Below are 72089 nucleotides of genomic sequence, written 5' to 3'. Positions count from 1 at the left end.
TCTGTACCTACTCCCCTCGCTGCTAACAATGTTCAGCGACTTAATGGAGCTACCTATGCTGCTATTGCAGCGGGTAGAAATCAAAATACTAACCAACGTAATTCTAACGGAAATTTTGAAAATTTTGACTTAAGGCTCCTAAAATGGAATTTTTACAGAAATCATTAATTGACATGTTTACTGATATGCTTATATCTAACTCCATATTTGATGCTATTTAAACTGGAGTAAAATTTGCGATCAATATTGTCATGACTTTGAAATTCAGTAATGGATTTTGTATCATTAAATATTTTAAATTGGAATGCTCGATCTCTTAAAGATAATGAAGACGAGCTATTTAACTTTTTGAGAGTTCATAACGTGCATATTACCGTTATAACTGAAACGTTCCTTAAACCTGATCATAAGGTTAAGAAGGACGCAAATTATTTCATTTATAGAAATGATCGTCTTGATGGACCCTGTGGTGGCGTTGCCATCATTGTTCATAGACGAATCAAACATAAAATTCTTTCTTCATTTGAAACCAAAGTTTTTGAAACTTTGGGAGTTTCTATTGAAACAAAATTTGGACAACTTACGTTTATAGCTGCCTATTTGCCATTCCAATGCGTAGGCCAGCAAAAGAATTTTCTCAAGGGTGACCTCCAGAAACTTACCCGTCATAGGTCTAAATTCTTCATTATTGGTGATTTTAATGCAAAACACCGCTCATGGAATAATGCTCAAAGCAATTCCAATGGTAATATTCTGTTTGATGATTGTTCTGCAGGTTATTACACTATTCAATATCCAAACAGCCCAACATGCTTTTCTTCTGCAAGAAATCCCTCCACTATTGATTTGGTCTTAACTGATTCATGTCAACTTTGTAGCCAATTGGTTACCCATGCTGACTTCGGTTCTGATCACCTTCCAGTAACTTTTGAAATATCCCAAGAAATAATTTCTAATCCCAACAGCTCTACTTTCAATTACCATAGGGCTGATTGGGAGCAATATTGAACATTTATTTGTTTATTTTTGTTTATTTGTTCTTCGTCTTCGACAGTGTCGTACAGACTAGTTTAACTTATGCTATGTTTTTAATCCTATTTTTAAAACAATTTTTGGACACATTAAAATCAAACAAATCACTAACATTGTTGAAAGCTCTGAGGCAAGAACTGAGCGGGTTGTTATGACCATAACATGTTCTATGTGCGGGAACTGCGATAAGTGCTGAGTACCGCAGCTGACGCTGTGGAACGTTCAGTGATACTTGCAGGAGAAGATCCGAACAGTCGACGTTATTCTGGACGATATCGAATATAACCAGCCGCTGCAATTTCAGCCGTCTTGCCGATAGCAGTTCCAGATCAATTAGTTGACATCGTTCTGGATATGCAGGTAGATGGACAGGATCATTCCACGGTAGGTGCCGAAGAGCAAAGCGAATGAATGATTTCTGCACACGTTCGATGCGGATCACCTGAGATGTATGGTACGGTGCCCAAATGGGAGCAGCATATTCCAGGATACTTCGCACTAAAGCACAGAACAAGGCTTTTAATGTGTGCACGTCGGTGAATTGAGATGCATTGCGGCAAATGAACCCAAGAACGGAGAAGGCTTTGGCAGTAACGGTGGATATATGTTCGTTGAATCGAAGCTTACAATCCATGATAACTCTTAAATCACGGATAGACTGCACACGTTCCAGCGGAGCAGTGTCAATATTGTAAAGATGATTGATGGGAATCCAACAACGGCTAAAAGTGATCACCTTGCACTTATTGATGTTCACGCACATTCCATTTTCCTTGCACCATCGTGAAAGGGCATCGATGTCAATCTGCAGAGCAACACAGTCCAAAACAGACTTGATGACTCTGAAGATTTTGAGGTCGTCGGCAAAAAACAACTCTCCAGAAGATATTTGCAGGCACAAGTCATTGATGAAGAGCACAAAGATCAATGGACCTAACACACTCCCTTGTGGAACTCCAGATGGAATGTAGAAGGTCCTGGATCGTGCTGAGTTCACCTGGACGAATGCTTTCCTACCAGTCAGGTAAGACATTAGCCAGTCGGCTATCCAATCGGGAAAACCCATATGTCTCAGCTTTTCCACGGCATAGCTATGCGGAACAGTATCAAATGCTTTCGAAAAATCAATGTATACAGAGTCCACTTGATTCCGGCTTTCAATCTCACGAAACAAAACGTTGGTGTAGCATAATAAGTTGGTTGTTGCAGAGCGATGGGGAACGAATCCATGCTGGTATTCCGAAATTATCGGTTTTGCTGCAGACAGTAAGACCTCGTGGACCAAGGATTCAAAGAGCTTTCCCAGGCAACAGAGAATCGAGATCCCGCGGTAATTTTCAACGTGCCGCACGCTACCCGATTTGTGGATGGGAATCATTTTGGCAGTTTTCCATAAACCTGGGAATGTTTTTTTTTTCATTTAACGATCGATTGAACAGTATCGTCAAAGGTTTAACTATAGACTCGGCGCAATTCTTCAGCAGTGTTGGAGTTAAACCGTCGACTCCGGCTCCTTTCGACGCATCTAGTTTGGCTAACGCTCTCAACACTTCCTCACGAGAAAAATTGAAAAAAGGAAGGTGGATATCATGGGATGGCACATTTTGAAAACAACCCGGGTGAGGTTGGGGCGACTCCGCATTAAACACACTTTGAAAGAAGGTCGAAAAAAGATTAGCTGCCTCTTCAGAAGAGCAGGCCAAAGCGTCACCATACTTGACATTGTCCGGAACACGATTGCTTGCCCTTTGTTGCTTCACGAACCTCCAGAACATTGATGGGTTTTGTTTCAAATTCGATTGCAGCCTCTGCATGTATTCATGGTAGCTTGATGCTACGAGCTCTTTGTAGGACAGTTCCACAAGGTGAAGCGATTCTCGGTTTTCAATGGTTTTGTTAGCGAAGAATCGTTTACGTGCTTTACGCAGTCTGTTGCGCAGGTTTCTTAACTCAATGGACCACCAGGGCTTCCTGTTGGCTCCACTAATAGCAGGGCGGCGTCGAGAGACCTTCAAGTGGAGAATTTCGTAAAGCTTGTCGTAAAACAGAAGAACAATATCATCGACAGAGTGCCCCTGAAGAAGCTGCTCCCAGTCAACCGATGAAAATCCTGCATTGAGAGATTCGAAGTCGCAGCGCCTAAGATCCAGATCAATAGAGTCCGACTGAGCGTTTGCTGGAACGTGCACACATCTATGTACATCAACTTGAAGTTCTAACGGCGGATGGTGAGGATCGATAGGCAAGAGTGGTAAAACAGGATGCGATATTTCAAAATCGTCAGGAGCGTTCGTAAAAGCCAGATCGAGTAGCCTGCCATTCGGGTTTGAGATTGAGTTTAGTTGAACCAAACCACATGTAGAAATGGATTCGGTTAGTACGAGTTCTTGTTCGTTGGAGGCATTCGCAGGCAGGTATCCATTGACATCTTCATCGAAGGTCCATTGCAGCTGAGGGAGATTGTAATCCCCAAGAAGTAAGACTATGTCGCTGGCCGCCGATCGATCAGCAACATACTGAACAGCGGAAGAGTGGGTGGAATATAACGCAGGATCAGAATTCGGACGAAGGTAAATACCGAAAATGTGCAGAGACCGGTTTGGTAGTTTCACGCACACAGCGACTTGCTCAAGCTGTCTACAGTCGGTTAAAGATACCTCGGTACAGTGCAGACTCAATTTTACTGCAACGAGCACACCCCCGCCTCTCGACAAGTTGCTTGATGATTCACTACGATCACATCGAAACAGCGAGTAATCCGATGTTAGCTCCGCATCGATTATATCGGGCCGGAGCCACGTTTCGGTGAGAACGACCACATCGTAATCGCAGCTGGATAATCCTAACTTCAAGTCAGATGTTTTCGTTCGTAGACCTCTGACGTTTTGGTAATAAACCGACAGAAATCGATGTCTTGATGGGGTTCCACTACTGCCCCCACAGTCGTCGAACGAGGTCACGCAACGCTGGTAATCGGGTGCACTAGAAAGTGAATGATCATCAGGGAGCGAGCAGGTTGTTAAGCTTGAGTACTTGCCGGTGTTCACTGTTTGGAATATAACTTTGATCCAAACATTCTTTTGCAAACCAAAAATGAAATTAATTGTGCTGTTGAATCTCTGACTACTTCTACAGTTGAAGCAAGAGCTGCCTCAGTACCAAAATGCGAGGTTAAATTCGATTCAATTATAATAGACGACGCTCTTGATCCGTCTTAAAAATGTCCGTAGGAGACAATATCAGTGCTAACATTTGAAAACGGCACAAAAGCCATTTGTAAACAAATGGTTTGTGGGCACTTTACTCACTACTTGAAGTACACCCACCCGATACAACAGCAACATCGGGTAGGGGAAATTTTCCCCTTCCTGACGATGCTGTTGGTTTGCGTGGGCGTTCTTCGGGTAGCGAGTAAAGGGCCCACAAACCATTTGTTTACAAATGGCTTTTGCGCCGTTTTCAAATGTTAGCACTGATATCAAAGAACACGCGATCCTGCCATGAAAGTTATCTGGCGGGATTTGCAAAAACAAATTGAAAAGCGATTCTCTGCCCTGAGGAACACAACTTTTGAAAATAATGTTTCTAAATTAGACTCGAGCTCCAAACACTTTTTGAAACTCACAAAAATTTTGAAAAAAACCTCAAAAGACTATTCCAGCGCTTAATGAAGGTGGTAAAATTTTGATCACAAATTTGGAAAAAGCTCAGAAACTTGCTAAGCAATTCGAGAGTTCCCATAATTTCAGTTTGGGTCTTACTAGTCCTATTGAGAATCAGGTTGCTCGGGATTATCTGATTATTTTCTCTACGGAAAATATTTTTGATGATTCCTGGGGGACTGATTTAGACGAAGTAAGGTCTATAACTAAAAAGTTTCATAATATGAAAACTCCAGGTGATGATGGAATTTTTCATATCCTCATCAAAAAACTCCCAGAGAGTACCTTGTCTGTCCTGGTAAAATTATTTAACAGATGTTTCCATTTGGCATACTTTCCTGATAAATGGAAAAATGCAAAAGTTGTTCCAATTTTGAAGCCGGATAAAAATCCAGCTGATGCTTCTAGCTACCGTCCAATAAGCTTGCTTTCTTCAATAAGTAAACTTTTTGAAAAGATAATTTTGAATAGAATGATGCTTCACATCAATACGAACTCAATTTTTGCAGATGAGCAGTTTGGATTTCGCCATGGGCATTCAACTACTCATCAACTCTTAAGAGTTACCAATTTAATTCGTTCAAACAAATCTGAAGGCCACTCAACTGGAGTTGCTCTTCTAGACATAGAAAAAGCATTCGACAGTGTTTGGCATGAAGGTTTGATTGCTGAATTGAAAAAGTTTAATTTTCCACTTTATATTATGAAATTAGTTCAAAATTATTTAACTGACGGAACTCGGCAGGTAAATTATCAAAATTCCAAATCTTATCGACTACCTGTTAGAGCAGGAGTTCCTCAGGGTAGCATTCTTGGCCCTATATTGTATAACATTTTCACTTCGGACCTCCCTGATTTGCCTCAGGGTTGCCACAAATCTTTGTTCGCTGATGACACAGGCATTTTTGCTAAAGGAAGAAGTCTTCGTGTTATTTGCAGCAGACTGCAGAAAAGTTTAGATATTTTCTCTTCTTATTTACAAAAATGGAAGATTTCTCCCAACGCTTCCAAAACTCGACTTATATTATTTCCACACAAGCCTAGAGCTTCGTTTTTGAAACCTAGTAGTAGTCACATAGTCACTATGAACGGAGTTCCAATTTCCTGGTCAAACCAAGTGAAATATCCAAACCAAAAATTAACTTTTAAAGATCACATTGAGGGCATTCAAGCCAAATGTAATAAATTTATAAAATGTTTGTATCCTCTTATAAACAGGAAATCCAAACTTTGCCCGTCGAATAATCTTCTAATAGTTAAACAAAATTTTAGACCAGCCATGCTTTAGGCTGTGCCAATATGGTCTTGTTGTTACACTACTAGGAAAAAAGCACTTCAAAGGATTCAGAACAAAGTTCTGAAGATTATTTTGAAGTTGCCTCCCTGGTACAGTACTACCAAAGTACATAGAATTTCGAATGTTAAGACTTTAGAACAAATGTCCAACAAAATAATTAATAATTTCAGGCAAAAATCGTTGCAATCTTCAATTGCAACGATTTATTCCCTTTATACCTAGATAAGATTTAGTTTTAAATTTAAGTTTAAAGATATCAATTGTTATACTGACATGCAGGTTTAAAAAACCGGTTTAAAATACTGAATTGCCAAGACAGGAACAATGCAAAAGCAATTAGATATATGTCATATCAATTAAGGCTGGTAAGTTACTGTAGTAACTGGAGCACCAAGGTTAAAATGAAATGTAATTTGTTTTGAATTTAGAAAAAAAATAAAGAGTTAAAAACAACAATTTCAAAAAATATCAAATATCTTCTGATTCTTATCACTAAGCCATATTAGTACTCAATTGTGACACATCGAAAAAAGGTCTCGATTTTGGCAACATAGATGAAGTGCAATCAACTCTCCACAACTCGATGCCCACTAACTCGATATCGAGTTATAGAACTGTAGTAAAAATGAATGTCATGGCTATTGTGATAGCGAATTTGCATGGGATTGTTATTTTATAACTCGATGGTCCCTTCAATATCGAGTTGTAGAGAGTTCAGAATAACTTCAGAAAGTACTTAATAACTTGAGAAAATATTAGGACCACTTTGGAAAGTACTGGACCATATCTAAAAAGGTTAGTACGTACAGAATCACTTCGAATAGCACTGAACTATATAACAGTTGAAAATCACTTGGGAAAAAATTGAAAAAAAACTGGATCCTTGTATTCAGCTCATAAAATATTTAATAATTTCGGAAAAGCTTCAGTTCAGTTGGGAAAATGTTAAATCGCTCAAGGATAGACTCACTTCCGAAAGTGTTAAATTTTCTGGACTGATTTACGAGCTCCTGGGAACGTCTGAAACAAAAACCTGTTATAAACGTAACAACTTTATCTGGTAACATCAATTGTAACAGTACAAACATCTTTGGTTGTTATTTGTTTTTTTTTTCAAAAATTTGCGTAGCTACGATTGCGTTATTGACACGCACGCATGGTCGAAGAGTTTGGCATTCCACTTTTGCTAAAAGTAGGAAAAGTTGGGTTCACGAGGTTTCCTAGATAAAAGGTTCTTTAACGAGAGCCACATGGGATGTGGCATTATGCATGAATCTACACATATTTATCGTTGCAGTTCTTTTATGCTGCCGATTAATTTATGCTATCTTAACAGTAGTCATAATTTACAACTACTCAAGATATCACAAATCCAAATCCATCATGCTGAATGAATTGAACAGCAACGTAGAAACCAAATTGGTAATGATTTGTAAAGCGAATCCATGTTTAGGTTTCCTCGTATTATTTTTCGTTTGTTTTTTTTTTTAATTTAAGTATCATCATATCTATAATTTTTCCCTTAGTTAGCCTCGTACATGCGACTTAAGAAGGGCAACTGAGTCCTTCGGAGCGGGGTAGGGCAGTAAGGGCTTCATACTGTGGAGGTTTTGATGTGGTAAATTACTGCTAGTTTTGGGAACTTTGTTTTACTGGAGGTTTTGCCCACGAATGTTTAGGAAACTTTCTAGAAATTGTTCAAAGTTTTGCCTGAAATTTTGAAAAAGTTTAGTATCATATAAGATACATAAGAAAACGAAATGGAAAAAGTTGAAACAACGTCATCAAGGTCAGGGGCGGACGCATCGTTATTTTAAGCAGATTTATATTTTAAGGGCGCAAGTCAATATTGGGTGCGACTACTTAGCTCAAATTTTAGGAACACAGCACTTATCACAGCCGGCGATTTCTGTCAACTCTCCGATTCCAACAGCCAAGTAGACTGAGGCACCGGTACCAACAGGCTCGGCTTTGTTATTCCTGAGCAAACGATGGATGTGACCGATGGGGAACTGCAGTCGAGCAAAGCTTCTTCTTCACCAGGGTTCTTAAGGTGATCCAAATCAAGACTGAGCACAGGCGATTTGGATGAAATTTCGTTTATTTAAATTTGATTATGGTAGTTACATTATTTGTACAAGTTAATTGATCAGCCTCTAGGCTCTTCATCTTAAGTTTAGTTTGGCAAATTGATTTAACTAAATTTGGCGATTTGGTTTTTCAACTAGTATACCTCCTTTTGAGGTGAGTTTGATTAGAAAAAAATGATAACCTACCTAACTACTTAAACTAGGTTGCCAAATTACGAATGATTTGGTGGTTTGATCGCAGACAGGCGACTCTGAACCTTTCCAGCGTGGACGTCTTTCGCTACTCGAGTGTTTGAAGACCGGCCAGGTGGTGAATCTCAGAATTACGAGTTCGCGGTGGACTGTTGAGGATCATTATGAGGATCTTGTTTTGGATCCTCTGAAGCTTTAGGTGGCGACACTTAGCACAACCTGCCTGATGATGTTAGTAACTCTACTTAGTTGGTGGTTCGTTGAATGGCCTTTGGATGGATGACAAGAGGCTGATGGGGCGATAGCTTTTAGCAAAGGATCTTTGTCAGGCTTGTGTATTGGAATGACTTTGGCTAACATGTGAAATGTGAAATCACAAAATGTTGGCCAAGAGCATTGGCCTTTTCAACTGGGGTTATGAGTAGGGATGGGTCCGAGTTCTGGTAAACAGAGGAAAGCGGAGGGATCGGTCTCGACTTATTTTTCAAAATTTTGATCATCTTCCAAAATGGTTTTGCACAATCTGGGAGAGAGCGAAGTATTGGTTAGCCTACTGCTGCCAGTTGACACGGGGAGCTTACTTCGGCCACCACCGGATAGTGGTCCGAGTTCAGTTCCTGATAGGTGAAAGGTTGAGAGATGTTATCGCCAATGTTGCTGATGAAGATGTCCATGGTGGCATGAGCTCCTACTCGACTCAAACGGGTGGGAGCGTCCGGGTACAGGATGCTGTAGTGGGCTCGTAGTCTGCGAAGCGTCCGCAGGTCGCCTTCTACTTGGTCGATCCACTTTGTCCGCTGCGCGCCTCTTCTTCTTGTTCTTGTTGGGTCGCTTTCGAGAACCGTTTTCACTGCGTCGTCGTGTGGCATTCTTTTGACATGCCCTGTCCACCGTAGTCGCCTAATTTTTACAATGATGTGGTTCTCCCAGCAGCTGGTGCAATTCGTGGTTTATTCGCCTCATTTGTCTTTCCTAGAACCTCTTCCTTTCATGTATTTTGTCTTTGATGCATTGATGCGGATTGCTTCAGCCTTCAGTCATCGTCTCAAAATTCCGTCTTTTTCTTCTTCTTTTTCTTCGCATTTCAAGCTTATTGCATATCGCAGCTTATTACGTGCTCTCAACTTAGTGTTCTAGATGTACTTCCACAGTTATTAATTGAGAGCTTTCGATGCCTGTACCATTTTTGCATTGATATGATTGTGTGGCAAGTCCAATCATACTTCTATGCTCAGTGAAGTCGAGAAATTTTTAGACCGAACCGGGAATCGAACCCAGCCACCTCCAACATGGTCTTGCTTTGTAGCTGTGCCTTTACCGACTGAGCTAAGGGAGGCCCCTCAAAGTTCCGTGCCATGATGTCAATGTCATCGGCGAAGCCAAGAAGCTGGATGGACTTCCTGAAGATCGTGCCACTCGTGTCTATCCCAGCTCTTCTGATCACACCTTCTAAAGCGATGTTAAATATCAGACACGTGCCTTCGAGATTCAAAGGGACTCGAGAGTGTCCCCGATACTCGAACAACGCACATCACTCGATCCATTGTCGCCTTGACTAATCGCGTCAGTTTGTCCGGTAATCCGTACTCGTGCATAATCTGCCATAGCTGATCTCGATCGATTGTTTCGTATGCGGATTTGAAATCGATGAACAAATGATGTGTGGGCACGTTGTATTCGCGGCATTTCTGCAGATCCTGCCGAATCACGAAAATTTGGTCCGTGGTAGCACGGGCACCCATGAATCCCGCTCGGTATTGCCCCACGAACTCTCTTGCAAATGGTGACAGGTGGTGGCATAGCATTTGGGAGAGTACCTTGCAGACGGCGCTCAGCAGTGTGATCGCGCGGTAGTTGCAGCAATCCAACTTGTCGCCCTTTTTGTAGATTGGGCATACGACACCTTCCATCCACTCCTCCGGTAATATCTCCTCCTCTCAAATCTTGGCAATTACCCAGTGCAGCGCTCTAGCCAGTGCTTCACCACCATATTTTAATAGCTCATTTGGTAGTTGATCTAGACCAGTTGCCTTGTTGTTCTTCACGGTACAGATTTCCATCGCCTCGGGATCTCGATCTTTTTGCTGACGCTTCTTCCTTCGGAAAACCGAATTTTGTCTGTTCCGCGCTTGTCTGTATCGCTCCACATTCAATCTCGTGCGATGTTGCAGCATTCTTGCGTGGGTAGTGCAACTTGCAGCTGCTGCGCGTATTCCTGGGCAGCTCCGGTGTCCCGTAATTGCTCAGTGTTGGATCGCGGTGCTCGACTTCGACGGGTGTTATGCACCGTTGAAAGTTTTGAGCGCATGCATACTACAACTAGGTGTGGACGTTGATAATGTCGAAGATGAATTTCCCGTCGATTAGAACTTGATCGATTTGGTTTTCTGTGTGTTGATCAGATGATCGCCACCTGGCACATCCTTGCGGGAGAAAAAGGTACTTCGAACAACCATACCCCGAGAGGCTGCAAAGTTCACGCATCGTTGGCAGTTGTCGTTCTGCTCCAGCTGCGTATAGAACGCTTCTTTCTTGTCGTCGGGTCTCCCTTCGTGTTGGCAGTGCACGTTGATGATGCTGTAGTTGAAGAAACGGCCCTTATTCCTCATCTTGCACATCCTCGCGTTGATCGGCTGCCAACCAATCACGCGTTGGCGTATCTTACCCAGCACTACAAAGCCGGTTCCCAGCTCGTTGGTAGTGTCACAGCTCTGGTAGAAAGTAGCCGCTCGATGCCCGCTTTTCCATACCTTTTGGCCCGTCTATCAAAGTTCCTGCAGTGCTACGACTTCGTAGTTGCATAGTTGAAGTTTGTCATAGGTTAATCTACCGCAGCCCGGGAAGCCGAGCGATTTGCTGTTCCATGTTCTGAGTTTCCAATCGTAGTCCTTATTCCGTCTGTGCCGATTTGTTCCGATCCGTATTTCTCTCGGAGACGAAACCCCTAAACGTAAAGGAGCATTCCCCTCTTGACACGGTCACTCTGGTATCGTCCTGGGCCGTGTCAATCTCCGTCAACGAGGGAGGACGCCTGAAAGGCTTACACAGCCACACACAATCGGCAAACCCCGCCAAACCACCGTGCGGTTAAATGGTAATTACCCACCGTTTTGGGAACCAGCTTGCCAGCTCGTCGTCAGCAGCAGTAGTAGCAGCAGCAACAGCAAGTGCTCGCAGGACGTTGCCGTACCGAAGAACACAGTTTATTTTACCCACACCCACAAACAGAACCATAAACTGCAATAGACTAACCCAATCCCACTAATTAGTTTAATAAAAACCCATGTTGATCGTCAACGTAATTCTTTTAATTCACACTACATAGTATCTCTAGTCAGGCGACCGTACGCTGCACATCTTGTCCACGAAGCTCTTCGTGATTACCTAAGCCAATCCTGAGACCCAGCTCAAAGGGTATCTTGCTACTGAACTTGCCGGGAGCCCGGGACAAACGAACAGTTACAGATTAATGACCTTGACAAGACAGTGTTCAGAAAATACTCTTTAACAAATTTATGGTGGTCCTGAAAAGAACCGTTCCGCCGTGATGGTTGAATAATGCTGAGCTATTAAGGAGTTCAGCACAGATTAGGATGGCAAGCTGTATGTTGTTTAAAACGGTGACGCGCTTGGTATAGATGGCCCACAGCGGCTCACGACGAGCAACTGAAATCCGATCAGTAGCGGTGCATTTTCTTCCTCCTTCTTCGGCGAATGGACCGCTCAGTGGGCTGCAGCTCGCACTTGTGGGCAGCCATTTTTCGTGTACTGGAGAACAATCTACAACCACGCGCCGAAAGCACTGCTGCTGCTGCTGATGATTATTGAATAAACATCGTTCGGTGTAAGCGACGTGAATTTGATGTTAACATCTGTGTTAGGGAAAGCGCTTTTCGCAGTCAATCGGTGATGATTTTCTTTATTATAGCAACAGTTGCACATTCGTGCAATTTTCAATAGTGACCTTTTGAAAATTGATAAAGTGTTCATTTTAGCAGATTTGTAGATGGAATTACAATCGATTGGCTGGTTTAGAATTAATATCCATTCGCTATTGACAGAGTTATGTGGTCAAAACCTGACCACTTTTTTGTAACGTGGTCGATTTTGGTTTTTGTCGCAATCCTACGTCAAAAAAATATTTTTTGAATAATGTTTTCCTCTGTTTGGGAAATAAATCAACTGCGACCAGTTATTTCATCTATTGTGATGTACCTCGTGTCCTTAGTTTAGTGTCATATCACTCCATCATTATTGAGAAATGTTGAAGTATTCGATATTTTTACAGTTATCATTCTTGCCTTTATCACATGGATCCGACTCTAATTGTAAGGTCCCGCTTTTTATACTCTTCGTAGAATTGGAACACCCTCCAATTGTGCGCCTTTGTCAGTCAAAAATGGATTCCTTCGCAACCAAATCAAGCAATAAAACCGATAATGACCATGCATCAAAATCCTCAGAGAGTGAATGACTTTTAGTCATTCGTTGGGAGAAATTTATGCGCTGAGTTACCTACGCTTCAAGAAATTTCTCCATACGAATGAGTAAACACTCTCTTACACCTTTTTACACCGGAATTACACCTTTTGTTACCACGTGAATCTTTGTCATTGACGAAAAATAAACGAGATTTTGACGAAGGTCTTTTTGCGGATCAATCCTATCAAAGACTATGTGAAAAACAATTTAGTATTGCGCAAAAGTCTGTCAATGATATGACAAAGCTCAGCCCTGCTCGCCAGTGATTGTGGATTTGCTATGTATTATCGTTATCGGAATTCGACACTGCGGAGCAGATTAGTTTATCACAATCCATTTATAAGAGCGACGTGACGGTGAAGTCAAGTTAGTCCTTATCAAGAGTGTTCCGCTGTATGGTGAAGAAATCATTGCCTTGAGGTTTTTTTGTGGTGTTTAATTCGGTGAACAAAATTGTACTCAGAAGAATTCAAATTAGTGCAACTAACGAGGTGTAAATTTGGTCGCAACTAAGTGTGAGTATCATAATAAGAATAGTTGTTTAAAGCTGACTGACAGCCATATAACAGCACGATCCAATCGAGATGACAGAAGATTTTAATTCGATTTGCTCATGCATTGTAACGGCGATATAAAATATTGAAGATGTATTACCTTAAACAAATGGTGCAGTGGTGATATCTTGAAATACCTATACACCTATATGATATAAACATTAAAAACCTATCACGCTTGTTCCTTTAATCAGCCCGCGGTCTTACACAATATCCTTAAAAGATAAAATGTCCGACAAATGAATCACATTTTTTACGGTGAAAAGACCGAAAAGATAAGACAGTTTTATGCATTTATTTTATAATCTCATAAGATTAACGAAATATAACGTAGGTATGAAATCGAATAAAATTAGATTATACAGTGAATGTTATCGTACGTGTCCGAAATTCGAAGCTCCTCAAAGATAAGTGCCTTAAGTGTTCAAAATATGAATCAGAACGGTAGTTGTGAGGCGAGAAGATTGAAGGAAACTGTTGACATGGTTATTGACGAAGAAAGTTTATCATGTCATTCTCATATTCTGTCAGGATTAAGCTGCCGCTGGTCGTTTTCCAGTAAATGCATATCGCTTTGCATACGAGACATAACAAGAATGGAACAACTGAAATTGCGATCGAATAAACTTTACAGAGCCAAGTTATCATTTGCGTTTTACATAATTAATGTCTTAAATCTAAACTTAAAGGATTCGAACCGATTACCCGCGGTCTTCTCGAGGTTAGTGTATGACAATTGTATGGATGGGGAGAGGGAAAAGGAGATTTGGAATATGATTTATAGTTCAAAAATTTCACAATTAATCATTTTGTCAAGCATTTGGATTCATGTTCCATCAGATGTTACTGTTGTTATTTGCGGTGACATCTATCGAAAACTACGTATAATCTGTTTTCCGTTAATCGATCACAGAGGACAGTGCAGTGCAAAATATGTCTGGTACCTCTATATATGCATATAGATTTATATGTAAGTAGTAAAATTTACGTTTATTTTTTGTTATTTTTATGATTCAACATTTGGTTTAACATTTCAATTGATTAGCCTTTGACTCTTCATCTTTGTTCGAGTTAATTGGGTATTCTAATATGATGATTGCGTTTAGCACTAATTTACAGGATACCCTTTTATGGGATTGTTTTCGTTTGAATTAAAAAAATTGATAATCTACCTACTAGAGCACAGGAAGCTACCTAACTACTTAAACTAGGTTGCCAAATCACGAATGATCTGGTGGTTTGATCGCAGACAGGCGACTCTGAACCTTTCCAGCGTGGACGTCTTTCGCTCCTCGCGTGTTTGAAGACCGGCCAGGTGATGAATCTCAGAATTACGAGTTCGCGGTGGACTGTTAAGGATCATTCTGAGGATCTTGTTTTGGATCCTCTGAAGCTTCAGGTGGTGGCACTTAGCACAACTCTCCCAGATTGGCATACCATACTCAATAGCCGGCAGAATGATCTGCTTGTGGACAGCAAACTTGTTTTGAGGGACAGGGTGGACTTCCAATTTATCAGAGGATAGAGCGACCTGGTCAAGATGTTACACTTGGTGGATATATTGTCCACATGGAATCGGAATAGCAATTTGCTATCGAGGGTGAGACCAAGGTAGACTACTTCACTCGACCATTAAATGGGAGTGCTATCAAGATGGAACAAGCCGAGGTGAATTCGAGTGTGGAAACAGAATGGTTTGTGTTTTAGATGCATTGATACAACTCTTCCATCCCTTGAAATAGTCGAACAGAACATCCAGGCCTGATTGTAGTTTACTCGCCAGAGCACGGATCACTCGACCCTTATAGATGATGGAGGTGTCATCTGCGAACATTGACAGGATGCCACCACCCGGCAGGGGAGGAACGTCTGACATGAAAATGTTGAATAGAATAGGCCCCAGCAGGCTACCCTGAGGAACCCCTGCATCAACGTTGAACGTATCAGAGGGGACATTTTTCAAGTAGACCTGGAAGGATCTGCCCGACAAGTAGTTTTTGATGATCTTCACTAGGTAGATCGGAAAGTTGTATCGATGCAGCTTGTGCACTAGGCCATCATGCCGGACATTGTCGAACGCCTTCTCGACATCCAACAATGCCATGGCAGATGTATTGGAAACGGACTTATTCCGCTTAATAATGTAAGTAACTCGTGCGAGTTGGTAGATGGCAGAGTGGCCTTTCCTAAGCACAAATTGCTCTTTGAGAAAGATGTTATTATCATTTAAAAACACCAGCAGACGGCTGAGTATCAACTTTTCGAATAGCTTCGAGATGGAGGACAAGAGGCTGATGGGGTGATAGCTTTTGGCACTGGAAGGATCTTTTCCAGGCTTGTGTATTGGAATCGCTTTGGCTAACTTCCAGCATGCAGGGAAATAGCCAAGCTCCAAACATTAGTTGAAGATAAGGGTAAGATGGTTGAAGAAATCAATACTTAAGGTTGACTACACCATCCATACCCGCGGCCTTCATGTTTTTATTGCTTCTAATAGCTGCTATCACCTCATCAGCCGATAGTCTACTATCATCATGCACTACTACGCGATTCTAGACATTGCCTCCAGTACTGCAGGTTCATGCACGGGAAGAAATCCAATCTCAGAAATGAGAAAAATGACTCATGATTTTTATACTCTTCGTAGAATTGGAACACCCTCCAAATGTGCGCCTTTGTCAGTCAAAAATGGATTCCTTCGCAACCAAATCAAGCAATAAAACCGATAATGACCACGCATCAAAATCCTCAGAGAGTGAATGACTTTTAGTCATTCGTTGGGAGAAATTTATGCGCTGAGTTACCTACGCTTTAAGAAAGTTCTCCATACGAATGAGTAAACACTCTCTTACACCTTTTTACACCGGAATTACACCTTTTGTTACCAGGTGAATCTTTGTCATTGACGAAAAATAAACGAGATTTTGACGAAGGTCTTTTTGCGGATCAATCCTATCAAAGACTATGTGAAAAACAATTTTGTATTGCGCAAAAGTCTGTCAATGACATGACAAAGCTCAGCCCTGCTCGCCAGTACGAGATTGTGGATTTGATATGTATTATCGTTATCGGAATTCGACACTGCGGAGCAGATTAGTTTATCACAATCCATTTATAAAAGCGACGTGACGGTGAAGTCAAGTTAGTCCGTATCAAGAGTGTTCAGCTGTAAGGTGACGAACTCAGTGCCTTGAGGTATTTTTGTGGTGTTTAATTCGGTGAACAAAATTGTACTCAGAAGAATTCAAATTAGTGCAACTAACGAGGTGTAAATTTGGTCGCAACTAAGTGTGAGTATAATAATAAGAATAGTTGTTTAATGCTGACTGACAGCCATATAACAGCACGATCCAATCGAGATGACAGAAGATTTTAATTCGATTTGCTCATGCATTGTAACGGCGATATAAAATATTGAAGATGTATTACCTTAAACAAATGGTGCAATGGTGATTTCTTGAAATACCTATACAGCTATATGACATAAACATTAGAAACCTGTCACGCTTGTTCCTTTAATCAGCCGCGGTCTTACACAATATTCTTAAAAGATAAAGTGTCCGACAAATGAATCACATTTTTTTTACGGTGAAAAGACCGAAAAGATAAGACAGTTTTATGCATTTATTTTATAATCTCATAAGATTAACGAAATATAACGTAGGTATGAACTCGAATAAAATGAGATTATACAGTGAATGTTATCGTACGTGTCTGAAATTCAAAGCTTTTCAAAGATAAGTGCCTTAAGTGTTCAAAATATGAATCAGAACGGTAGTTGTCAGGCCAGAAGATTGAAGGAAATTGTTGACATGGTTATTGACGAAGAATGTTTATCATGTCATTCTCATATTCTGTCAGGATAAAGCTGCCGCTGGTCGTTTTCCAGTAAATGCATATCGCTTTGCATACGAGACATAACAAGAATGGAACAACTGAAATTGCGATCGAATAAACTTTACAGAGCCAAGTTATCATTTGCGTTTTACATAATTAATGTCTTAAATCTAAACTTAAAGGATTCGAACCGATTACCCGCGGTCTTCTCGAGGTTAGTGTATGACAATTGTATGGATGGGGAGAGGGAAAAGGAGATTTGGAATATGATTTATAGTTCAAAAATTTCACAATTAATCATTTTGTCAAGCATTTGGATTCATGTTCCATCAGATGTTACTGTTGTTATTTGCGGTGACATCTATCGAAAACTACGTATAATCTGTTTTCCGTTAATCGATCACAGAGGACAGTGCAGTGCAAAATATGTCTGGTACCTCTATATATGCATATAGATTTATATGTAAGTAGTAAAATTTACGTTTATTTTTTGTTATTTTTATGATTCAACATTTGGTTTAACATTTCAATTGATTAGCCTTTGACTCTTCATCTTTGTTCGAGTTAATTGGGTATTCTAATATGATGATTGCGTTAAGCGCTAATTTACAGGATACCCTTTTATGGGATTGTTTTCGTTTGAATTAAAAAAATTGATAATCTTTCTACTAGAGCACAGGAAGCTACCTAACTACTTAAACTAGGTTGCCAAATCACGAATGATCTGATGGATGGTTGATCGCTGACAGGCGACTCTGAACCTTTCCAGCGTGGACGTCTTTCACTCCTCGCGTGTTTCAAGACCGGCCAGGTGGTGAATCTCAGAATTACGAGTTCGCGGTGGACTGTTAAGGATCATTCTGAGGATCTTGTTTTGGATCCTCTGAAGCTTCAGGTGGTGGCACTTAGCACAACTCTCCCAGATTGGCAAACCATACTCAATAGCCGGCAGAATGATCTGCTTGTGGACAGCAAGCTTGTTTTTGAGGGACAGGGTGGTCTTCCTGTTTATCAGAGGGTAGAGCGACCTGATCAAGATGTTACACTTGGTAGATGTCTTGTCCACATGGGATCGGAATAGCAATTTGCTATCGAGGGTGAGACCAAGGTAGACTACTTCACTCGACCATTAAATGGGAGTGCTATCAAGATGGAACAAGTCGAGGTGAATTCGAGTGTGGAAACAGAATGGTTTGTGTTTTAGCTGCATTGATACAACTCTTCCATCCCTTGAAATAGTCGAACAGAACATCCAGGCCTGATTGTAGTTTACTCGCCAGAGCGCGGATCACTCAACACTTATAGATGATTGAGGTGTCATATGCGAACATTGACAGGATGCCACCACCCGGCAGGGGAGGAACGTCTGACATGAAAATGTTGAATAGAATAGGCCCCAGCAGGCTACCCTGAGGAACCCCTGCATCAACGTTGAACGTATCAGAGGGGACATTTTTCAAGTAGACCTGGAAGGATCTGCCCGACAAGTAGTTTTTGATGATCTTCACTAGGTAGATCGGAAAGTTGTATCGATGCAGCTTGTGCACTAGGCCATCATGCCGGACATTGTCGAACGCCTTCTCGACATCCAACAATGCCATGGCAGATGTATTGGAAACGGACTTATTCCGCTTGATAATGTAAGTAACTCGTGCGAGTTGGTGGATGGCAGAGTGGCCTTTCCTAAACACAAATTGCTCTTTGAGAAAGATGTTATTATCATTTAAAAACACCAGCAGACGGCTGAGTATCAACTTTTCGAATAGCTTCGAGATGGAGGACAAGAGGCTGATGGGGCGATAGCTTTTGGCACTGTTAGGATCTTTGCCAGGCTTGTGTATTGGAATCGCTTTGGCTAACTTCCAGGATGCAGGGAAATAGCCAAGCTCCAAACATTTGTTGAAGATAAGGGTAAGATGGTTGAAGAAATCAATACTTAAGGTTGACTACACCATCCATACCCGCGGCCTTCATGTTTTTATTGCTACTAATAGCTGCTATCACCTCATCAGCCGATAGTCTACTATCATCATGCACTACTACGCGATTCTAGACATTGCCTCCAGTACTGCAGGTTCATGGGGGCTCACCATGGTTTGGCCAAGATTATGTGAAATCAGAAAATGTTGGCCAAGCGCATTGGCCTTTTCAACTGGGGTAATGAGGAGGCATGGGTCCGAATTCTGGTCAACAGAGGAAAGCGGGGGGATCGGTCTCGACTTATTTTTCAAAATTTTGGCCATCTTCCAAAATGGTTTTGCACAATCTGGGAGGGAGCGAATCTTGTTGGCAAAATAGTTATTTCTGAGTTCCACCATCCTGGCCTGGATAATTTTGGTTAGCCTATTGACATTGGTCTTCAAGTGGTGCAGCCCAGAACGCTGAAACTGCTTACGAATGGTGTTACGGAGCCTGATAAGATCTTTGGTTGGGCTATCAAGGTTCAGAGTATGACTAAGACGCTGGTACGTGTTGCTCCCTGGCACGGGATATCGCCTCTTCGATGGTTTGCAGACACTGATCGACTTCTTCGAATGACTCGGGTAGGACCTCGTAATCGATTGCTGTGTCCACACAGCGCTGATACTGCTGCCAGTTGACACTGTGGTAATTTCGCCGGGAAACTTGAAACCTATTCGCCGAGGAACCTACTTTGGCCACCACCGGATAGTGGTTCGAGCTCAGTTCCTGACAGGCGGTAGGTTGAGAGATGTTATCGCCAATGTTGCTGATGAAGATGTTGATGGTGGCATGGGCTCCGGATCGACTCAACCGGGTGGGAGTGTCAGGACACAGGATTTTGTAGTGGGCTGCCTGCAGATCGTTGTATAAGATTGTGCCGTTCTGGTTTCGCCGACTATTGCTCCAGGCTTGATGCTTGGCGTTCAGGTCGCCAGCGATGACGAAATTTTGCCGTCGTCGTGTTAGCTTGATGATGTCTCTACGGAGGTCTGCGGCCAAGCCGTCCCTAATGATGGTTTGCTTGGAGCAGTTTGTGTTTTGCCAGTTCGGCACCCAGCTTGGCAACATCCTTCACCGGCGTGAAAAGCGGGGGAATCCTCTCTCTTTTAGCAAAGGGAACGGCGTCCGTGCATTCCGGGACCAGTTGTACCTGGTACACTTCGATAAGGACTCCACCAGTGTGGCTTCTCTGCGGCAAATTCATGCGCTGTTCAACATCGTGATTCAATGAGAGCAGTATCACCCTCGGCACCGTGACGTGACACAGTGCACTAATTGTCTGGCATTTGGGCACGGTACGAAAAATTGTCACATGAAGGCTCGTTGTGGCAAATGTGCTGAGGCTCACAATACTACCGCCTGCAAGAAGGAAGAAGAAGTTGAACCTAAGTGCGTGAACTGTGATTCCAACCATCTGGGCAGCGATAGGAGATGTCCCAAGCGAGCGGCCTTCATCCAGATCCGACAACAGGCTTCTACGAGGAATCGACCTGGTCGCCACCGCTATAACGTTTCCTATACTTCCGGCTCGTCGTATGGTCTCGAACCTAGCACCGCTTCCACTAAACCAGCGTTCCCCCGTTACGAATCCAACATCAGATCAAGCGGGTCTCAGCCAACGTTCAGTTCAGCATCGCCTGCCGCTGCGGCCCAGCCGAGCCACTCACAAGCGACGAATCTTACGCACCATCAAGACACTACCTGAACAGCTTCGTGCAGTTATGACCCTCAAAGTATGGACCGTAAAGCCATCAAAATAGCCAACTGGATCGCTTGCTCGCTCAAGAGCAAAATCATTGAGTTCGTTGATTTCCTCAATGAACATAGCATAGACATCGCTGTCATCACCGAAACACACCTAAAGCCGGAGATAAATGTTCACCTCCCCGATTTTCGGCTCGTAAAGGCCCAAACGCAATGTGGATGGAAGCGGAACGGAAACGGAAAGTTTGACAGTTGTCACAAATGACGTCAAGATGCCTAACCGAAGTCGATTTGGTTCCAACAAGTTTTCAATCCGACAAGTTGGCTTACTCAGATCGGGCTTTTCCGCTGCCGTTGCCGTTCCGCTTCCGCTGTCATTGCTCTCCTGGGCCTTAAGGCTAGACCGGACCAGCTTCTGCGGAGGAGGAGTGGCTATCGCATTAAGGAGAAATATTGGCTGTCGACTGCTACCGAGTTTCCAGCTGAAGATGATCGAAGCGGTGGGTGTGGAAGTCTCCACTCCTGTCGGCCCTATTACCATCATTGCGGCCTACTGTCCCAAACAAGTCACCATCAGGGACGGGTCGGTAGCAGACCTGCGGAGAGACATCATCAGACTAACTCGACACCGTGAGAAGTACATCATCGCTGGCGACCTGATCGCTTGGGGCAACAGTCGACGCAACCAAAACGGCACAATCCTGAACGACGACCTGCAAGAGGCTCACTTCACCATGTTAGCGCCGGACTCTCCCACCCACTTGAGCCAGTTTGGCGTACACTCCACCATCGACATCTTTGTCAGCAACATGGGAGACAACATCTCGAAACCTGTGACCCACCAGGAGCTGAATTCGGACCACTATCCGGTGGTGGCAACCGATTCCAAGCTTCCCGACGCAACTAGCATCGCGTCAGCTGGGATCAGTTCCAACACTGTGTCGACTCCACTGTCGACTACGGTGTCCTTCCGGAGACGCCCGAAGACGTGGGACGGTGTCTGCATTCCATCGAGGAGGCGATATACCGGGCCAGAGAACAACACGTGCCAGTATTCAGACAGGTGAGCAATACTTTGAACCTTGACAGATCTACCAAAGACCTTATAAGACTCCGTAACACCATCCGAAGGCAGTTGGAGTTGCGCCAAATCCCATCACCTTAAACTCCAAAGAATCCAGAACAAGATCCTTAGGATGGTCCTAAACAGTCCCCCGTGGACTAGAAATTCTGAGATCCACCTCCTGGCTGGAATTCAGACATTAGAAGAACGGAGAGTATTCATCCTGGAAAAGTTCAGAGACACTTGTCTGAGATCAATTCATCAGATCATACGTGATCTAGCGCGTTAAGTTAAGTTATAGTCGTAGTTAGGTAGGTTATCACTTTTTTCAATTCAAACAAAACACACCCCCAAAGGGGTATTCTGTAAACTAGTTGAGAAACGAAAATATTAAATTAGAATATCAATTTAAACAAAGATGAAGAGCCAGGTCGGCTAATCAATTAAAACGTTAAATCAATGTATGATTTAACAGAAATGAACAGAATTTTACTACTACTATTTTGTAGTGTCAGGTACGCTATTTCGTAATATGTAAAAGGGAATTCACAAATCGAGTTTCATCAAAATACATGGCATGTTGAGAGATTGAGCTCGTGAGAGAGAATTTTCTCTCTCAAATTTGAATTTTTTTTTTGTTCTTTGGGTCTTTGGTTGCAATAGGATTTTCTTCCCTTTCCGCACCGGTGCATTGTGCATTCACTAATAATCGCGTCACTTTTCAAAGAGACCAAAGTAACATATCCACCATTTTGAGAAAATCGACAGATTAATATTTTAACTGTTTAGAAACTATACACTTAGCAATACTATTTTTAACGCTAAAATCACAATTTTACTTTGAATTTCATACTACAATATAGAAAAAAAAAACACATAGGACGTTTTGACAAGTCAAGTTGTACATCGGACATGTTACATTGGACGATTTTTCTCAACGGCCTAATCAATGGGTGTTACATTGGACTTTTTGTCTACATGATACTAGATTCCCTTTTGAAAACTGTCTGGTGGTTATTGAAGTGAAGTGCAGCAGCCAAGTGCAAGTCTGTGATCGCGAAAAATCCTTCCCAAAACTAGCCTGGACCGGTGGACAAGCAAGGCAGACGTCCGACAAAACGAACAGTATTGTCCGGCTGTGGTTCGGCACCAAGGAAAAGCAGACCTTTCGCTCCACCCCCTCGGTTTGGTGGCGTGTGCGTGTTCGTTTTTAGTTCGTAATTAGTACCCTGGTTAAGTTTCCTCCATCGGAGTGACTATCCGGTCAAGATGAATCCGCTGAGTAGTGCAAAGCTAACGATATTCAGTTATTTGATGGTGAGTAGTGTTGTGAAAGTATTATCGGAATAAGAAAAAATAATCGTCCCAGATTTCATTGCGTCGCTCCCAACCACACCTGGCTGGGGGAAGATTCTTCGATGGGTGACTCTGCATTGTTCCCGGTGGGATTTTTTTCTTCCAGTGCGGTTATTTGCTAGAAATCAGTTCACGATCGCCCTGATCATCCTCGTTTGAAAACATGCGTGGCAAGTTCTATGAATTTCAAGCGCATATTTTTAGAGTTTTGGGGAGTTTTCGCTGTGGCATGAAACGTAGAATTCAGACCACCTCAGTGCGTGTAGCGGTATCAGTATGGAAGCTAGCCGCTAACTGGGCCTTTCAGCCAATCTCGAGCGTACAACACAACATCGGTTCTGGCGAATCAGAGGTTGACATTTTTCATGTCGGGCGGAACCTGATCATGACGACGACATACGGTAGTTGTTGCAGTGCTTCACGGTGTGGATCGCGCAGTAGATAAAACCCAGTGTCGAAAGAACGGTGTGTATCATAAAATACCATCTTCGTGAGAATCGTATCTACTGCCGGACGAGACACGCGTTAATTGATTGACCTCGTAAGATGTTTAATATGGTCTTCTTGTCCATCGCCACGAGCGTCGCGCGTTTTGCTTGTAGCTAATTAATTTACCGCGACGAAACAGGCTCAGCTTGTTTGCATTCTTCCGTAGGTGTTGTAGTAGTAGGCAGGAGCAATAACGGCGCCGGTGGTGTAGTGGTAAGCGTGATTACCTCTCACCCCAGCAGGCCTTGGTTCAATCCCAGTTGGCGCCGCCGGGATGTTCTGAGGCATAACATCTCTGATCACGCCTTTCTTCGGATGGGAAGTAAAGCCGTTGGTCCCAGGGGGAACGACACTTCAGGATTATCCCATTTTTACCCAAACCTCTCATATAATTTTCAACGTGCACAACATTTCAATCCATCCTATCTATTATTTCTATTCCCAACTTATCCCTTCTGCATGCACACAAATTGTCAAGCAAGCCGTGCAGTTTTTTGAAGTTTTTAGGTCGACCGCGAAGCACTCTGCCATAGTCACTGTCAGTTTACAACACTCTGCGTCTCCACAACAAACACCACGTAAAAAATCGGTGCGAAAACTAAAAAAAGATGACGGACCACTGGTCTATAATCGGTCTCGGGGGCAAAAAACATCAAGTGCATCACGGAGGAGACGGCAACGCACATCCCGGACTCAAACAGATCGAATTCGACTGATAAGAGCACGGGTCTCTGTGTGTTGTAGCATGGAAGTTGCCGAACAGACGCGAAGCAACTGTTGATTTCGTTCGAACTGCTGATTCTAGCCCCGGGAAAAGCCTTATAAATGAAACCCCCTACGACAAGCAGGTGGAAAAGGAACTCAGGTCATTTTTTCCACTCGGCCCAAGTTTTACTCGTCTCTGCTGCTGGTCAAGGGTTCGGATAAGAAAGAGCTAATGGTGAAGTAAGACACCCACCGGCTGATGTATTTCTGTGCGAGAATATTGCGAATCAAATTCCCGTCCAAATACAGCTGGGAATATTAACGGGAACCTTGTAATCCATCGCCATCACCCGTTCCTCCTACTGTGCAGTTTCGACTTATTCGGTGCGGAACCGTTTTCAGCACTTGAGCTGTGAGCTTTGGTTATTATAGTTGGGCGGTGTCCCGAGCGGTGTCCATTAATTCCGTTTCGCTAAAAATCAATATTTTTGACCCCCCCCCCCGTTTGGAACAAAACTTTACACTGAAAATGACCCCTCTCTATTTATTACGTAACGCTCTATAAACCCCCCCCCCCCCCGCCTTTTCATTTAATTAATTTTTGATTTCGTTTTGTATTTTTTTATTTTTAGGTAATTAATTATATTATTAATATTCAAAACAAAAACAAAAGAACAGCGTACCATCGAGTACCTGCTTTTCAAAAGTTCAAGGATAGCAAAAATCTCAATTTATAAAATTAAAACAGCCTTCGTTGTTGTACCAAAAACGTCAAAAAAGACCTGTATTTTCAAACTTTACATCAAGAAACGAAAAAAAAAAACAAAGTGTTCTCTTTGTTACGTAACGCAAAGCTTTACTACTCCTCCCCTATGTATAATTCGTAACGATATAGGTGACACCCTCTCACCCTATAAGCGTTACGTAATTCATGGACGCTTCATTGCAGAAATTTTTTCTTCTTTTTACACCTATCCTCTTCGCATTCAGACTCGTATCCCTCTGAAATTTTTTAACATCCCTCACATCACATCAATTGCCTGATCTATTCCCATCTATTTTTTCTATCCCTGCTCTATTTTCGTCATCCCGACACACTCAAAAAATCCCATCAATTATGTTTTTCCCCGAAAATCACAAGTAATTACTAGACTGCAAAAATACATCCAAATGAGTGTCGTTCCCCCTGGTTGGTCCCCGGTTCATGAGTTGATGGGTCGATAGGTGTAGGGTCCAGGTGTGGGAGCTGCCTTCCTGGCGCGTCGGTTGCATTGGTGCTCAGCACGGAAAACAAGATCGACGGAAAAAAACAAACCAAAGGAAAAAAAATAGGCAGGAGCATTATTAGCGCGTTCTCAATTTTTAGGGACTAGCCTAACGGAACGAATTAGGGTAAACGCTCCTATAGTAGCGGTACGTTAGAAGCGTTAGGTTCCTATAGTTGTGTATGGAGACTCAATACACAACTATAGGAACCTAACTCTTCTAACGTACCGCAACTATAGGAGCGTTTACCCTAGTTGCATACTTATTGGATTAGGACCGATGCTTATCAGCGACTTGCTAAGGGCTAGTTGATTAGAGCTGTGTTCAGGCTCCAATCAACGTGTTTCGCGTCTAGAGTCTTTGATCGAGTAGGGGTGAGGGAAATATATTCGCTGGCTGCGCTCATATAATAGGTAATCGTATATCGCTACATAACGTAATCGTCTTCAGCAGCGTCGTTTGCATTGATCTTCGCGAAGATGGATCCGCGTTTCTTTTTTAATTTTGTCTTATAAATTCTCAAATGAAGGCACCTAGGAGGAGGATCGTTTTCACTTTCTCTAAAAGGTCAACTGAAGTGAATTCAGCTTTGAATGTATGATAGTGTATACCAATAGGGGTACACATCGTCGGGTTCATGCAATACTGTCAGAACTCAAATGTCCCCATTCTTCCGTTTTTTGTTTTCCTCTAGCCTGGAACATACTTCCGGTGAAAATTGGAAGAACCTTCCGGGAAAAGTCGGAAGAAACTTTCAGAGTAACTGGAATACACTTTTAGGGGAAGCGAGAAGAAATTTTTGGGAAGAGATAGAACAAGCTTCATGCAGTAGTGGGATGAAATTCTTGGAAATTTAAAGATGTCAACAAATTCAGGGAAGTCGAAAGAAACTTCCGGGTGGAATGTATTGATATCTTCCGGGAGAAATCAAAACATTTAAATTAAGTCGATAACACAATTCAATGTTACAAGCAACCTTCGATAGAAGTTCAAAAATATACATGTTGATGAACAACTATCAAAAAATAACTTATTACCTGACTGATCATAGGACAACAATATTTCCCGATTCACGGGAACTCCCGGGAACCTACCTCAGTTGTTTCCGAGCTCGAATCTTTTCGAATTTATTCTTCAGGCTAGAAATATTTTTTAGAGAACCAAGACATGAACCCGTTCTTCAAGGATCTGGGACAAATTTCCGTTTCAAGGTTTCGTACTTCTTTTTTTTTTTTCCTTTGCAACTAGTCTTCACATACGGCTAAGTCTAGTTTGGTCCATCTTTTAAGTTTATTCATTAGGTTCATATATTTATTAATCTAAACATGAAGGATTTACAGGGTTTCGTAATCATGAAAAGTTTCTACAGTTCTACAAACTCCTGTTCACTTTAAGACGTAGCGTTATCAACTGTCAAACTCCGTATGATGGTTTTCAATTCGCTTTCATCGGAAAGGGTGTACCCACTATTGCTCCCTCAGTTAAATCAAGAACCGAACATGGTGACCGTGTGGCCGTCAGTCGGGTGAATGCGAAAATCCTTACTTCAGATGTAAACTGGCGCTTAAGTCGATCGATACTAATGCTCTGCTTCTTTCATGCAACCAACACTTCGAAGATTTTTTCACCACGCTTGATAACTTCATATGGTCCTTCGTAAGGACGCTGTAAGGAACGCTTCACTGCATCAATTCGAACCAAGACGTGACCACCGACAAACCGACAGGAATGATCATACAAATTACAAAGAAATTTCTGATCAAAACACAAAACTGAAATCTGCCACCGTGTTCGCGGAAAATATTTATCCTAGCCACAAACATGCGTACAAAATGTTTAAGTTGGTTCGTGTCTAATCTATTTCGGACAACATTATTTTTATCTAGATAAAATATTTCTATGGTTTTGACAGATGGGATCGCTGCACATTTGAATTGGCCGTTATGGATTCTCGATGAAGATTTAAGTTTAAGATTCATGTCGGTTTGTCGGTGACATGACCGCAACTTTTCAAATCACTGTGTACAAAGACGGTAGGCTTCGCATGATGAATCGCTTCTGGAGACCGAATTTCCGCAAATGCTTCGTGGAGTTGTCTGGCAAAAGCTGTTCGATCAATGTCTGTCGTTGGAGGTTAGTAAAAACTCTCCAGGTACTCTTGGGGCCTGTTCAGAGTTGGATCATAGCAATCACTGGAACACTATATAAACGGTACAATTGACAAGTATTGATTCATCATACGTTAGACCTTGAATAAAGAAACATCTCTAGTATTCATCAAGCTATCTTTCTAAATATTCCGGAACTACTTTCCTGACACATCAATTTGGCGACGAGGATTCAAGAACCAGAAGCGATGACAGAACTTCAGGAAGCAATTCTCCAGATGGCAGCGCTCCTACAGAAGCTAGCGGAACCCAATCAAGTCCATAGCAACCCGGAGCAAACACTCGAGGCATTGGCAACGAACATCAGCGAAGTTTCGTTCGACCCTGAAAATGGAATCACCTTCGAGAAGTGGTACAGCCGGTACGAGGATCCCAAGGTCCGATTGCTGCTAAGGAAGTTGGATACACCGTCACACACCCGGTACACCAACTACATCCTGCCGAAGCTTCCAAAAGACGTCAATTTTGCTGACACAGTCGAAACCATGCTTGGCATACACAGTTTTGGTCACAAACTGCTCATTTGCTAAACACTTTGCACACAGTTGACAAAACGTAGTTCTGTTTGAAGCAGTAGATAGAATAAAGTTTAAGCTTGTAAGTACTTTATGTTTAAGGTACGTAAGAAAACGTAGATTTTAATTCTAGTAATAAACTGTATTTGTTTTTGCGTTGTAAAAATGAAGTGAGAAATGCTCGCTGCATATCTCGGACTTTAAGTGTAAAATTCATTGGTGTTGATTCAAATGTTAAGATTTGTCTACTCTTTGCAGACCTATAAAAGTAAGCTATGTTCCTAATCTATCAATTACTTTAAAGAAAATCAATTTTCAATAACTGAGTGAAAAGTTATTAACAAATGAGCAGTTGGTGTGTAAAGCTGATCATGCCAAGCATGGTCGAAACCCTCAAGAAGATTTTCGGATCACAAACCTCCATCTTCAACAAGCGATATCAGTGCCTGCAGGTGGTGAAATCTAAAGCAGAAGTCATCAGCAGCTACGGAGGCAAAGTCAATAACGTGAAGATTGACCAATTCAAATGCTTGGTGTTTGTCTGCGGTTTAAAAAGCCATTGCTATGCAGACATACGAGCCAGGCTACTCTCCCGGATCGAAGCTGAAACGCCAGAAGCTCCCGCAACACTCCAAAACTTGATCGACGACTATCAACGGCTCGTCAATCTCAAGGCGGACACATCCATGATCGAGCGTCAGTCAAGCTCGAAACCAACGGTGCACGCAGTTCAGGAGAAGAAGGGAACCTCTCGACAACAACAGTCTTCGAAGATGGAAGATAAATCGCCTCGCACACCTTGTTGGCAATGCGGTCAGATGCACTATGTTGCGGGATTGTCCATTCTCAAATCATCAGTGCAAGCAGTGCAACCAAAGAAGAATACTAAAATGAAACAGTCGGAAGAAAAACATTCTATTTTAGTGGCCTCTTTCACGGTCCCTTTCATCCAATGAATACCCCCCGTATGCAAGGTAATTTTGTGGTTTTGGTGCCCCCTCGGTAGAGATGAAATTTTGCGCTCTTTTTTTATCAAAACAATCACACCAAAATCAGAGATGTCCCATATTTTTAATTATTCGATTAACAACTAATCGATTATTTTTTGTTCGCTGTGCTGTCATTTTTTCACTTATGAGAGTGCAGCATATGTTTGAAACGATGGGTGATGATCCTCTGGAGAAGTAAATGATATGATATAACCGATTACACTAGTTTACAGCATTTTTGAACTCGGTAAGGTGATGATCATTTCCAATGCAAAATCATACGCTGAATTCAATGCCGTGGTCAGAAAAAATTAAAGTAGAGCCATTTTTGAGATATACAAAAATTTTGATTTTTTTAATTTTGGACAAAAGTACGATTACTAAAATGTCAATATCTTTGGAACTAGTGCACCAATTTTAAATCTTTTTTTATGAAAATGAAGCTAAACATATTTGCTATCGTTGACTAGAATATTATGTCTTAACTAAAATTTTGAAGTCATTTAAAAATTTACCACATTTTTTTTTTATTTTTCCTGCGAATTTTCCATAAAAATCTTGTTTTAATCAACATTTTTAATGGGATAAAAAGATTCAAAAAATCATTCCATAATTTATTCTTAAAGTCCATTCAAAACCGGAGAAAATGAGCCTTTAATGGATGAAATCGGTTGGAAATTGTCGAAGTTATGAGCATTTTTGTAAAACACTTAAAAATGTTGCTGAAATACAACAGCTTTAGAGTTTTTTTTCTAGGTGTCGTTGTAAGCATCCAAATCGCATGTAAAGTTTTCATGGGGGATTCTTTTCTGTACATATCAATTTGATTAAGGCATATCAGGATTTAAAACCGAGTTGATACAAAAGAAATTTATTTAGGTTTTATTAAAAATGATTGAGAATCGAATGACTTTGTCTTCGATGTTTTGAACTTGTTTCTCGAATCAGAAACCAACAATAGTCACCCATCATTGCTTCATCCCAAAACCCTTGGTAACGACGTTCCATATCATCTTCATTTGTTGGTGAAAACGTTCGCCGTGCTCATCACTCTCGTCACCAAGATTTTCCGGGAAAAATTCCATGTGAGAATGTAGGAAATGTATCTTCAAAGACATATTCACACCTGTGTTCAGTGAAATAAAAGGATTTGAAATTAATTATATGTAACAAACACAATATTTTTGATTTATACCTATTTTCTCATAATTTTTCAGCAATTCATCGACGGCTTCCTCATAATCTGGGCTTCTGAAATTTCCTAAAAAGGTTGTGACAACACGCTGGAACGATTTCCACGCTTCTTCCTCATCTGGTGTCAAAACTGTATTGAATGCGGAATCATTGAGCAGTTTTTTGATCTGTGGGCCAACAAATACACCTTCCTTTATCTTTGCGTCAGATAAATTTGGAAATACTGATTTCAAGTACTGGAATGCTGGCCCTTCTTTTTGCAACGCTTTGACGAAATTTTTGAATAGCCCAAGTTTTATATGTAGTGGTGGAAGTATTATGCGTTCTTTTACCACAAGAGGATCATTTTTAAAGTTGTCTTTACCAATTGTGAAATTATCCCGTTTTGGCCAATCTTTTCGGACGTAGTGTTCCTTACGAGCTCGACTGTCCCATTTACACAAAAAAACACATATATTTTGTGTATCCCTGTTCCAATCCAGTCAACATGGCAACCACTTTAAGATCGGAACAAATTTTCCAATTGTGTTGATTGTAATTTATCAAATTGAGCAATAGAGCCATTGATTCATACGTTTCCTTCATATTAACGGCATGAGCTAATGGAATAGAAGGTTTCTCATTCCCTTGATGCAGTAAAACGGCTTTCAAGCTCAACTTGCTGCTATCGATGAATAAACGCCATTCAGCTGGATCATATGGCTCACCAAACTCTTCAAACAAGCCGTTTACGTCATGGCAAAAACATGCCTTGTCCTTTGTAGAATAATATTTGTCAAATTTCTTGTGACGATTCCTGTGACAAGAAATTTTGACCTCCTTGCTCAGCATGTTGCGTTCTTTCAAGCGTGATGCCAGCAATTCGGATTTCCCCTTCGATAAGTCGAGATCTCGCACCAAATCATTAAATTCGGATTGTGTAAACAGTTTTGGGTTTCTTTCCAATTCCACCTCGAAGTCTTCCTCGCATTCCTCCTTGAATTCCTCCTCACTTTTTGTAACGGTCGATTCAACAGAGGGCGCTCGTTTCCGCTTTGGATAAACAGGATACGGGACCGAACTTGAATGTGGAACAGGTTTTGTCATAGAAGCCACTTGTGGATACTCAACTGTTTTGTGACGTCCTTGTTGCTTAACTTTTGTCAAGCAGAAATAACAATCCGTTGCATGACAAAACGGTCGACGCCATATGGTGGGCATGTCAAAGGACAAATAGCGACTGACAGATAACAAATAAGTGAGTTAGTAAGTAAGACATTAACACTTATCAAAAATAGATGAAGTAAGATAATGTCGATCAGGAAAGAACAAAGCACTACCATGCTGTACATAAATTGTTTATATGAAAGTTATTCAAAAAATCAATTTACCTTGCGCCTGACATCCACCTAGCCAAGCACGTTTTGCACGAACTACATAATACTGTTGGTATCCACGGTTCGTCAAAGTCTCCAGGATCAATTTTAAAATAAAGCCTGTATGCAGTTTGCAACGAAGCAGTGAAATTGACCGATTTTGTAAATATATAGTTGCCACACGCGTAACAAAACTTTTGAGGATCATTTTTACACTTGAATTCACGTTTTGTCGTATACATCGTTAAGCAATGTTAAAGAAAGAAAGCTGTCAAATTGAGTTGGTTGCGTTAGGTTCTCGCCGAGCGGTCTCACAAACACTAGCGTAAATTATATTGTTGAAAATATCCCATTTAATTTTGCGTGACAGCTGGTAGTGTTAGTGAAATGCACCGTATGCGTACACGTCCGCAGAAAGGCTTACTGGAAGTGGTGCATGAACCTAGGAGTGGGACAACGGCCAATCTTGGAACATTCAATTTCCATGATTTTACAAAAAATTTCATAACTTCGACAATTTCCAACCGATTTCATCCATTAAAGGCTCATTTTCTCCAGTTTTTAATGGACTTTAAGAATAAAGTATGGAATGATTTCTTGAATCTTTTTATCCCATTAAAAATGTTGATTAAAACAAGATTTTTATGGAAAATTCGCAGGAAAAATAAAAAAAAATGCTGTAAATTTTTAAATGACTTCAAAATTAAATTTTTAATTGAAACATAATATTCAAATGAACGATAGCAAATTTATTTAGCTTCACTTTCATAAAAAAAATTTAAAATTGGTGCACTAGTTCCAAAGATATTGACATTTTAGTAATCGTACTTTTGTCCAAAATTCAAAAAATCAAAATTTTTGTATATCTCAAAAATGGCTCTACTTTAATTTTTTCTGACCACGGCGTTGAATTCAGCGTAGGATTTTGCATTAGAAACGTTGGTCAACCACTAAAGTTCACACTTTTTATGTTGTTTTGTAAACTAGTGTTACAAATATTTTACTTTCCGGTTCGGTAATCGATTAAGCTATTATTCGAATGAAAATCGGCCATCACTAGATGATTGTGAAACGTCATTTCAAATTTAAAGCCGTACATAAATAATGATACAATTTGAAAGGGACCGGGGCTAATCACAAATTACGTCCCCATGGTAACTGAAATAAACACGAGTGCGGACCGGTTGGTGCAACTGTATCGGCCACAAAGAAGGCTACTGTGGCTGCTTCTCCAAACCAAAATCCGTTCAAGCTGGGGAGGTAAAGAAGTCATCGAACAAATCAAGCAAACCCTACAAGGAAAATTCCGAGGCGTCACGCTAACTTGAAAGTACTCATTAATAAGTAAAAAAAGACCCATTTTGAAGAAAAGTGGCTTAACTCATTAATGATTAAACAATTTTACCCATTAATGAGTATCTGTTACCCATTAATGATTAACAATTACTCATTTAATGAGTTAAGCCACTTTTCTTCAAAATGGGTCTTTTTCAACCATTAATGGGTACTTTCAAGTTAGCGTGTATACATAGTCAATCACATCGCTCAACACTCAAGCAAGCGAACGTTCGTGCCAACATTCATCAACGGCGTGGAAACCGAGATCGAAGTATGCTCTGTTTCTGTACGGACGCGAAAAATTTCCGAGTGTCAAATTTACGGTTTTATTTTTTTCTTGGCGTTTTCTAATTTTAGTGCAAGAAAGTGAAAGTGATCGGTTGGAAATGCATTCGAAAGTGTTTTCGTTTATCATAATCCTTTTCATCAGAACTTTTATTAGGCGATTGGCAATCTGGCCCGATGATTCTGATTGGAGGCAGGTGCAAGAGCTTCTTTGAAGATCCGACGGAATGTTGTGAAATGTTTAGCTAGAATTAGGAGATGCAACAGTCTTTCAAATATTGGCTTCACGTGCAAACCATCGTTCATTAGGTGAGTTCGTTCCTGTTCACTTGTTTCGATACCATCTATCAGTTTTCTACAATTTTGTCTTGGACATCTTTTCGAAGAGCCACGTTCATGCTGTAATTTGTCGAGCGCACAATTTTCACATGTTGAGATCGAGTGGGAACGTCAAAATAGTCATCCAAGTGCTTTTGTTTCTGGTTTTAGACGTTTGATGTCTTCAGTGATGTTTTTGTACTTTAAAGTTCCCTTTATCTGTGATCATGGTGGGTCTGAAGAGTTTTTGTTGAGCACGCTGAGGCTGAAATTGCATACCCCCTCTCCATGGACATGGAGGTTGACGGTACTGAAGCAAAGGGTGATGTTTAATTTCTTTATATTTGCAACGATGATGTAGCTGACTAACTATGTGACGGATTACGAAATTCTCGGCCTTACGCATATCCTGAACAGTTAATGTATTGAATGGTTTCCTATTCTCTCGAGGAGTTCAGACTAAACGCAGGAATCGTACCACTTGTGCCAAAACACGTTGGAGTTTGTTAAATGAACTGAACCGTTCGAGCACAGGATCACAGGATTTCTGAACAACTGGGTGGGCGACAGCTGCCTCTTTCAGCTCAGAAATCCTGTGATCCTGTGCTCGAACAGTTCAGTTCATTTAACAAGCTCCAACGTGTTTTGGCACAAGTGGTACGATTCCTGCGTTTAGTCTGAACTCCTCGAGAGAATAGGAAACCATTCAATACATTAACTGTTCAGGATATGCGTAAGGCCGAGAATTTCATAATCCGTATGCTGCACACAATGCAATCAGGTGTGGACTGGATCGGAACGCCAACAGTGTAGTAATGGCCCGAGGGCAGAGATGCCAGATTGTTTTCTATGCAATTCCGTAGACTTATTCAAATCTACGGATTTCTACGGATTTTTTTTAGTCGAAGGTGATATTTTTTTAGTTCTATGGTGATATTTTACATTAAATGAAAAATCGATGAATGAACTTTTGAAAAATTACTAGGGACAGCCCTCTGGGGTTGTACGCAATGGTGACGTCGGACTACGTGGTCTTATATAATAAATGTTATTTTTTAACTGCAGCAGGACTTGTGTTTTGTGTAGGAATAGGAATTTGAGCGGGGTTCTCTCTGTTTATACTTTTTAGTATGACTATGATTGCCCTGAAAAGAAGCTTTTGATATGAATTTGAGTTGGGACATGTTCAGAAATTTAACTCTTTTAGAAAATCTTGGTGGCCCTGAAAAGGGCCGATGGTAGTACAGGCATGAATACCATGATACTGTTACACCTGTAGTTTTTGGCATACTTTCACTGATTGCTTCCCGGGGATAAATGTTCAGCCATAGCAAGATGTGCGCGTGAGGACTTCCACGGTGCTTAAAACTCAATCGTATGAACCAGCTTGTATACACAGCACGTTATTGGATCATCATTGACCAGAGTTGCTCTTTGCAGTAAATTCCTGGATAGGATCTGCTAAGTCATTGCCATTGCGTCCTTCTGACAATGTAGGAGATTAAACAAATGGGACCACTTCATCGCATTTGCACTAAGTGTGTGGAGCATCGTAGGCTTTCCCAATTGTCGCATCATGGTGAACAAATTTATCTTCCTTTGTTACCAATACTGTACTTAATTCGGTATTGATTTGAGGAAGGATAGATTTCGCTCAATGTACTGCTTGTCCCCGTGCACTTAAAAGTGTATTGCAAGCCTTCGGAAACTCTAAGGCGTAGAACTTTCATTGTCATATACAACAAATGTTGTGGTTTGCCCACACGCCTGTCTTGACGACGAGTTTCACTGGATGCCATAATGAAATATGTCATCCGAATCCCTGCCTTGAATTTCCGTAGATGGTCAAAACATATTGACAATATATTAATGACAGATGAACCCTGTTTTGCGTGGGAGCGATCTCCAGACATTTGTTCTTATTCCAAAGGAGCATTTCCTGTTGCCCAAGGAGCAATTCTGTCTCATTATCCACGGCAATGGTTTGCAGCTCAATTTGAGGATCCACTGCAGGGGTTTCAAGACCATCTATGGCGATCTGATCAATTGTGATCCCGTAGCGGTGATACAGTGGTGTCGTAATCTAATAAGAAAGCCACGTTTTAACCGTAGTTTCCTTTATAAAGCCGGACAAGTACGACGACTTATGGACTACGTGCTTTTGGATGAACACGTTGAAGGCCTGATCATCATCGAGCTGACGGAGAAGAGAGCGGCGTCTCTCTTACACAATGCAAACAGTAGAACAACATTCGAGCAAAAAGAAAATTATCAAATAACTATAATATGACACATGTGATTTCGTTCTAATTCCTCAATTTGGTGTCAATTAAACCATTTCTGATCAGAAATGTTATTACTAGGACATCGTTGCTTGCTATTTTCAGAAGCACACAAGCACACATCAGCACCCAACAAACAATTTGAGCTGAATAATGGCTGAATAAGACATTTTTGAGCTGATGAAGCATATTTTTGCCTTAAAAAGCTCTTATTCAGCATGCAATGTTTGTTGGGCAGCTCTTATTATGAGAAAAACTCAAATACATACATTCGTTACGGCCTTCGGTGACAGTGTCGTATGACCAGTGATGGAAAAGTTCGTGAAAACTCACTATGACTCGCGAACTTTTCCCGTGGTGAAATTCGTGAAATATCGCGAACTTTTCCAACACTGCGTATGACAGAGCCTATCGTATAACATTGGTACCCACTGTTATATGAAAGCTTGTTTTGCAAGTGTCGGAAGCAAAGGCAGTCGATTATCATAGAAAATGTGTCGACTACGGTCGACCGACACGACTTTTATTCGCCTTCACACGGCACCGTCGAAAATTTTTCTCTTCAAGCAAAGATTTACAGTATATTATGGGAACTTTCTCCGGAGTGAAGAGTTTCACGCACAGCCTGACGTTTGCTTACGGGATATTTGATAGGAGAAAAGAGCTACAGAGTCGCCGTCAACGCCAATTCTATCAAAAAGCGGATAAGTGAGCAAGAAAACGGTAGTATTTTAATTTATGCTTCTTTCCCTTCAGAATCAGATTAAACTCTAGATTGTAAAATTCGATTCTGAAGGCAGACGTATACTGAAGAAAAAATCCGTAGAAACTGTACCGAATTCCGTAGATTTTGCTTACGGATCCGTATTTCCGCAAAAATTTGTAAAATCCGTAGATCTACGGAGATTTCCGTAGATCTGGCATCTCTGCCCGAGGGTAATGTGCATCACGAAAAAAGAAAGTTCTGGGGCCATGAAAAGGGCCGTTTGTGACACAACTACCGCGGAACCGATGAAGGACATGGATGACCAGGATATAGACTAGTGAAAGAAGTTCGTTGCTGCTCTACCTTGATTTATTGTTATCTGCAGGAAAGGGCTGCTCCTGAATGCAGCACCGCTGGATACAGCTATTGCTGCTGCTAGTCTGGTTCCGGTTTCTTCTGTTACTGCTTCTGGTTTTAAGTCACTTGTAGACTACTGGTTTACTAATAAACGATACGCGTGAACAGACCCGGTACACACTCGCGACCCGACCAAACACCAATCACACGCGCACATTCTTTGCATGGAATGTTCTAGAAACAAATTGCGTCGTAGGAAATTTCAGTTCTCGCTGGGAGCGTTTGATCGCGGACAGATGATGATTTCCTATAGTGACACATATCACCTTCTTAATGCTTCAGTATGCCTCAAACGATTAATTCTTGGTTGTTAATAGAATTTCCTTGATGAGATCGGCTGCTTCATGCAGACTGAGCAATTCTGATTATAGTATAGTTCTGTATACAGAGGAACTGGGAGGGCTTATTAGAAACTTCTCACCAATAAAGTAATGATCTTCTAGTAAATTTTGTTTTTTTTTGTAAACTGATAGATTTCCCAGTTTGGTTAGAAGTTTCAAAGCTAACACATGTCCACAGGCCCAATAGAAAGATAGGCAGAACAAGTGTATCATGAAGAATGGTTGCATGCAGGGTTGCTTCCACTCACTTGCTATAGATGAGTGATTTTCGGAGTTTTGAATTCGTTAGATGTTGTAATGGAGATTTGTGTTGATGGATGCGGGAGAAGATTGGAGGGCGGGTGTTTGACGCATAGAGCTTGTCAATTTCGATTTCAGAGTGCCGCAGTCGGCGGTTTTATGATTCGTGAGCGCTCGCGATTCGTAGAATCGTTGATTGTGACTGCAAGTGGATGTGGCGGGTTTTGTGTGTTGAACGCTTACTTTTTGGCCTCTTCTTGGGTCTAACATGTGCAGAATATCATTATAGCGTCTAACGGTTTTTTTTTAAATTCCTGGTTGCGTGAAATATATTTGTGAGAATATCTTTGTGAGATTTTAGTAGTCACGTTTTGTTTGTAGTTTATATTTTATTTCTTTCATGTAATTATCGTAAATAATAGTTATTCAATAATAGATAGTTCATCCATATACTCGTACTTTGACGCGAAGCGGTGTGGATTATGAGATGCTCGATGACCCTGAAAGTAGTCTAACTGAGAATTTCAAAAGAGACGTGAGTGTCGCTAGTATCTAATCTACGAAGTATATCATAACAACGCTAGCGCTAACGCTAACATGATACTAGATTCCCTTTCACAGATTTCAGAGTAGAGTACCTAACTTTAGATTGGCCCCGCCTTTTGAAAATGAGCACCAATCATCTTAGGCAGTCCGTATGACCGAAGTAACAATCATGTACCCATCAATTTTTGACCTACACTGAGGCAAATAGACTTAAAAATTTCATAAGGCTAGACTTATGATCAACACATATGAATTTCATAATCGTGACTTATGAAGATTATACGATTATATGTCATTATTTTACCATTCTTAACCAACCGTTCAACCATTTATTTTCCCAAGCGTTGAAAGCTGAGTGGTCAACACACGGGCCGCGTACTCCCAACGGTTCCTGTCTGCTCGGATTTACTATTTTTTTGTCAACAATATTTTTCATATGCAAATCAGTGAAATTCATTCCGAAATTCATTCATAATTCATGTTTATTATGGAATTCTTATGTTTTTTTTTTTTTTTTTTTTAACTCTTTATTTGTTCCAAATTCAAAATAAATTACATTTCATTTTAACCTAGGTGCTCCAGTTACTGCAGTAACGTACCAGCCTTAATTGTTATGATATATATCTAGGTGTTTTTACATTGTTCATGTCTTGGCAATTCAGTATTTTAAACAGGTTTTTTAACCTGCATGTCAGTATAACAATTGATATCTTAAAACTAAAAACTAAAACTAAATCTTATCTAAGTATAAAGGGAATTAATCGTTGCAATTGAGGATTGCAACGATTTTTGCCTGAAATTATTAATTATTTTGTTGGACATTTGTGCTAAAGTCTCAACATTCGAAATTCTATGTACTTCGGTTGTACTGTACCAGGGAGGCAACTTCAAAATCATCTTCAGAATTTTGTTCTGAATCCTTTGAAGTGCTTTTTTCCTGGTAGTGCAGCAACTAGACCATATTGGTACAGCGTAAAGCATGGCCGGTCTAAAAACTTGTTTAAATATTAGAAGTTTATTCGTCAGGCAAAGTTTGGATTTCCTGTTTATAAGAGGATACAAACATTTAATATATTTGTTACATTTGGCTTGAATGCCCTCAATGTGATCTTTAAAAGTTAATTTTTGGTCAAGTATTAATCCAAGATATTTCACTTGGTTTGACCAGGAAATTGGAACTCCGTTCATAGTGACTATGTGACTACTACTAGGTTTCAAAAACGAAGCTCTAGGCTTGTGTGGAAATATTATAAGTTGAGTTTTGGAAGCGTTGGGAGAAATCTTCCATTTTTGTAAATAAGAAGAGAAAATATCTAAACTTTTCTGAAGTCTGCTGCAAATAACACGAAGACTTCTTCCTTTAGCGGAAATGCCTGTGTCATCAGCGAACAAAGATTTGTGGCAACCCTGAGGCAAATCAGGGAGGTCCGAAGTGAAAATGTTATACAATATAGGCCCAAGAATGCTACCCTGAGGAACTCCTGCCCTAACAGGTAGTCGATTAGATTTGGAATTTTGATAATTTACTGGAAGAGTTCTGTCAGTTAAATAATTTTGAACTAATTTCATAATGTAAAGTGGAAAATTAAACTTTTTCAATTTAGCAATCAAACCTTCATGCCAAACACTGTCGAATGCTTTTTCTATGTCTAGAAGAGCAACTCCAGTTGAGTGGCCTTCCGATTTGTTTGAACGAATTAAATTGTTAACTCTTAAGAGTTGATGAGTAGTTGAATGCCCATGGCGAAATCCAAACTGCTCATCTGCAAAAATTGAGTTCGTATTGATGTGAAGCATCATTCTATTCAAAATTATCTTTTCAAAAAGTTTACTTATTGAAGAAAGCAAACTTATTGGACGGTAGCTAGAAGCTTCAGCTGGATTTTTATCCGGCTTCAAAATTGGAACAACTTTTGCATTTTTCCATTTATCAGGAAAGTATGCCAAATGGAAACATCTGTTAAATAATTTTACCAAGAAAGACAAGGTACTCTCTGGGAGTTTTTTGATGAGGATATAGAAAATTCCATCATCACCTGGAGCTTTCATATTTTGAAATTTTTTAGTTATAGACCTTACTTCGTCCAAATCAGTCCCCCAGGAATCATCAAAAATATTTTCCCGAGAGAAAATATTCAGAAAATCCCGAGCAACCTGATTCTCAATAGGACTAGTAAGACCCAAACTGAAATTATGGGAACTCTCGAATTGTTTAGCAAGTTTCTGAGCTTATTCCAAATTTGTGATCAAAATTTTACCACCTTCTTTAAGCGCTGGAATAGGCTTTTGAGGTTTTTTCAAAAATTTTTTGAGTTTCCAAAAGGGTTTGGAACTCGGGTCTAATTTGGAAATATTATTTTCAAAAGTTTTGTTCCTCAGGGCAGAGAATCGCTTTTTAATTTGTTTTTGCAAATCCCGCCAGATAACCTTCATGGCAGGATCGCGTGTTCTTTGATATTGTCTCCTACGGACATTTTTAAGACGGATCAAGAGCTGAAGATCATCGTCTATTATAATTGAATCGAATTTAACCTCGCATTTTGGTACTGAGGCAGCTCTTGCTTCAACTATAGAAGTAGTCAAAGATTCAAGAGCATAATTAATTTCATCTTTGGTTTGCAAAGGAATGTTTGGATCGAAGTTATATTCCATAAATGTTCGATACTGCTCCCAATCAGCTCTATGGTAATTGAAAGTAGAGCTGTTGGGATTACAAATTATTTCTTGGGATATTTCAAAAGTTACTGGAAGGTGATCAGAACCGAAGTCAGCATGGGTAACCAATTGGCTACAAAGTTGACATGAATCAGTTAAGACCAAATCAATAGTGGAGGGATTTCTTGCAGAAGAAAAGCATGTTGGGCTGTTTGGATATTGAATAGTGTAATAACCTGCAGAACAATCATCAAACAGAATATTACCATTGGAATTGCTTTGAGCATTATTCCATGAGCGGTGTTTTGCATTAAAATCACCAATAATGAAGAATTTAGACCTATGACGGGTAAGTTTCTGGAGGTCACCCTTGAGAAAATTCTTTTTCTGGCCTACGCATTGGAATGGCAAATAGGCAGCTATAAACGTAAGTTGTCCAAATTTTGTTTCAACAGAAACCCCCAAAGTTTCAAAAACTTTGGTTTCAAATGAAGAAAGAATTTTATGTTTGATTCGTCTATGAATAATGATGGCAACGCCACCACAGGGTCCATCAAGACGATCATTTCTATAAATCAAGTAATTTGCGTCCTTCTTAACCTTATGGGCAGGTTTAAGGAACGTTTCAGTTATAACGGCAATATGCACGTTATGAACTCTTAAAAAGTTAAATAGCTCGTCTTCATTATCTTTAAGAGATCGAGCATTCCAATTTACAATATTTAATGCTTTAAAATCCATTACTGAATTTTAAAGTCATGACAATATTATTAGCAAATTTTACTCCAGTTTGAATAGCATCAAACATGGAGTTAGATTTAAGCATATCAGAAATCATGTCAATTAATGAATTCTGTAAAAATTCCATTTTGGGGGCAGTAATGCTTCCTAAGTCAAAATTGTCAAAATTTCCATTAGAACGTTGGTTAGTATTTTGATTTCTACCCGCTGCAATAGCAGCATAGGTAGCTCCATTAACTCGCTGAACATTGTTAGCAGCGAGGGGAGTAGGTACAGATGAAACATTTGAAGCAGGGGAGATATTTGTACCTACTGGTACGAATGTAGAATTTGTTCCTCGCTGACCGTAGTTAACAGCAGAGGAATTTGTACCTGGTCGGAAACGTGGAGCGTTTCCTACCTGACTGTTAGAACGAGATTGTAGGATCGCTTTGCGAGTCTTACATTCCCAAAAATTGGATTTGTGGTTTTCACCACAATTTGAACATTTAAATTTCTTAGGATCTTCCTTCACAGGACAGTCGTCCTTTGCGTGAGAGGAATCACCACAATTCATGCATTTAGCTGGCATGTAGCAATTTTTAGTTCCGTGACCCCATCCCTGGCACTTTCGGCACTGGGTGAGGTTTTGGAAATTTCCTCCAGTCTTCCTGAAGTGTTCCCACTTCACTCGGACATGGAGCATAAGGCTAGCTTTTTCTAAGGTCTTAAGGTTGTTTAGTTCACTAGACTTGAAGTGAACTAAATAAAAATCATTAGAAATCCCGTTGCGCGAATCGCCAGGACGGGATTTCATTTTCATTTTGATTACTTGGAGTGGCACAACTCCAAGTAATTTTGCCAGTTCATCTTTGATCTGATCCAGTGATTCACCACTGGGCAGTCCTTTCATGACAACCTTGAACACACGTTCAGTTTTGGTGTCGTAAGTAAAAAATTTGTGCTTCTTCTCAGTAAGATACTTGAGAAGACATTTAAATCCGTCCAAGGTTTCAGCCAATACACGGCATTCACCCCGACGTCCAATTTGTAGTGAAAACTTAACTTTCACGAAATTCAAAAGTTCCATGCGAAGAGCATGGAAATCGGAAGTGGTTATCACAATAGGGGGAATCTTTTCCTTCTTGGCATTAAGCCGGGAAAGTTTACTAGAATTTTTCTTGGATGATGGATCATTCTCATCATCCGTGAGCAAATCAAATTGATTACTCAAATTAATTTCATCAGAAGGGGGGTCAAGAGTTTGCCCCTTTCTTTTGCGTTTAGGCGCCATGGCGGCAGTAAATTTTTATCCAAATCGACTTCCAAGCAGATTACTATAAGAATCTGAAGGATCGAAGAGGAATTTTCCAAATCGATATCCAAGAAGGATTACCTCGGGTAGGGTCCAAACAAGGATCGAAGAAGAATAAGAGTTGAAGAAGGTAGAAAATTTTTACAGGTTGAGCACTGAAAAGTGCTGTTTAAATTTGTTGTAGCTTTAGGTAGTAGTAACACTTCCTTCAGCAAAAAGCAAATAGATCCGCACGGCAAGAGAGCACGATGCGGACTGAATTCTTATGTTCTTTTGCCTCAGTGTATCATTATCTTAAATAAATTAAAGTAAATTTGGATGGGTGTTTTTATATCACATACAATGATAGAAGAGCAATAGTTTGTATCGCTTAACTCGATTTGATTACATTTGTTACTTAGTACCTTTTGAAAAGTGACGCGAGAATTCTCCAATTTGGTTGGCTGTTTAGAGAAAGAAATAAAGGAGAATGTAGGATTTATACTAACGATAAGTTTCAATTTTTTTTTTATTTCAGGGTACCACAGTGCTCCGTTGCAAAAGGAAGTGATCGGTTAGACTTTTATCCCGTAGCCATTGATTACGGATTACCTTCGTGACTTGGCGGAAAGTACATTCAGGTAAGTGCGTGGGAGCGACGGCCTAGTTCGATACATTTTCTTCCAATTTTGGACGACGCAGTTGACCTTGGGCCCATCGCTAAACATTTGCTATTGATCAATTTTATCTAGATGAACGTGTCATTGGGACGGTACTAATGAATATTTTTGGTTGCTATTGAAAATTTAGTCGATTGCTGAATTTATGTATGGACCCAAATAAGGAACACTTAGGCCGACATTACATACATTTCCCCTAGTTAATATATTGATTTCAGCACACTTTTCCATGAAATCATTTTTGTCGTCTCGAATTGTTTGGCAGAAAATTGAATACTCAACACAAGGTGCTTACTTTAAAATTAAATATTAATTACAACATAACGTATAAAATAAGTTTGGCAATGCATCTAGTACGTGCAACCGTCGCAACAATAGCCAACAGAATGCCGGTGAAATATGCATCTGGCTCATTCCAGGTTAAAACCTTCCAACTTCGCTCATACTCTGTTTTAAACATGTCATTGCACTCTAATGCTCCATAAACGGATCATTCTAACGGCGCCGGTGGTGTAGTGGTAAGCGTGATTACCTCTCACCCCAGCAGGCCTGGGTTCAATCCCAGTCGGCGTCGTCGGGATGTTCTGAGGCATAACATCTCTGATCACGCCTTCCTGCGGATGGGAAGTAAAGCCGTTGGTCCCAGGTTCATGAGTTGATGGGTCGATAGGTAGGGTCCAGGTGTGGGAGCTGCCTTCCTGGCACGTCGGTAGCATTGGTGCTCAGCACGGAAAACAAGATCGACGGAAAAAAACAAACCAAAGGAAAAGAAAAAAAAAATAAACGGATCATTCTGTCCGAGACAAAAGCATCGTTCGGGATTCTGTCTTACGTTTTGATTTGTGTTATTCCGTTACACGAATTTCGTTTCAATCTCGCAAATGTTCATTTTCTGTTTCTAGAGCTGTGCGCGGTGCGTTTGTCGGCAGAAATCAAACACGATACACTGAACAATATTTTTAGTATATTTTATTCACTACGTGAAATAATATTACGCTTTGGCTCTCAATATTCTTGACTATGATGGTCAGTCAATCGAAATATTTAAGTAACCATTTATTCTACACAGATAAAATAAGTAGTGTAAATTTCCGTTACTATGATGCACATAAATGGAGCGTCATATATCATACAAGTTTAGATTATAGATCGTGTAAATTTATGAGACATATCATGGAATATTTCATATATTGTATGCAACTGTCCACTTTTGTTTGCAACATTTATTGCAAGCTGCTAGTTTACGTGAAAAGGAAATTTACATGTATGAATGTTTGCATGCATGGATGTTTACATCGCCAGTAAAATTCAGAATTTTTTGGTGTGTAGCCTTCATCCCATCTACTACAGTTTAAAGTAATTTCTAATAAAAAAAGGGTTAAAGAGATGGGTGAAACAATTCAGTTCAGAGAACCGTACCTTGTAGAACCATTCGGCATAAAGAACTAGTTCCTTGGAACCGTTCTTCGCTCTAAATTAAAAAAGAAATACAAATGGCAATCATTATCTTCAATCAAATTAATAGTTTCCAAGCAACTTGTCCTACCACATAAAAAACCTATATTTTTAAAATCATTGCACTTTCAGCGCACTTTTCAACTCGTCTTTCTGGGATAATGCTCTTACGTTCGCCGTCCCGCCAAGAGATTTATTGACGAGCTCCTTAAAAGCTGCGCTCTTAACCGTAGGGTCCCTTTTCAGTTCAAATAGCATCTCGCCTTCCTAGGTTCGCATGGTTTTCACCACGTTCTCACCTAGTTGTTTCAACTCCGGACCCTCTCTCATTTTCTGGAGGAGTGCTGCGTAGCACGTTTGCTCCTTCGCCTCAACAACCAGAGCGTCACCCTTGCTTCTCTCCCTACGAGGCTTAGGCTTCTCCTTGTTCTTCCTGTCATCCTTCTTCTTCTCTTCCTTCTTCCTCACTTCCTCTTCCTTCTTCCTCACTTCATCTTCTTTCTGATTTTTTCCTTCTTTCCTTCTGGTTCGCAACTATACGCCACGCTTGCTCTCTTTGTGTATGTTGTTTTTATCCTTCATCCTCCTGACCTCTGTCATTTTGGTTCTCCCAAGCTGTAGTTCTTGAGATTTGCTACTGCTGGATATTGGTGTGAGCTGCTGGAACTCGCAGTGGCCCCCAGGTTCGACACTGGTCCTTGCAGACACGTTCGCTCCTCCATCTTCACTGTCTGGCGTCTTGCCGTCTTGACGTCTTTAATTTTTTTTTTTTGGTTTTTTCGTTTTCGTCATTTTTGTTTTTTTTTCTCCGTTTTTCTCCATTTTGTTGGATCCCCCCTCCGAGCCACTATCCCCACTCGTTGTATGTAGACGCCTATCGTGATCCCATGGTTATCTATGCAATCAGGGAGGCCATAGGGGTCCTTCATAGGGGCCATTTTCAGAGCCAGATCGGCGTAAGTCAGGTATGTTACATCTGAGCCTACTACTCACCAATCACCAATTGGTGAGGAGTTTTGAACGTATCCGGAGGCCTGCCAAGGTTTTACCGGGATGGAGGCAGCCTCACTATTAGTCCACTCGCCATTTCAGGAAGGTGTCACAATGCTTTACTCAGGGAGCAGAATAGCACGACTGTCAGCCCTGTAGCGTGGTATCCAATCCATTGTGCCGTATCGTGCCAATTATTCCATGCCGTGTCCAGTATGCCGTGGGTAGGATCTTACTGGCGTCGATCCCAACTTCCTCTATCACCGTGATAAGGTTACCGCGCCAGTGTTCACGTTGTACTATTGTCGGAAGGACAACATTGCCCAGGCTTAACAACGGGGAGGTGTGAGGTAGGAACTTGTGAGGACCAGAGCTAGGTAAAACGCTCTTCCCAGATTGTCAACTCACCATTTGTAGCCCTGTGTGTGTGTGTGTGTGTGTGTATTTTTTTTGGTTAGGAGGAAACCTTCAAAAGGCCATCATGCCACCGCTTGACGACTGGGCACACGGTCGCGGTGACACGGTGTTTGGGATTCTTACCGCACTAAAACCTCCTTGGTCGCCTTGCCCTTTTTCTCCCAGAACCACTTGTCGTATTACTTTGTAGGGGGCTGTGCATTACGCACCTCACTTTACCTCAGCTAACTGGCGCTTCCACTTCGATGATCGTCTCTTCAATTTGTGAGCCATTTAGCTCCCAGCGTCGCGTTCTACTCGGTTAACCCCGGTGGTGGATTCAGCCTACTCTGACGGAGAGTTCTCCCGGCTTCGGCTTTCAGTTCACACTTGTGTGAGTACATTACTACTTTGTAGCTGGTCTTCTCGCCATTTTCGCTGCAGCGCTGACATGATCTGCGTTACTGCTCTGCTGACGGCGTTAAAGATGCCCTCTCGCACAGTGTCCGAACCGATGCAGGTACTTCCTGAAGCACCCATGACCAGACAGGAACTGCGTCAAGTGGAAGTTGACTTCTCCATGCTTCCTGCTCACCCCGGTCGGTATTAGCCTGTGTGTCAATCTACCGTTCTCTGCTGCATCCCACTCTTGCTGCCAGTTAGCCATCGACACCGTTCTCACCATTTTTCGTAATCCTCTGGTTTCTCTCGTCATATAGCACTCGTAGTCCTCCGCCAAGGTGATGCCGATTGGCGAAAACTCATACTGCCTGCATCTGAATGGTTCTGTACGCACTCACGACTCGCATGGCCATGAGCCAGAACGTACTGCTCAATTTCCTTTGGTTCTGCTTCGTTTTCAGCGCTTCAATCCAGGCTGGTACCTTAGTATCGATGAGGACACACTAGCCAGAAGACGCCTCTTGCTGCTGCTTGGACCAGAATTGTTCGGCATGATTCTGGCTATTGCGTTGATGACCTTCGCCGCCTTCTCGCAAGCATATTCGATGTGACTATTAAAGTTTAGCCGGTCGTCGATCATCACTCCCAGATACTTTAGCACGCGCTTCGAAACAATGGTGTGCTCTCCAACGGTGATTTCTGAACGTTGCACTGCTTTGCAGTTACTGACCAACATCACTTCTGTTTTGTGATGGGCTACACACTTCGAAAAATTCGTGTAATTTTAGGTTTCCTGAGACTGACATATACGAGCGTCAAAAATGACATATTTTTACATTCGCTTATAATTTTACACGATACGAAATGTCATAAATCTGTAATTTTACGCGTTGACGATTGTATCATGTAAAATTAAAATGTGACGTAATTTTTTACTTCAACGCATAAAATTACATGTGCATTAATAATTGGGGTTTCTCGTAAGGAAATCAGATTTTTATCAGTGTAAAACTTTTCGTATACACTCTACACGACCGATAACTGAGGGTAACTGAGTAATTGAACCTAGTTTGACAAAAATTGAGTCTAATTTAACTAAAAATTTCAAAAAGTGAATATGAAGAAAATTTAAAGTGGTTTCACTCAGTACATCAGTTTACTCCTAGACTGAGTAAACTTTTCGGTGACTTTCCTTATATTTGAGAAGATTCTTGAGGAAAAACAATGAAAATTTTACTGTCTTACCAACCCATTTGTAATTGTGCGTCAAATTTGGCTTAACTTTGAGTTACTCTCATCGGTTGTGTTAATCAAAACACACAGTTTCACTTTTGTTATATTGGTTTTCCACTAGGAACCCCAGCAGTCTTAAGATGTACTTTTGTAGATTAATCCAATGGTTTTCTTAAAACCAGAAACGTAATATTACAATCTTAAAAAGATTAAGGTTATTTGTAATAATGACCAGTAACATGGATTATGAGCGAAATTTTTTACACTGAGTTATGCAACTATTATATTTTTTTTTCTTGTAATATCATAGTAATTCGTTAGTATTTTTTATTGCACTTATTAGCATTAATTGGCATTGCTGGTGAGGTATTTCTAACAATATAAAAAAAAAACAAATTTGCTCAAAAATACATTGTTTATTTTGATATTTGATCGTTGTAATATTGATCTTTTTCTCTATGCATATCTAACTATAAAAAAATGATATTTTAAGCCTGGCTTGCTTCTAAATATAACATCATTTCGTTTCCGTCATCCATCATCAGGCTTGGCATCTGTAATGTCTGGCTATACATTCATGCTACTGCTTCTCAGGAATTTGATTAGCAATGGCCTCGATGATACGTTTAACTACTCGCTGCTGCTGTCCCTTACGCGTAGCACTTGATTTTGATCCAGTTGTCGGAAGAATTTTGAAAAAATATTCCTGAGTGAACTCCATGAATTTTGATACTTGCTTCATGTACATAAAATTGTGTACATAGTGAACACACATCAAGTCCGTAACAGCGACCACAACATTTTCAGTTCCTTCGCTCAAGGGTACTTGTTCGGCAAACACATAGAACACCCGTTTGTTGTTTCCGCAGTCTGAAACATTAAGATGAAAATATGAATTTTAATAACTATGTTGCATTAATTTCATACAAAATGAGTTGAAAGAAAACCAGTGTAACAATAAGTAAAATAGAACAGCAATATTTTAGTTTTGAACCTATCCACTAACAACTCTAAAACGTAAAAAAAAAACAGCTTACCTATGGCGACGAGTACTGGTCCTGAACAGTCGGTTGCAATGTCATCAAGCTTCGTTCCCATCTGAAAGGAATATTATATTATACTCATTAAATAAATTGATGAAATCTTTGCACTTTATATCTATTACTTCTTTCAAAATAATCACATCATCAATTTTTTCTCCCAACGAACGACAAAGGAATGTGAAGATATCGTAATCCGAAGCATTGGCATGCAAACGTCCAATTTTGCGATTTGTCATCGAAAAATCGATGATTTTCGATCGTTTGGCAGTGAAGTATTGTTCCAAAGATCCCGCTGTCACGCCCGTTGCACTCTCAAAGTGGTAATTCAGAAGACATCTTCGTCTCAATACTGGAAGGCTTGTCAAAACATCTTTCAGTGGCTTATCCTCGTCGAAGCGATATCGAACATACGATTGAGATGCTTCTAGAAATTCATTCGTCACTCGAAAGAATCGAGAGGACTTCTTTGGAACAATTTTGACTTGATTTTTGCCAGTATTCCTTTGTTGTTCCAGCTCGCAAATTCCAATATCGCCTGATTTCTGTAGTAGAAGCTTTTGGTTGATTCGGTGCTTTGTAACGGTTCAGATAAGTATTACGGTTTATCATTTTGTGCTTCAACCATACATAACCTGTTCCTGTCCCGAGTCCGTCGTCGTCTACGAAGTTCAGACAAGGAAACTTGTTGATAATTTGCCGTGCCGCACTTTCCATGACGTCCGCTCGAATACGATGGTCAATTGTTCTTAACTGATCAACTACAGAATTCGCCAGTCCACTCAAGTCAGTCTTTGAAATCTGTAGGGATGAAGGCACACGTTGGCTTGAATTTTCGTTGCGGAAATCTTGCATTTGCTGCAGATGATCAAGAATACCGTCACTGACCTTGGTCCAATTCACTTGAAATGTATTGAATTTCATCTCACAAGAAGCATGTTTCTTGGAACCTTTCAATACTTTAACTTCATCAAATGATCTTTTCTCTGCGCTGCTGTTTGGATTTGAATTTTCATCCTGTTCACCAAAAGACTCTTCGTCAGTTTCCTTATCATTCACACTGACCGGTCGAAAAGCGGCGTTATCGTGCACAGCTGAATCACTGATATTTTCCTGTATAACTGTCCGTTGGTTCTGTGGAGATTTTGATATTCCATGTGACGAAGGCTGTTGTTGATCACGTATTCTGCTTGAGGTGGGAAGAACGGAAATTATGTTGGGTGGAGTAGCGACTTGCTGAAGAAATAAAGAAGCATCGATATCCATAACTGTCGTCTGTTCGTTTCGAAAGCTGCTGGTGAGATGTTGACGGAATGCTGAGTCACCTGTAAGTAAACATGTGTAATAGTCTTCATATAATTTTTTATCACAGTTAAATAGAACCTTTTAAATACATGTTTGACTATATAATAAAACAATATCAGAATGCTGAAAACGGTCAGATGTAAACAACACACTATGAATGAACTACCCAAATCTGGGTTATCGATTAACCCAATTTAAAATTTACAAGATAGATCTGATGACACACAAATAGTTTGATACTTATTTGGGTTAATAAACTAAACTGTCAAAAACAACATTCCACACTGTCTTGAAAGCACCTATTAATGAGTATAATTCCACCTTTTTTATCAAAAGCAAATCAAACCAGGAAACGAGTTTTATTTAACCCATTAAATAAATAACTGTTACTCACAAAGGAGTAACTGTAACTCATTTGTTACAGGAAAAAGGAGAAACAGTTACTCATTTGCAACAATTAAGTCAAAATTTACAAACGAGAGTTTAGCCCAACACGGAAAAACAAAACAACCCAATGGTTTTTGAAGCGCCAAATGCGCCAAGTTAAAATTGAGTTAGTGATCTACAACTTAAAACGTGCAAGCGAATGATAACTACACGCTAAAAATGAGGTACCACATTTCGTACCCAATTTTTGAATGTTGTATGGAGGAGAATCCATCTCTTCAAAATTTGCACTTACCCAAACGATGGGTAACGGTTTTTAATGCACAAATGGGCAAAAGTTACCCACAAACGCAAAGGTATTCGAGAAACAATAAAATAGGTTACTCGAAGAAACGCTGCCGAATCTGGGAAATAATGATTCATTTTTGAGTAGAAAATTTAACCCGTTCTTTGGGTATGTGCACTTTTTGGAGAGATGGTTACTTCCCCATAAAAAAATTCAAATATTGTGTACGAAAATTGGGACTTGGTTTTAAGCGTGTACTTCAAGCGTGCTAACTCAAAATTAAGTTGGCTCACGGAACTTCCGACATGGGTGAATGAAACTAACTTTTAGGTACTTTTGTCGTTTCGTGTAGACTAGTTCACCTAGGAATTTGATAATTTAGTCTCCTATCTCAGAATATGGTATGTACCCAAATTTGGTTACATAGAATAACTTGAAATAATGGTAAATATTTTACCCAAATCTATGCATATTGGATTTATAAATATATCAGTATCTTTTTGGCAGATATGCCAAAATTTATTCAAATTTGGGTAAATCTATACTTACAAATATGGGTAAAATTTACCAAATTTTCTGAGTAAGGGGTGATTAAAAAATTACGTCCACTGTTGAGGGCAGTGGAAGGAGGCCTTTACATTTGTGACAGTTTTGAAACAGACAAACAGACATAATGCTGGCAAGTTGTTCATAGAACAAGCATTTAACGGACAATTTAAAAGTATCGTAGTTGGTAGTACCGCCACCTGTGGCGCGCATAGTCAATTCCCTTGCGTTTGACGTTTATACACTACCGCCATCTGTTCAGCATAGTGCCCACCACAGTGTACTCAACAGATGGCGGTAATGTTTTAGCGACGATGTTTTACAGTGAGAAATTTTCAATTTGTTATGTTTGTTTGTCTGTGGTTTTGAGTTGTTGTGAGTTACTCTGTGTTAACGATTTCTACACGATAAAATGAGTTAGTTATCTACTTATGGGTTAAAAACCAGCACATATCTGCAAATATTCACTATAATGTGTACCATTTTTATACGTTAAAAGAGTTATCATTACCCATAAATACAAAACTGCCGATTAAAGTTAATCTTTTGTCAGCTGAAAATTCAAATGCAAACTTTAAATGAAAAATTTATTATATACATTTGGCTTTTTTTTCCAAATGCTGACAGACATGTAGTCCAGACCGGGTGAAATAACCATCATGGCTCGATTCCTGTCTGCAGCGAATGTTTTTCAACAATAATTATTATGGTTCATAAGGCAAACCAATGAAATTAATACCGATGATTTCTTGTGGCTAAAAACATTAGGCAATATTTTTAATCTCGATAGTTTATTTCGCAGGGTAAACTGTTACTCTCAATTCAGTAGCAACTAGCCAGAAGGGCCGTTGCGGATGTAGTAAATTACAATTTCAACGATTCAGGATATCACAACATAATAATGATCAATTCCAAATATAGCGCATAACAATCTAAAGCTTACGGTGGGTTTGTGATCAAATTTTCATTGATACTTTTTTAATTATTGCAATATCTTTCACTGAGCATTCATAGTACCGTACTGTTCATTTACTTCATACGATAGGTAGACGTTTTGACGGATCAATATAGGTAGATTTGGCTTCACTCTTTGCGTGATTCTGATACACAGACTCTAATTTGTGATTCAGTTACATAAAATTGGGTAGTTAATTCGCAGTGTGTTATAACTTTTTTCCGCCGTGTTTGCAATCTGTCATTGTCAGATCAACAAAATACAGTGACGGATTAGCGTTTTATATTTGTTATTATGCAATCCGAATCCACAATCTCAAAAATAGACTCCGAAAAATGTTCTGAAAGCAGGTTTTCCGGTGGTATTAAATCTGAAATTCATTGAGAATATACATATCCATTCTGGTAAGCATTATGACATTGTATTCGATTATTTGTGTAACATTCGCAGCTATTTTAATTAATTTCAGAAAAAAACCATCTCGGTGATCGTAGAAGAAAATACTCATGGCAGCGAATTACTGTGATCCTAGCAATGAAGTGCTGGTCTCAAATGTCAGGATTAGTGCATTTTGTGGATAGAATGTTAGAACGACCAGGAAAAATCTCAAGGTATCGACTCAAGACGCTTATTCTTCTCGAAAGTAAAAATCATTTTACCATATGTGTCTGGCACTCCTACGTTTTACGGTACTGTAAATTAGATGCTTAACTGTTTAACGGTAAGAAATTTTCAATTTTGGATGCTCTAAAACCTCATCACATGTGATCAAAGTGTACCAATGAAGCCAACAAGACGCCTAAATGTGAACACAACGTTCAATCAATTTACAGTCAGCTTCCCTATCTCGGTATTGAAGGAAGGATTACGTGTTATGGAATCAAATTTCAGAAATTAATATGGAAACAGTGGTTTAAGTAGCCTAGGTTTCCATCGAGTTAGAGAGAGAGAGTTTACTGTATTTTATATGTACGTATAACAAAAAATAAAAATAAAAATGAACAGAACAAAAATTTACATACCATCAGACTGCAAATTGGTTCCATCATACGGAGGATTCAACGTTTCAATCGCCACCCACATTTCGTTCGGTTCCAATAGCATCAGCAGCTTGTCTTTGAATATTTGGAGCACCAAGTCAGAAGTTATGCGGCATCCATCATGTTCAGTTACTATTTGTGTTACGGTTTTACCCAGCGTTGCTGAGCCTGGAATCCCATAATAAATTATTATTTATTATTTATATATAATATATCAAAAATGTTTGCTTACCTTCCTCCAGCAAACTTGTTGTGATTCCAAATGCTGGTATTGCAAAACGGTGTAATCGTGTCGAGTCGCAAATTCTGAACACTATCAGAGAATCCATGTTTGTCTTTTGTTATGATCAGTTTATGAATGGAATTGAATGCTTGATGAACAAATAATCTTTGTTAGTTTCGTTATAAAAATCCAATGGAGCTCGATCAATTAGTTCTTTGATATTAATGGCCTCTGCCATCAAACATTCCTTATGAATCAGTAGTAGTCCTCGTTCGTGGATGTTCAAAACAGCCTTACGGTTGCCGTAGATGAAAATATTGTTCCTTTCCTTTTCGTATATCAAAAGTTGAATTTCCAGGACAAAGAAATACTCTCCATACTTGTCATGGTTTAGAAAAACATATCAGGCATAACATTTGATAACGGCACAAAAGCATTTGTAAACAAACTTTCTAAGGCCCTTTACACGCGAACCAAAGTACGCCCACGCAAACCAATATCACTTTCGGAAAGGTGATAGTTGCCCCTATCTGATGATGTTGTTGGTTTGCGTGGGCGTACTTTCGTTCACGTGTAAAGGGCCTTAGAAAGTTTGTTTACAAATGCTTTTGTGCCGTTATCAAATATTATGCCTGATATTGTCCTTTTTTGTAGCTATATCCGCAATAGGCAGCTTCTTCGGCATAAACATTTTGTTGGTCCAATAGCTTGTATTCGTACAACTGATTCTTTATCGCTAGTGGCAAATAATCAGACGATTCCAAGAACTTTATAACTAAAAAATCTAGATTGAATCGAACGTTTTTCATACTAAGCAAGCCCTGATAGTATTGATGCTGTTCGCTGCAAAACTTAACAACGTTTTTGAAGTTCAGCGTACTTCTCAACGCTCTTTTGAAAAAGCAATGCTTTCGCTCGCAGAAAAGCGTGCAATAGGACATTAATGGTCCCAACCAAAGTATGAGTTGAGGATAATGAGAGGTGAAATGTTGCTTTGGTCTTAAGGGTACATCAAATTCTTGCATCCTCAGTTCGAGATATTCTCTTATTAGAGCGGACAGTAACTGAACTTGTTCTTTTGAAACCACTGGGGATGTAATAATATCAGTTATCTGTTTGATAAAGAGTAGCATTGACATTAATGGGATATTGAAGTCTATTGCCTTGTCGATGAATATGAATGGAAGAATTTGAATTAGGTGCTAAGTATCACAAGCCTTAGCTTTGATATTTTTCATTTTTCTAGAGAAGTCTAAAGCTATTTTAGTTTTGAGTTTCAGTTGTTTGCAAATGCTATTAATTCTTGCTTGCAAAAAATTGGCGGAGACGAGCTTCTCTTTCGCCATACGGTGGAATATTAAAAACATATCATTATTAGCCCATCCTTCAAAAAGATCATGGGCAATACAAGGTGGCGCCCCATAATAAAACATTTGAAAGTAAATCAGTTCGTAGAGGATGCATGTTGCTTTGACGCCACGGTACGGTATTTCAGATGGTATGCTATTAATCTTGACAACGTCCTGGCGATTTGATTGAGGTGTTCTTGGATCGGCAATAGTAAAACAGTCATTTTGGAAGGCTTGATGCTGAATGTAACAAAAACGACAAAAGAATGAACTTCTAGAAAAATTCTCGGTCAGGCCTGCTAGTTGGTGGGCTCCTAAATTGTCATTCATTGTCGTAAACACCGAACCATAAATTCTCTCCTCATACCCCCCTCCATGTACAAGAATGCCAGTTTCATCAAGGGTTTTAATGTCTTCAACCAGCCTCCTGAAGATTTTATCAGTGCCAAAATAAGCAAAGTCTTTTGCCTTGCAGAGTAAAATTAAGTGAACATTTTCTGTAAGGTTACGTAAGTGCGGGTCTAGGTTACCTATAACCATATATACACATTCAAGCTTATGACGGCCTGCTGCGTTCCCAATAGCATTCACAACTACTTCAGCTGCGTCTTGGTAAATGAACAAGTTCAAAGTTTTCTGGCTAAAGAATCTGCTGTTTTTGTATTTCAGACCATCGGTGTAATCTGTCATGTATCCGGGAACAAAATGCTTATCGCGGAATACTGCGTTAGAGATTTGGCTGTCATTCAACATTGCCGATAGAGTGTCTAAGATCGGAACATAATAGTAAAAACAAGGATTATGATCACTATTTCTGTGGAGTTGGACTTGGGTAGGAGAAATATATGAAAAGTGCTTTTGATAAAACTTTTTCCGAATGTGCGAGGAACGGAACTTTCCTCCCTCTCCGAAGAGGTGATCAAACAAGTTGTTAAAACACATGAACTGTTTCATCTTTCCTTTCATGTCCAGAGGAAGATTGATTTCTTCAGCAATTTTTTCGCATTTCAGCTGTAAATATTGCTTTCCGACCGTAGCAGCTTCCTGCATGGAATCAACAATCTCTTGAATCACAACGTCAGTGACATGATTTTTCGAAATAAGTTTCAAGAATAATGTCCCAAACACCATTTCAATACTTCTTTGCACATCACTTAATTGTTCATCAAGGGTTTCTTCATGATTGTCGGTTTCTGTAATCAACGGAAGCCCAGAGTTCTTCTCAGAAGCAGCTAATTCGTTTTCAGGACGCGGATAGTTATTGCGGGGTGGCTGCTTCTGGGCTGTTATTTGATGGTAGTACATGTTATGTATCCTGAGGGTGTTGACTGTGGCAAATGGCTTGCTAGTACGGCATTTTAATGGGCAAAATACCGGGTGCCCTTCCGATATATGCCGTGACACATGCTTGGTCATTGTTTTAAGTTCTGCAGATTCGAAACTGCAGGTCAAAAGTGGACACTCGAGTTGAAAATCATTTTTGCGCCCAATATGACGCTGACGGAGATGCGTAACGTAGCACGGAAATTTCTTAAACACTACCGCACAATTTCCTACCGCACACTCGAAATGGATGTTTTTTTTATGTAATCGAACATGTTTTACATAAAATTCCGTGTTTTCAGTAGAAATACCACAAATTTTGCAAATTATCACCATATTTACCACACTTTACGAATTACAGCTCAATCGCGCACAACCGACGACGTTTTGATTCTCTTTAACTGTTGGTGCCGCTGACGCCTGTTTATGTGTTGATACGTGTAAATTTATGTCTTCGCACACCGAAAAAAAATATGCTTGTTTTAAGTTTGATATCATTCATGTAAAATTAAATGGGAAGCAGCAATAATGTAAGTGTTATGACGTAAATGTTTCATATTGAAGTCGCTTGTTTTATTTAGGTCATATGGGACATAAAATTCTGTCATTTTTCAAGTTGCGTCATGTTATATTGATTCATTTTTGGATTTGCGTCACCGGTAATATTCATATTTTTTTAGTGTGTATCTACAGCTTCGCTCCTTGCATCCAGTTACCAATCGTATCTATAGCCTCGGTCGCCAGCATTTCCACTTCTTCCAGCGTCTCACCGGTTACCGTCAAGACGACATCGTCCGCAAAGCCAACGATCTCAACTCCTTTGGGCAGCTTGAGCGTCAGCACGCCATTGTACATCCTACCGTGATTCTAAACGATTTCTACCCCGTGTCTGTCGCGTAGACCAGGACCCAATTCTGGAAGTAACTACTTAGAATCCTGCAGAGGTAGTCTGGAACCCTCATTCTATGGAGCGCCTTGGCGATGGCATCCCAGCTGGCGCTATTGAATGCATTCTTCACATCAGTCGTAATCACGGTGCAGTATCGATTTCCTCTCCGCTTCTGTTTGGAAGCTTTCTCAGCTCTCTCGACCACTGTGCGAATTGCAGCCACTGTCGTTCTCCCTTTACGGAATCCGAACTGCCTCTCCGACAATCCGTGCTAGGAGTTCCTCGTTGGATACTTGTTCAACGTTGTCTCCATCTTCATCGCCAATATGGTGTAAGTGGCCAGGTCGTTGGTTCATGCTGTGCGAAAAGTACCTCCACTATGACTTTCAGCTTGTTGGGACACATTTCAACCGGCATCGTTGGACCTCTGATCTTTGCCATCGCGACTCGGTATGCGTTGCCCCAGGGGTTGGCATCAACATCGCGGCACAGCTCCTTGAAACTGTTTGACTTGCTCAGCTTTATCTTTCGTTTTAGTGCAGCCCTGGCCTCTCGGAACATCACCCTGCGCTCCATCTGTCTGCTTCCGTTCTTGCTCTCTGAACGCGCCTTATGGCTGGAAGACAACTAGCACGGAGGATGCTAATTTCCTTGTTCCACTAGTAAGCTGGATGCCGCTTGTTCGTTGGCTTTAGTTTTCTCGGCATAGTTGTGTCATATGCCCTTACTAATGATTCGGTCAACTCGTTCGCGCTTAGACCCGAGACGCTGCTATCTACCCTTAGAGCTTCGATGAAGAGATCCTTATTGAATGCTTTCGTCTTCCACTTCCGCTCGCTTACTTTCGTCCTCCGCATTTCCACCGGTGTCCGTTCGCCGATACTGTACCGGATCGCATGATGGTCACTATGGGTGTACTCTTCGCACACTCTCCAGTTCATATTTACCATTAGCGACGTACTGCAGAAAGTGACGTCGATAATGGATTCCCTACCATCTTTGCGGAAGGTGCTGATGGTTCCTAAGTTGGCCAGACTGACGTTCAACTTTGCCAGAGCTTCCAACAGACTATACCCTCTTGCGTTGGTACACCTGCTCCCCCAATCCACTGCCCAAGCATTGAAATCTCCTGCGATGACGACTGGTCTCCGTCCAATGAGCTCTCCGGTGAGCCCATCTAGCATCTGGTGGAACTGCTCAACTGTCCATCTCGGGGGTGCGTAGCAACTACATACATAGATTCCATTGATTTTGGCGATCACGAAACCTTCGTATGAGCCCGCCACCACTTGTTGAATGGGATACCTGCCCATGACTTGTATGACTGAAAGCATGACATGAGAGGTAAAATACCAAAGAATAATATCAAAAAATGCATGCAAAATACTTGGTATTTGCATATCAATAAAATACCTGTGTGGTATTGTTTTGGTATTGCACTATCATAATTTGATATTGGAATAGTATTGTGGGAACATTTTTTTGGTATTATATTTTACCTCTTACGTCAGGCTCATCCATACCAATTTAAGGTTCCTGCTAGGGATGCGTGTGAGTGAGTAGTAAATGCAAAATGTAACGATTTTTCCCACACGGGCAAGCTCGGGTTACGGGATGTAATGTCAGCCTAGCCTCTCACTTCGGCCTATCAAGCAAATAACTCATCTATTCAGCAATAATACACAAAAGTTATGAAACACTAATACCACATCTGCTGTAAAATTGCAATCCGTTAATGAATTGCCCAATTTTTGGGACAGATTCTGAACATTTATTACTCTTTTTCAAAGAAAAAGTTTAGCGAAAATTATTTAATTTTTGATTTCTAGGCGCCGTATTATTGCACTAACGAAAACTTACAGAGCTGTGGTCATAAAAAAACTAGATAATTTCATGAATTGAAAGGACTGACCTTTTTGTAGCATGCTAGAATAATAAATGAATATCTCACTTTTCACTCTTCCTGCTAATTGAAAAGATTTAACGCTTTCAGCGCTTTATATCTATGGACCGAACATTAGGGACGTAATTTTGATGCTTGTTTTCAATTATGGCCCACGAACTTTATTTGATAACTTTGTTTTGGTATTGGTGCAACCATTCGCGTTGATGACGACTCTGCAACTGTTCACTCCTACACGCAGGCAAAAGAACGTAAGAATTCCATAAGAAACACTTATGAATTTTAGCCACAAGAAATCAGTATGAATTTCATTGATTTGCCTTATGAAAAATAATAATGAAAAAAAAAATAATAAATCGGAGCAAACTGGAACCGAACCATGGACGTTGAGAATACGGAGCTCGTGCGTTGACCACTCGTCTTTCAACGCTTGAGAAAGTGAAATAGCTAAAGGCGTATAAGAGCTACATTATGTTAGACGAAAATCTTTCATAAGTCGCGCTTATGAAATTCATATTTGTCGTTCATAAAACGAGTCTTATGAAATTCTTAAGTCTATTTGCCTCAGTGTATAGGAAACCCCGAATTTCGTGAAACAAAGTGGATAGTTTCTTATCTTTTCACTCCACTGGAAAGTCCCAGGAAAAATGTTAATATTTGCGTGAAAGGAGGGGTCGTCGCTATTTCTAAACAACCCAAATTTGAGAAGGATCTACTCATATTTGTCAAAAGTAGGGTACACGAAATTGAGTAAACAAAGTTTAGACTAACAAGATGACGAATAGAAAACATCAACCCGAATCCAACCGATTTTATTCATTTGTCATCTTGTCAGTTTGCTCAATTTTCGGTAGCCCTACTTTTGACGGATATGAGTAGATCCTACTAAAATGTGGGTTGTTTAAAAATAGCGTGCAATCAATCCTCCCGTCAAAACAAACTTCACGGCAAATGAGACTAACTCATATTTGAGTACCGTGCACTCAAACTCGCAAAAATTTACTCGTAGAGTTTGAGTGACGTTTAATCATATTTGAGAAAACATTTACTCATTCATTATACTTTTTTGCGAATTTGAGTAATCGGGATTCAAATATGAGTCATATCCATTTACCGTATAGGCCCTTCGAAAAAACTATCAAGCCGAACAATGCATTAGGTCCTAAGTAACATTGATCGATCCACCTCTTCCACTTTCTCTTTCATTAATAATTTGGCTACAAATCCGTTTCTTGCCGAATTTGCCGTATTAGATGCTAGATAATAGCTTCTTTTATCGAACTATGTGTTGGAAATAGCTGGAAGAATCCATACATGTCCATGGGGGTGCAAAGAAAAAATCTACTAAAAGAATCTGTCAATGTTATTTAGGAGCTAATGCATTGTTGGGCGTGCTATCACTTGACTTTACAGTTCGTTATATATGTGGTCGTGAGATGATCTATTTGGCTCGTGATTTAAACATGATGAAAACACTATCTCTTTCATCCTCATCAGTTTTTACGCGAGAAGTGAAAGTGACGTCAACAATGTGGTTACATATGAATGATAAAGAGTGAAAAAGAAGCGCTATTCCACATGCTGATCCTTTCTAGATCGAGGTTCATATTCGATAGGACCAGGACCAAAGAGTACTACGAAAAAACTGCATGCAAAATACTTTGTCAGTAACTAAAAGTGATATTTGGATATCAAAAGAATACCTGTGTGGTATTATTTTGGTATTGTTCATGTAAAACTTTCAAAATGGCATCCATTAATTTATTCTAAAAGCTGTAACGCGGAAACGGCATTCCTGATCGAAATGACGTCTGAAACAAAGTTGCAGAAGAAAATAATGTCTTTCTGTTCCCAAAAAATGTTTATATTTTATTTTAAGTAAAAATGTAATGGAAGTGTAACCTCAAAATTTCCTTGCCCGGTTTATAAAAAACAAATAAAAAAGGTTTTAAGAAAGGCAAGCTTTTTCAATTTTCAAAACTATGGAATCTTTTAGAGTGAAAAAACATGGAAAATGAATTTATTTTTAATTTTGGTACGCATTAATGCTTTTAAAAAAATATTTAAAATGCCTTAAACCTTATTTTATAAGTATAAATTATATGAAAAAAGGAATGAATGAATAAAAAAAAATTAAAATCAGCAAAATGATTTTGAGACAGGGTAGACAACTACTTCGGCCTAATCGCCCATTTCGGGCCTATCGTGCAGACAACACAAAATAATTCCATGATTTCTGAGTTAACAAGTCAATTATGAGTTTGGTACGATACTTTAGTTAATAAGCTACCGAACGAAGTCAATCAGAAGGCGTGATATGAAGGTTTGCACCCATTATTCCCAAAAACAAAAGAAGCGCTCCGACCGAATAAATTTTTATCTTCATCCGATAGGCCGAAGTGAATTTATTTGCGTTTCAATGGCGTTTCAATGCGTTAGAACGAGTTTAGAATCCGTAGGCCGAGTTTGGCGTCAAGAAGCAGTGTAAGACTTTTGACAATATCTCAACGATTGGTTCCTCTTTATCAAATCTTACGGTGCGTACAGAAAGGCAAATAAATTTGGAAGCCATCAGTAATAATAACATTCCGTTTGGTGCTAAACTGCGCTAGATTAAGAAAGACTAAGTGCGGGTTGTGCTTAATAGGCCGAAAATGGGGTAGTTAACCCTACTTAGGTTTTAACACTTTTAATGCAAATCGGAGAAGTCATTTGGCGGCTCCATTACAGGACTGTTGTTGAAGTGAAAAGATGTACTGTAGCACCTTTGTCACTTTCGCTAATGCGTCATTTCTCTTCTATTCCCCAGTTGATTCAAAATGCCGAACCTATTACAAGACGGAACATATGAAAGAAAAATCCAATCAGGCTACCACGGCGAAGTATATCAAAAACAAGTTGCAGTCACCTTTTTTCTACGGATGCGGAGAGACAGTTTCAATGTCAGATTGGCATATGAAGTGTCAAAAGCCGACAAGTACGATGACGTAGTGATCATTGACGATGAACGTGAGGTTTTACACTTCATCCAGGTGAAGCACACCGTTACCAAAGATGGCAAGGTAAATGTTATCGATTTAAATGCACTATTTCCGACCGTGGAAAAAGATCAACACAACGGAGACTTCAGTATTTACAAGTACCTGGAATCCTATTTGAAAGTTGTTGAAAACTTTAAGAAAGACCAATACAAAAAGCAGTTCTATATATTTACTAATAAGGATTTAAACATCTCCGATGTTGATTGGGTGAGGACTGTTGAGGTAGAAGTAGATGAAATCCTACGATTTCCTGGATCCAAAGCCCGACACCTGAAACTGGATCCAACCGAAAAAGCTATTAAGGGGTTGAGTAATTTTATCAACAAAGATTTCGAAAACCTTAAAAAGGCAATCATACAGCTTTTCAACAATGGAACCGTCAGTAACATTTTAGAAACCTATAGTACTCCTCTGAAAGACGTTTTAACAATAAAAAAGAAGCAATGCAGTTTTTTAGATAGCTTCAACTCGGAAAGCGAACAATTCAATGTTGCCAAGTTGTTTAAAGTTCTGGAAAAAGATAAGCTTGATATGAAGAAGACAATAACAGTGAATAACTTTTTACTAAGAAACTCAAGGGTGAAACATTTGCCACGTTATTTTAGTGAGGAGGAAATTGTGGCATTCTTCAACGACTTTTATCTATTGGTGAGTCAACCAAATGATTTGTATCCAATTATTGAAAGCGAGCTGTGGACGTGGTGTAAATCGTGGATCTGTCCAGAAATTCTCAGAAAATTGAGAGAAATCGATCTGATATTTAGAGATCTGATATTAAAATTTGACCAACTCAATAAACCTAAAAAGAATAAAATGAAGGCAATGTTGAAAAAAAGTGATGTACTAAACTGTCTTAGTGAAATTCAGAATGATAACGATAAACTTGAAGGTAAGGAATCAAAACAATTGCAAAAATATTACATCAATCGCCGTATTATATACAAATATAGTAAACCGACCAATGACGAAAATGTCATTGAAGTTGAGAAAACAGGTATGGAAGAGGCCGAGATGAACCAGCGTCTGGCTGAAAATCTCCTTAATAAAGACAACCAACCAGGTATGGAAGACAACATTGAAGTAATTTCACGACAGATGAGTGACACTCAGTTTGTTGAAGAGCTTGGGCAAACATTTGAAGACCATCAGATCATCGTACTTCTGGCAGACCCCGGAATGGGGAAGACTAGCTTGCTTCAGTTTGTAGCCTTTGAAGTGCAGAAGCAAAATGTCGTTAATGTACTGTTAGTGTATTTAAGCGAGTTGGTGATGGAGCTCGAAAAAGTAGAACACAGTTCAGATTTGCAGGTGCATAATGTGCTCAAAGTGATCCTTTCAGAGCGAAATTGCGATCTCATTAAAAATGCCCCACATGAAAGGGATGACAGAGACTATTCCATTCTTATAGTGATGGATGGCTTCGACGAGATCCACTCCAAGTACACTGACAAGGTGATTGAGATGCTGGAACAACTCAAGTTGAAAAAGAGCATTCGAATCATCATCAGCGCCAGAAAACATATGCAAGTATTATTAGAGAGTAAATTTAATGTAAGATCTATGTTTCTGGAGCCGTTCATTGTGGAAGACCAAATCAACTATTTCAGAAAGATGTGGCACGAACCAGATCTAGATGAACATTGCTTTGAAAGCTACTCGAAACATATTTTAAACACATTTAAATCAAATATCCCTTCAAATTTAGGCGAAATTTGTGGTGCGCCACTCATGGTGAAAATGCTGGCGGAGGTTTATTTAGAAAAATTTAGAAATTACCATTCATTGAAGAAACAGAATACCAATCAGCTCGTTGATCTGACTAAAGAAAAAATGAATATTGCACAGCTATACGAACAGTTTATAAGAAGATGTTTTCACAAGAAATTTATGGAAAAATTTAAGCCCAAATTTGCTCTGAGCGACGCTGAATTGGATTGGTTGATGGGTGATTTTATTTTGAAGCATCAGTTGTTAGCTATGGAACTGCTAAATATTGAAGTACGTATGGACTTATTAAAAAATCAATATTATAAAGTAATACACGATCAATTTAAAAAACGATGCAAACAGGAATCAGATTCATCACAACTGGTTCATGTAGTCCAGCAGAAGGTTAATTTTTGCCATCGGTCTTACAGTGAATACTTTGTGGCAAAATATCTATGCGACAACATTTTTACGTTGTCAGGAAAAATTGTCAGACGCATTTGGTCTAGATATACTGTTGTTCGAAGATTGTCTATGACCAAGATGGAAGGAAACCAGGCATATCTCAATATCTTAAATAATCTGTGTAAAAAAAACTGGAAGATTGCACTGTGGGCATGTGAGTGTGACTGTTTGAGTATCATTTCCTCTTTAGAAGGACATTTTAAATCATTCTCAACAAGCAACCTAACGGATATGATACTGGTTGCTGCGGAAAGTGGGTTTGTTGAAATATATGAATTATTATCAAAGAATAAAGCTGACGTGAATGCAGCGGATGAAAAACAATTGAAAATGCCGAACCTATTACAAGACGGAACATATGAAAGAAAAATCCAATCAGGCTACCACGGCGAAGTATATCAAAAACAAGTTGCAGTCACCTTTTTTCTACGGATGCGGAGAGACAGTTTCAATGTCAGATTGGCATATGAAATGTCAAAAGCCGACAAGTATGATGACGTAGTGATCATTGACGATGGACGTGAGGTGTCACACTTCATCCAGGTGAAGCACGCCGTTACCAAAGATGGCAAGGTAAATGTTATCGATTTAAATGCACTATTTCCGACCGTGGAAAAAGATCAACACAACGGAGACTTCAGTATTTACAAGTACCTGGAATCCTATTTGAAAGTTGTTGAAAACTTTAAGAAAGACCAATACAAAAAGCAGTTCTATATATTTACTAATAAGGATTTAAACATCTCCAATGTTGATTGGGTGAGGACTGTTGAGGTAGAAGTAGATGAAATCCTACGATTTCCTGGATCCAAGGCCCGACACCTGAAACTGGATCCAACCGAAAAAGCTATTAAGGAGTTGAGCAGTTTTATCAACAAAGATTTCGAAAACATTAAAAAGGCAATCATAGAGCTTTTCGACAATGGAACCGTCAGTAACATTTTAGAAACCTATAGTACTCCTCTGAAAGACGTTTTAACAATAAAAAAGAAGCAATGCAGTTTTTTAGATAGCTTCAACTCGGAAAGCGAACAATTCAATGTTGCCAAGTTGTTTAAAGATCTGGAAAAAGATAAGCTTGATATGAAGAAGACAATAACAGTGAATAACTTTTTACTAAGAAACTCAAGGGTGAAACATTTGCCACGTTATTTTAGTGAGGAGGAAATTGTGGCATTCTTCAACGACTTTTCTCTATTGGTGAGTCAACCAAATGATTTGTATCCAATTATTGAAAGCGAGCTGTGGACGTGGTGTAAATCGTGGATCTGTCCAGAAATTCTCAGAAAATTGAGAGAAATCGATCTGATATTTAGAGATCTGATATTAAAATTTGACCAACTCAATAAACCTAAAAAGAATAAAATGAAGGCAATGTTGAAAAAAAGTGATGTACTAAACTGTCTTAGTGAAATTCAGAATGATAACGATAAACTTGAAGGTAAGGAAGCAAAACAATTGCAAAAATATTACATCAATCGCCGTATTATATACAAATATAGTAAACCGACCAATGACGAAAATGTCATTGAAGTTGAGAAAACAGGTATGGAAGAGGCCGAGATGAACCAGCGTCTGGCTGAAAATCTCCTTAATAAAGACAACCAACCAGGTATGGAAGGCAACATTGAAGAACTTTCACGACAGATGAGTGACACTCAGTTTGTTGAAGAGCTTGGGCAAACATTTGAAGACCATCAGATCATCGTACTTCTAGCAGACCCCGGAATGGGGAAGACTAGCTTGCTTCAGTTTGTAGCCTTTGAAGTGCAGAAGCAAAATGTCGTTAATGTACTGTTAGTGTATTTAGGCGAGTTGGTGATGGAGCTCGAAAAAGTAGAACACATTTCAGAGTTGAAGGTGCTTAATGTCCTCAAAGTGATCCTTTCAGAGCGAAATTGCGATCTCATTGAAAATGCCCCACATGAAAGGGATGACAGAGGCTACTCCATTCTTATAGTGATGGATGGCTTCGACGAGATCCACTCCAAGTACACCGACAAGGTGATTAAGATGCTGGAACAACTCAAGTTGAAAAAGAGCATTCGAATCATCATCAGCGCCAGAAAACATATGCAAGTATTATTAGAGAGTAAATTTAATGTAAGATCTATGTTTCTGGAGCCGTTCATTGTGGAAGACCAAATCAACTATTTCAGAAAGATGTGGCACGAACCAGATCTAGATGAACATTGCTTTGAAAGCTACTCGAAACATATTTTAAACACATTTAAATCAAATATCCCTTCAAATTTAGGCGAAATTTGTGGTGCGCCACTCATGGTAAAAATGCTGGCGGAGGTTTATTTAGAAAAGTTTAGAAATTACCATTCATTGAAAAAACAGAATACCAATCAGCTCGTTGATCTGACTAAAGAAAAAATGAATATTGCACAGCTTTACAAAGAGTTTATAAGAAGAAGTTTTCACAAGAAATTTATGGAAAAATTTAAGCCCAAATTTGATCTGAGCGACGCTGAATTGGATTGGTTGATGGGTGATTTTATTTTGAAGCATCAGTTGTTAGCTATGGAGCTGCTAAACATTGAATTACGTAAGGAATTGTTTAAAAATCAATATTATAGAGACATACACGATCAATTTAAAAACCGATGCGAACAGGAATCAGATTCATCACAACTGGTTCATGTAGTCCAGCAGAAGGTTGATTTTTGCCATCGGTCTTACAGTGAATACTTTGTGGCAATATATCTATGCGACAACATTTTCACGTTGTCAGGAGAAATTGTCATACACATTTTGTCTACATATATTGTTGTTCGAAGATTGTCTATGGCCAAGATGGAAGGAAACCAGGCATATCTCAATATCTTAAATAATCTGTGTGAAAAAAACTGGAAGATTGCACTGTGGGCATGTGAGTGTGACTGTTTGAGTATCATTTCCTCTTTAGAAGGACATTTTAAATCATTCTCAACAAACAACCTAACGGATATGATATTGGTTGCTGCGAAACGTGGGTTTGTTGAAATATGTGAATTCTTATTAAAAAATAAAGCTGACGTGAACTCAGTGGATGAAAAACAAAAGACTGCTCTTTATTATGCAGCTCAAAATGGACACGATCAGTTGATCCAACTGTTGATTGACAAAGGATCCACTGTTAACACTTGTTCAACGACCGGTGTAACTCCACTTCATAGCGCAGCACGGAATGGTCATAAGAACGTTGCAGAACTCTTGATATCAAACAATTTAGACGTGAATGCAGTGGATGAAGATCAATGGACTGCTATACATTTTGCAGCTCGAAATGGACACGATCAGTTGATCCAACTGTTGATTGACAAAGGATCCACTGTTAACACTTGTTCAACTACTGGTAGAACTCCACTTCATAACGCAGCATTCAATGGTCACAAGAACGTTGCAGAACTCTTGATATTAAACAATGCTGACGTGAATGCAGTGGATGAAAATCAATGGACTCCTTTGAATTTAGCTGCTCATAATGGACACGATCAGTTGATCCAACTGTTGATTGACAAAGGATCCACTGTTAACACTTGTTCAACTGCTGGTAGAACTCCACTTCATAACGCAGCATTCAATGGTCACAAGAACGTTGCAGAACTCTTGATATCAAACAATGTTGACGTGAATGCAGTGGATGAAAAACAATGGACTCCTTTGAATTTAGCTGCTCATAATGGACACGATCAGTTGATCCAAATGTTGATTGATAAAGGATCCACTATTCACATTTGTTCAATTACCGGTGTAACTCCACTTCATAGCGCAGCACGGAATGGTCATAAGAACGTTGCAGAGCTCTTGATATCAAACAATGCTGACGTGAATGCAGTGGATGAAAATCAATGGACTGCTATACATTTTGCAGCTCGAAATGGACACGATCAGTTGATCCAACTGTTGATTGATAAAGGATCCACTATTCACATTTGTTCAATCTCCGGTAGAACTCCACTTCATAGCGCAGCACGGAATGGTCATAAGAACGTTGCAGAGCTCTTGATATCAAACAATGCTGACGTGAATGCAGTGGATGAAAAACAATGGACTCCTTTGAATTTAGCTGCTCAAAATGGACACGATCAGTTGATCCAACTGTTGATTGATAAAGGATCCACTGTTAACATTTGTTCAATTACCGGTGTAACTCCGCTTTATAACGCAGCATTCAATGGTCATAAGAACGTTGCAAAAATCTTGATATCAAACAATGCTGACGTGAATGCAGGAGATGAAAATCAATGGACAGCTATTCATTTTGCAGCTCAAAATGGACACGATCAGTTGATCCAACTGTTGATTGACAAAGGATCCACTGTTAACACTTGTTCAACTACCGGTTATACTCCACTTCATACCGCAGCATTCAATGGTCATAAGAACGTTGCAGAACTCTTGATATCAAACAATGCTGACGTGAATGCAGTGGATGAAGATCAATGGACTGCTATTCATTATGCAACTCAAAATGGACACGACCAGTTTATTCAACTGTTGATTGACAAAGGATCTACTGTTAACACTTGTGCAACTACCGGTTATACTCCACTTCATATCGCAGCATTCACTGGTCATAAGAACGTTGCAGAACTCTTGATATCAAACAATGCTGACGTGAATGCAGTGGATGAATATCAAAGGACTGCTCTTTATTATGCAGCTGAAATTGGACACGATCAGTTGATCCAACTGTTGATTGACAAAGGATCCACTGTTAACACTTGTTCAACTACCGGTTATTCTCCACTTCATACCGCAGCATTCAATGGTCATAAGAACGTCGCAGAGCTCTTGATATCAAACAATGCTGACGTGAATGCAGTGGATGAAGATCAATGGACTGCTATTCATTCTGCAGCTCAAAATGGACACGACCAGTTGGTCCAACTGTTGATTGACAGAGGATCCACTGTTAACATTTGTTCAATTACCGGTAGAAGTCCACTTCATAGCGCAGCATTCAATGGTCACAAGAACGTTGCAGAGCTCTTGATATCAAACAATTTAGACGTGAATGCAGTGGATAAAGATCAATGGACTGCTATTCATTTTGCAGCTCGAAATGGACACGATCAGTTGATCCAACTGTTGATTAATAAAGGATGCACTGTTAACGGTTGTTCAACTACCGGTAGAACTCCACTGCATACCGCAGCATTCAATGGTCACAAGAACGTTGCAGAACTCTTGATATCAAACAATGCTGACGTGAATGCAGTGGATGAAAAACAATGGACTCCTTTGAATTTAGCTGCTCATAACGGACACGATCAGTTGATCCAATTGTTGATTGACAAAGGATCCACTGTTAACATTTGTTCAATTACCGGTAGAACTCCACTTCATAACGCAGCATTTAATGGTCATAAGAACGTTGCAGAACTCTTGATATCAAACAATGCTGACGTGAATGCAGTGGATGAAAATCAATGGACTCCTTTGAATTTAGCTGCTCATAATGGACACGATCAGTTGATCCAAATGTTGATTGATAAAGGATCCACTATTAACATTTGTTCAATTACCGGTAGAACTCCACTGCATACCGCAGCATTCAATGGTCACAAGAACGTTGCAGAACTCTTGATATCAAACAATGCTGACGTGAATGCAGTGGATGAAAATCAATGGACTCCTTTGAATTTAGCTGCTCATAATGGACACGATCAGTTGATCCAACTGTTGATTGATAAAGGATCCACTATTCACATTTGTTCAATTGACGGTGTAACTCCACTTCATAGTGCAGCACGGAATGGTCATAAGAACGTTGCAGTACTCTTGATATCAAACAATGCTGACGTGAATGCAGTGGATAAAAATCAATGGACTGCTATTCATTATGCAGCTCAAAATGGACACGACCAGTTGATTCAACTGTTGATTGACAGAGGATCCACTATTCACATTTGTTCAATTGACGGTGTAACTCCACTTCATAGTGCAGCACGGAATGGTCATAAGAACGTTGCAGAACTCTTGATATCAAATAATGCTGACGTGAATGCAGTGGATGAAAAACAATGGACTGCTATTCATTATGCAGCTCAAAATGGACACGATCAGTTGATCCAACTGTTGATTCACAAAGGGGCCACACATTCCGCATCGAACGTTTGACTGTTTCGGTCTAGTGTTGCTTGCACTCTGTTTTCAGTACTAGTTTTTTTTTTTCCCTTATTGAAGTTTTTTGGCAAAAAGGTAGATGCGACATAATATGTTTCAAATGTTCCCCCAAAATAAAACAACGCTCCATTAAATTTGATACAATGATCTTTGCGATGCGTAAGAAATGTGCATATAGGCATGATAAATTTCCGTAGATATTGAAATAAGGCACACTTTAAATCATGCAAATGCTCCATTACAAAAGTGATGTTCCTTATTTTCTGTTCAGGAATGATACGTTTTAAATGCAGCTGTAGTCGCTATATTAAAGTAAAATTCCCATACAAGAAGAAACATTGCTTCGTAAACTGTGGGTATTTTCACTTTATGACAAGGACAGGGCACTGTAAACATACATACTGGCTGATTAAAAAGCTCAAAAAACATATATAGGATAAGTTATTGCTCCTTATTTGCTGTATATTGTCCTTTAAAAATAAATTACTCAAAATAACTAGGATAGGCAAATTTTTGGTCAACTTTGGAGTGTTGTAACTTCGTCAAATATGATCCGATTTTAAATCTTCTAAGAGCATTTGACTGGAAAACTAATATTGTTTTTTGATGTAGCCACGAAAATAATTCTGGTCACCGGATACCGGAGATATTCCGGGTTTCCGGAGGGCTTGTCTAACTTGCTAAATTGTTGGTGAAATTTTATATATGATGCTGGTTAAATATATATATATATTTTTAGTAAATACAACGAAAGAAGAACCATTTCTAAAGCGAATCATATGCCAAGAACTAAAATTGGCCAATAATCAACCGAGATATGGCCATTTCTCTGGAATCGGTTCTGGTGGAGGGTTCTGAATGCGGGCAGATCATTTAATCACTCAAAACATGCCGTGCGACAGCTCTTTCTTCATGGTTTCTCGTCAATAGACTTTTGATAAACTTTAAATGCATCATTGACCACATTGACCTTTCCTGGGATGACCACATTGCCCCCGGGGGGGGGGGGGGGGACCTGGAGCAGATGACAATTGCATTTTTACACCAAAACATGCCGTGCGATAGCTCATTCTTCATGGGTTTTCATGAATAGGCATTCATTAAACTTCAAATGGATCAGTGACCAGCTCTTGGAATTACGGGATACCCCCGGGGGGAACCTATAGTAGAGGGCAATTGCGTTTTTACTCAAAAACATGCCGTGCGATAGCTCTTTCTTCATGGATTTTCATGAATATTCTTTCTATAGACTTAAAGTGAATCATTGACCACATTGGCCGCTCTCGGAACCACTGGATAC

General features: G+C 39.9%; 2 protein-coding genes and 1 pseudogene across 2 annotated transcripts; 2 read left to right on the top strand and 1 right to left on the bottom strand.

Annotated features, from left to right (window-relative positions):
• The first annotated feature begins 16451 nt into the window (after positions 1–16451).
• On the top strand, positions 16452–65928 carry LOC135710780 (uncharacterized). Its single transcript, XM_065233441.1, has 4 exons — positions 16452–16599; positions 43593–43695; positions 62266–65599; positions 65908–65928. The coding sequence occupies exons 3-4, from the start codon at positions 62276–62278 to the stop codon at positions 65926–65928; spliced, it is 3345 nt and encodes a 1114-aa protein (XP_065089513.1). The 5' UTR covers positions 16452–16599; positions 43593–43695; positions 62266–62275.
• Positions 48791–57519, bottom strand: LOC135710781 (uncharacterized; annotated as a pseudogene).
• Positions 65929–66631: 703 nt separating the features above from the next.
• On the top strand, positions 66632–70783 carry LOC135710779 (serine/threonine-protein phosphatase 6 regulatory ankyrin repeat subunit B-like). Its single transcript, XM_065233440.1, has 2 exons — positions 66632–66744; positions 68611–70783. The coding sequence occupies exons 1-2, from the start codon at positions 66632–66634 to the stop codon at positions 70781–70783; spliced, it is 2286 nt and encodes a 761-aa protein (XP_065089512.1).
• Positions 70784–72089: the final 1306 nt, after the last annotated feature.

Source organism: Ochlerotatus camptorhynchus, unplaced genomic scaffold, assembly GCF_037179485.1.
Source record: "Ochlerotatus camptorhynchus isolate MF236.1 unplaced genomic scaffold, CSIRO-AGI_Acam_v1.1 ptg000402l, whole genome shotgun sequence".
Lineage (NCBI taxonomy): Eukaryota > Metazoa > Arthropoda > Insecta > Diptera > Culicidae > Ochlerotatus > Ochlerotatus camptorhynchus.
The sequence above is the reverse complement of the archived record's forward strand: the minus strand, read 5'-3'. Positions and strand labels throughout refer to the sequence as shown.

Excerpts from the sequence above, each read along its gene's own strand:
- LOC135710780 (XM_065233441.1), top strand. The coding sequence starts at position 62,276 with ATGCCGAACCTATTACAAGACGGAACATATGAAAGAAAAATCCAATCA. Across the intron at positions 65,600-65,907 it reads AGCTTTTCGACAATGGAACC|CGAGCTGTGGACGTGGTGTA; the intron begins GTCAGTAACATT and ends AATTATTGAAAG.
- LOC135710779 (XM_065233440.1), top strand. The coding sequence starts at position 66,632 with ATGGATGGCTTCGACGAGATCCACTCCAAGTACACCGACAAGGTGATT. Across the intron at positions 66,745-68,610 it reads ATCAGCGCCAGAAAACATAT|AACTCCACTTCATAGCGCAG; the intron begins GCAAGTATTATT and ends AATCTCCGGTAG.